The sequence below is a fragment of the Dipteris shenzhenensis genome, chromosome 32 (assembly GCF_047967505.1).
Source record: "Dipteris shenzhenensis isolate YYH24624 ecotype China chromosome 32, Dip_SZ_1.0, whole genome shotgun sequence".
Taxonomy (NCBI): domain Eukaryota; kingdom Viridiplantae; phylum Streptophyta; class Polypodiopsida; order Gleicheniales; family Dipteridaceae; genus Dipteris; species Dipteris shenzhenensis.
The window spans coordinates 31,031,890-31,103,978 of NC_141627.1; the positions used below are offsets into that span (position 1 = coordinate 31,031,890).

At 41.5% G+C, this 72,089-nt stretch overlaps 1 pseudogene; it reads left to right on the forward strand.

Annotated features, from left to right (window-relative positions):
* The first annotated feature begins 9,770 nt into the window (after positions 1-9,770).
* On the forward strand, positions 9,771-46,476 carry LOC147880600 (GDSL esterase/lipase At5g03820-like; annotated as a pseudogene).
* The last annotated feature ends 25,613 nt before the right edge of the window (positions 46,477-72,089 follow it).

Consider the following 72,089-nt stretch of genomic DNA (forward strand, 5'->3'; position numbering starts at 1 on the left):
GTCAAAAGTGTAAGAAAGTGCTAACAAGGGCAAAAAGTGATACCTAGTCTTGCCACAGTGGTGGTGTTGACAAGTGCTTAAAGAAGTGTCACAAAAACAAAGTTGTTATTGCATAACCATGCGGGTTAGTAGTAGTGACCTAGAGGGGTGTGTGAGGGTAGGTTAGCCACAAGGGGTTGATGGTTCAAATCTCCAAGCAGTTGTAGTCCACAACGACTACTTCTCTAACTGTCAGATGGTTCTATACGCATGCTATGACTAGCATTATGAGATCATTGTGTACGCAGATGTTGTGCGAGCTATTGCTTTGAAATACAATGTTCTATCTCTTGCATATCTGTCTTCCATTGTCTTTTCTGTTCTTGTGGATGTTGTGCATATCGTTTGTCTATTGCTTTCTGTAGCATTTGCACACATTTATGACACTACACATTGGTGATCACGATGTGCATTCTCACCATCACGCAAGGAATTCGCGATCAGGAAATTGAGTGCTCATGTCATCCGCTCCTTGCCGTCTTTGTGGAGGCACTTCCCTTGGAGGCATGCATGCAGTTGCACTCACTCTGGAGGAGATTTGGGAGGAGATTGCTGCTGCGGTGAGGAGACACATATGGGGATTTCAAGATGAACTCCAATGGATACGTTCTGACCCCCAGCATCCTGCTTACGGTCGAGCGAGTGCAGAAATTCCAGTGAAGAACCTCATCCAATGGTCATGGCAGCGGATTTTGCAATTGTTGGCTTCCTAGTAGGCATGCATGTGCACACACATGAAAGGACCTCTTGATCCTTTGAGACTAACTACACGGCTGTGGCTGCACAACAGTGATCCTGAGCATAGGACTGATAGTTGACAAGAAGCTCTGGGGGGGTCAATCGGCGTTAGAGCCCACCTGCACAATTAGTTTCACCACCAAAGCTGCAGGTACGGGTCTCAATTGATGCACACCAGGTGCTGAGTGCATGTTCATCTATAGTTTTGATAGCTTCTCGCAATGTCTTCGATCAAGGAAGGATGTCTGCAGGAGCACCAAACGTTGGCGGTGTGGTGATGGCTACGACGGGTAACATCAAGTATGCTAAGTTTTTGGGTAAAAAGCTAGATGATCCTGATGCGCATGTTCGAATGTTCGAAAAGGTGTATGGAATCAACAATCTAGGAGTGGTGGTACCGCTCCAACAAGAGGCAGTTTTTTAGTCAACCTTATCAGGTAAGGCAACACGTTGATTGGTAGAGTACGCAATGAACCATTTTGCCACATATGATGCAGCCCGCGGCACATTCTTGAGGCAGTTTCGTCAAGAAAAAATGATCCCACAAACTCTAGAGAGATTGTGTAGCTTGGAACAAGGTGATCAGGATGTGGAAGGTTATGCATCCAAATTCAATTTACTCTTGCAACATGTATCTGCGGCTCAATGCCCTGCTCAGGAGGTGCTCAATGACTACTTCATTTTGGGGCTGTCACGGGATCTACGGATGGCGTTGGCCATAGTGGATCGGACAGATACAATAGTTGTGGTAGTCATGGCTCAAGCAGTGCGAGCGGGGGAATCGCTGCATGGAAGGACATCCAAAAATTACAAATCTGAGGAGAGCAAATCTAAGAAGAAATTATCCAAATCCAAAAAGTCAGATGACAGTGAGGATGATTAAGTTGCGACTAGTTTGGACAGAAGGTTTGAAGGTACCAATTCAGAGGATTTTGACTCGGAAGTAGAGATGCGAAGATTAGGAGAGCCTCTAAAGGAGGTAAGGGTGCGCCAATGGCTTTTGGAGAAGGATCCATACCTAAAGGCTTGAAGGGGATATGGTGTACTCACTACCGTAATCCTGGTTGCTCCATAGTCAAGTGTGCTCTTAATGCGAATTGGTGCATCATTTGCTTGACTAATACACACAACACGGTGGCATGCCATTACGATGGGCGCGGCCAAAGAGTGGTTGGTCTGCAGGAAGATGCGGCTGTGTCTTTTGTGCAAGAAGAGTTGCAACAGCAAGCATTCTAGTGAGACGAAGGTGGTGGTGGCCATGGACACAAACGTGGAGGTAGGGGACGTGATCAGAATTGCTCAAAGACGTATCTGTTTTGTTTGGGCGAAGGCCATTGGTGGAACAAATGCATGGAGGCTCAAGAATGGGATCGGCAATGCGCGGAGTGGCAAAAGATGGCCGAGAAAATGCCCAGCACTTCAATGGTACACATTGTTGATGATGATCCATTGGTGTGCCCAAAGATTAGCATAATCACTCGTGTTGGTACCAAGCTGCGAGGACCAACTCTTCAAAACGACGACAAGATACTAGATTGGTCAGCTTAGGAATACGTGTGTTTCCAAGTCTATGATTTGATGACAAAGGAGCCACCATTGATGTCCCCGCCAGAGTTCGCAGTGTTGCCCAATGAAGTGCGAAAGGTGCAATTTGCGGAACTAGTTCAATCCAAGGTGGCGACTCAAGCCAAATTCAAATTACACTTACCTGAAAATGGTCCGAAAGCAACTCTCTTGTTGAATGCTAACCAAGCCAAGAGGTGGGCACATTCTCCGCAAAGGGAGCCGGGGTTGGAGTGCAATTGTTGCATTCCCTGCACACGGAGTCAGAACCAGAGGAGGTGGAGTTATGTCAAGTTGATTCATGCCCAGTTTTGGTAGTGCCTTTGACTAACATGTAGATTCTGGTGATTTTCACAAAGGCACAAGGTCAGACTTTTGCTCAGGTGCTGGTCGCGGGTCAGGGGTCAATATTGTCACTTTGAAGACCTACCAAGAAATGGGATCGATGCCTTGGGAGCCGGCACCCTTCTTACTCTGCATGGCTGATCAACGCCGACCACTCGAAATCTTGTGGGTCATTGTTTTGGAGGTGGTGGGCATATCTTTCGTAGTGTCCTTTGTGGTGCTCAACATGGAAGCCGCAACACCAGAGTATAGCATCCTTTTGGGAAGGCCATGGTTGCAGCAAGCAAAAGTGGGAGCAGAACGGCATTTTAGTGTGGAGAGGGAAGAAGAAAGTGCGAGTCACCATGGGAGTGGTAGCACCATTAGCGGATGCGGTCCAACCTATCTTGGCCGAGATGGTGAACATGGCGGACAGATTGGAGGATGATGAGGAGGAAGCCTTTCTCAAGGTGAATCCAGAGTTGGTTCCTATCTTCACCATTGATGTGGAAGGCATTATAGGCAACTATATGCATCACAGCTATCTACAGATGCAGTCAACCTTGTTCCGGAGGAGGAGTCCGAGCCCCAACAAGTAGTAGCAAAATTGGATATATGGGATCTCCTGCAGCAGGAGCAAGAATTCGAAGAACGAATGAGCAGAGTCCAGAGCATTTAGAGGATGCTCTCGATACATTTTTTCTCAGAGCGGATGGTGCATCTAAACCAGTCAAAGTCAGCACTTCGTTGACAACTGAATTCCATAGCGAATTGATTGCCCTATTGCAAGAATTTCCTGATGTGTTTGCCTAGGACTATGTAGATATGAAGGGTCTGGATCCAAAGTTTTACCAACACTGGGTTAACCTCAAACTAGATGTTTGTTGGTAAGCTGAAAGGAAAGGAAAGAGTGGACACAAACTCAGAATATTTGCATTATGGAATGAAGAAGAGTGAGGTCCTTAAGTAGGCACCTCATACATGCTCACTGACATCACTGATGACTTCAGAGCTCCACAATCATCTCCTCAATCTGCTCCTAGATTCTCTCAATCATCCTATGTGGCTCTCCACCACCTAACTGTGCTTGTGGGCACCTAACTGTGCCTCTATCACTCACACATAGAAACCAAGATGTGCCTGAGGCATACACCTTGAGATATCCCATCAAACCCCCCCTCAAGGGAATGCCTCAGGCTATATCAAGGATACATCTAGTCTCATAGTTTCTCATGCCATCTCATGGTGGTCAAGGATAAATCTATGGCTAGGTTCTCATGCTAGCAAGGGTTCCCATGGGTGTAAGGTAAACAAAAGGGATATAATAAGACCTTCCAATGGTTATCTCCCTGCATGTACATGCACACAATGTCTGCAGGAGGTACCATGGAGCAAAACATACACATGGCCTACATCATATGGTGACCAGAGGTGTTTACAAAACACACAAAACACACTAGTTTATTTCATTCATTTTGGAGGACTATCCAGGATGAGTACCTTGACATAAAAAGAGAGATCTGGAGCATACATAGAGATGTTTTAAAATGCATTATCTTCAAAGGATGCCTCATCTTGTGGAGGCAAAATATCCATGTCAAGGCAAGGTCTTACCACATGGGCAATGTCTAGTGCCTTATAAGATGGTACTATGATAGAACAAGTGGATCTGAAAATCATATCCTTCAAGAGAACAATTATCTTGTCATCTCCATAGTTGTGTAGAGAAGCATATCTTAGGTATCTGACCTTCATCTTTTTCTTATACTTGGAGTCAAATAAAAGTGCCATGAGAGGGTAGATCTCTGGCTTTGTAGTTGCTTCCTTTTTGGCAACCATTGTTTTGGCAATCTTCAACAAGGAAGTCAAGTTGGCATTTTCATCCTTTGTAGCATAACAAGACATTGCTTTATGTTTTGGCTTTTCACATATTTTGCATAAGCAAGCCATGAGAGGGTCTAACCCAGGTATTGGGCAGTGTCTTCTCTCTTACAGGGCTTAGAATAACAACTGAAATGCTTCAAAATATAAGCATTTAATGTAGCAAAGTCTTGTGACCAAATTTCAATCAATGATGCTTTCACTTACATGCTTCATAGAGGTGGCTAGAATGAATACTTTCCAATCAAAACTAGGTCTAGCAATTCAAAGCAAAACTGAAGCCACACTTGTACTGATGTTATTGAAAGTTTCAAAAAACCAAAAATGCTAGAATAGCATCTTATGTAGCATCTTCTTCAAAAACTTGTCAAAACTGTCAAAACCAAAGGACTGAACTTCGAGGGCTTGTAGCTCACTCTTCAAAGCAAGGAAAAGAGGGCTTTCTAAAGCAAAAGAAAGCTCATATACCAGAGAGGATCCAGCACAGAGGTTGGATGAAATGGTGCACGCTATTGCCCGGGGGAGTTGTTGCCGTCTGAACCTGAGTTTTGACGATTTCTCCTTCGTTACGGAACCAAATGAGCTGAAAAATTGCTCAAAATCTTTGTCTTGAGTTTTCCCATCTACTCCTAAGAGGGCTCAAGCAATGGCACAGCAGGTAGGGAGTATTGAGCAATAGAAGAATGGCGAAAAAATGCGCTGTTTGGAGAATGGCAGCCAACAGAGACGTTTTTTTTTCAATTGCTTGTAGGTGGAAGTTTGCCCATACTAGAGGAGTTTACAGCTCAGAGGGTTTGGGCAATGGTCGTTTGTAGGTAGAGAACCAAGCTCTCAAAGATTTTGGGAAGAAGGAGGAAAATGGGGAAGAAGAAGAAGATGATGTGGCAGAAATGGGCTCAAGGGGGATCAAAGGGCTCTGATACCAGGTTGGTAAGCTCAAAGGAAAGGAACGAGTGGACACAAACTCAGAATATTTGCATTATGGAATGAAGAAGAGTGAGGTCCTTAAGTAGGCACCTCATACATGCTCACTGACATTACTGATGACTTCAGAGCTCCACAATCATCTCCTCAATCTGCTCCTAGATTCTCTCAATCATCCTATGTGGCTCTCCACCACCTAACTGTGCTTGTGGGCACCTAACTGTGCCTCTAGCACTCACACATAGAAACCAAAGTGTGCCTGAGGCATACACCTTGAGATATCCCATCAATGTCACTCCGATGAAGATACAGAGGTATCGTATGAATCCGCATGTGGCTAAGCAAGTGCGTGAAGAATTGGAGTCCTTGTTGCGGGTGGGATTCATCGTACCTATTGAAAATCTAGAGTGGATTTCCCCGATTGTCATTGTGCCAAAGAAAAACAAGAAATTACGGATTTGTGTCAATTACCGCAAGCTGAATGCGGCCATAGTTCCTGATCCATTTCCCTTGCCCTATATGGATTCGCTGCTTGATGAAGTGGTAGGGCATGAGGTGTACTCCTTCTTGGATGGATATAGTGGGTACAACCAAATCTAAATGGCTCCAAAAGACCAGCCCAAAACATCATTTATCACATCTTGGGGGGTCTATGTCTGCATTGTTACGTGGTTGGGATTGTGGAATGTTCCCTCGACCTTTTAGTGGTCAATGCAGGACATCTTTAGGTCTTATTTGACAGAATAGGACAGATTTCATGCGGATTTTCTTGGATGACCTTAGCGTCTTCAGCACATTAGATGAGCACCTAGAGCGCTTGTGGAAATGCTTCCAACGCTGCAAGGAAGTCTCCTTTAGTTTGAATTCGATGAAATGTGCCTTCATAGTCCGTAGTGGTCGACTCCTCGGGCATGTGATCTCGACAGAGGGCAATGCGGTGGATCTGGATAAAGTGGTAGTAATTATGCAAGCCCTGGCACCACTAATGCCTAAGGAATGATTGCGCTTCTTGGGCCAAATTCGATGGCATGGCAGACATCTGTGGTTCCTAGCTCACATGGCAATTCCCTTGAATGCATTGGAACATGTGGAACCGAAGGCATTTGTGTGGACCACAGAGTGCGATCAAGCATACCAGCAACTAAAGATTCAACTTTCCAGAGCACCAGTGCTTCTCTCTCTGGATTGGGAGAAGAATTTTCATGTGTTCGTGTGGATGCCTCGGATCAAGCCATTGGGAGCGTCTTGATGCAAGAAGATGCAAATAAGTGATGCCTGGTCTATTACGCAAGTCAACGACTTTCAATGGCCAAAAAGAATTATTTTGTCATGGAGCAGGAAGGACTGGGCATGATCTACTCTGTCAAGAAATTATGGCATTATTTGTCGAGCCGATCGTTTGCTTACATGTCAATCATTCCGCACTACTATACTTGGTGAAGCAGCAAAGTCTAATGGGCCGATTGGCACGATGGGTGTTGCTCTTGGAGGAATACGATTTTGATGTCATTCATCGTCCAAGCTCGTAGCATGCGGTTGCAAATTATCTTTCTCAATTGGAGTTTGGGGAGCTGCCAATGGGAGTAGAGGATGAATTTCTTGATGCAGAGCTAGCAGCAATTTTTTGGGCGGGGATCCGATCATGGCAGAGGCCGAAGTCGTCCCAGAAGGCCCATGGTCATGGTACGATCAGATGCTCTCATTCCTATCTACTGGTATCATGCCCAAATACATGAATTGGGATTAGAGGAAATGTTTAGCATTGCAGAGCTGTTCCTTTGAAGTAGTCCTCGAATAGTTGTACCGATGACATCTGACAGAAGCACTGTTGCGGCTTGTTCCACCTCATGGACAGGAAGTAGTATTAATGGAAGCCCATTGTGGGGTTTCGGGTGGCCATTTTGTGGGCAAAGTCACCATAAAGAAAGTTCTGCAAGTAGGGTTATGGTGGCCAACCATACATAAGGATGCTCGATGGTTTGCAAAAAGTTGCGACCTTTGCTAGCGGTTGGGAGAGCCCACTGATCGAGACCGCATGCCCCTTAATCCCATTTTGCCTTTGGAACCATTTCAAAAATGGGGCCTAGATTTTATGGGTCCATTCAAGCCCGTAGCTACCCGCACCTGGAATTGCTACACTTTGGTAGCCACTGACTATTGCACCAAATGGGTGGATTCTTGGGCCTTGCAATGACTCCTTTTAAATTGGCATTTGGGCTAGAAGCATCACGTCGATCGAGCATATTGTTCCAAGTCTGAGGATTGCGGTGGAGGAAAGGCTTCTTCTGTAGGACTTTATGGTATTCTGGTTGGATGTTCTTGACCAATTGTATGATTTGCAATTGGAGAGCTATTATCTCACCTTGGAGGTTCAAGCTAGGTACAAGCAGAGGGTGGATTTGGCATCCAAGAAGAAATACTTTGAGCACGGGCAACTGGTTCTTTTGTTCAACACTTGTCTTGGGAAAATGACAGGGAAATTGAAATTGCGATGGTTGGGTCCATTCTGGGTTTTTCATGATTGCAGATCAAAATCATTTTATCTTGTGGATTTGTAAGGGCACATTCTTCCACATCTAGTTAATGGGTTTCGGCTTCATCGATACCCTCACGACGGTAGTTTTTAATGCCCATTTTCCATCTCTAATGAGGCGCAGATTTCCTAGGTTGAGGTGGAGGTGGCCGAGCCATTTCAAGAGGACACGTGGTAGAAGGGTTCACGACATGATGACAGCAGTCTTCTACGAGGTCCTAGCATAGCCACCATGCAAATCACTATCATCGGGGTGGGATATTGGCAGTCTGAATTCCAACTCTTGCTCCATTGTTTGCATGTCTTAGTTGCTTGCTACTTGCTCGTCATCACTCTTGCAGTTCTCTTGAGTGCATTTGTCTTCCAGCTCTCATCAGTGTTCACAGTTATCTTGTTTATTCTCCTTCACCTTGCCATGGGGATGGCTCATGCTCAATTTCTTCCTCTTCTTCCATTGGTGTACATAGATTCTCAGTCCATTGATGCTCGTCTTCCGTGACTATAGATTCATAGTTTCAGTAGTATTGATTGGTAGAGGGTGGTTGTTCATTCGTCTGCATTAGCACTTTGCTAGCAGCTGGCGGTAGGAATTGTGGTAGAGTTTTTGGATAAGCATCGGGAGCTGACTGTGAAATTGATTCATCAATGTCTCTTTTTGCCTCTGGATAGCGATGATCGTGTAACCAATGTGTACATCGATGATGATGGAGGCAAAATTTGGAGCTCCTACCAGGGGCAAATACAAGTTGAGTGGATGTTCAGATGCTCAGATGAGGGATTTGTATCGCTAGATTCTTGAGTCATTGTCCTTACAGCCCAAGACGTCTACCATCACTCCTCGGACTCAAAGACTGATAGATGTGGTTGAGGACAAGGCGGTGCCATGGGTGCGAATCCTTAAGGAGCGGGTTCAGGCAAAGGCTTTACGGGTGGTAACTCATGTTGATAAGAAGTAGGTAGTCGATTCTAAGAATGGGTAGGTTTTGGAGATTTTGTTTCCTATCCATTTGAAGTCGGCAACACCTCGATGGACGACTGTCGTGGTGCTCACTCTGGCACCCGAGGGGCCTGCACAGGATGAAGCGAAGGGATCTTTTGGTGCAATGGCTATGAAACAAAGACAGAAGAAGCCTCGCCTTAGCTAGGGGGTGGTGTCTTCTCTTGCATCTTGAACTCAGGTACATCCTGATGCTGTGAGAGGTGTTTCCACTAGTGGGGTGGTGACAAAGCAGATTGTGATGTCTACGCTGATGGCATTACCAGTCGTGGTAGAATAGGTGATGGTGACTCCAGTGTCTACCATAGCAGGGATCTTAGGTGGTACTCCGATGGTGGGAGGTTCTCTAATGCAGTAGTGGATGGCACAGCTTCAACAGAGTGCTGCAACAACAACTGCGGTGACTACTACAACATCAGTGCTGGTCTCTGATGTAGTGAGAGTGTCGACAGCAGAAGTGTTAACGGCGATCTCGGAGTCTATGGTTGTATCGCCAATATCTTCTATCGGGTTCAATTTCTGGTTGTAGCCTACGCATGTCCAACTGCAGCTTTGTTTGAATTTGCTCACGCGGATAGCTTCGCAGAGATTGGTACAGGTTGAGACTTTGCTAAGGTGACCAGGAAGTCACGCAGTTGTGCACAAAAAATGAGTCTCTGCGAGGTCAACAGGAGCAGGTGTGGCAACTGGAGGACCGGATGTCAATCCTTGAAGCCAGAGTTCAAGTGGCAGAGGCACATTCAAAGGCCACGCAGTAGCTGCATGCGGAGTATGTGTCGAGTGCAGGAGTTGCTACACCGACATACGACTGATGCATTGGTGGAGTATTTGTGGGCTTTTTCAAGAAACGTGAGTGGCAACATGGAGCAGATGGTCTCGCTCTTGGAAGCTTTACAAGGTGATGTGAGAGTGGAGTGGGATAGGCAGGTCGCCAAATGGAGTGTGGTTGTTCCGCAGACCTGTCAGGAGCTAATTTCGCACCACAGACAAACCAGGCCAGATGGAGATGCGAGTGCTGGACCTGTGGGTTCTGGTCAGCAGTTCTGGTCAGCAACAGGGTTTGCAGGTGCCAACTAGTTCTGGACCGAAAGGGTCTAGCACTTTTCTAGTGGTGGTGGTGGTACGGATAAGGGGAAAGGAGTGGTTGCAGAGCCAATGTAGATTAAAGAGGATTGGCAAGCCAAATATGATGAGCTGGCAGAAGGCATTGTGGAAGCCGTTCTCTGCAGCAACAAAAGAATCGATGCATTGAAGCGACAGAGGCATTCACTTTGGCTGTGGTTGGAATTGTGCACCCATTCTTTTAGTCTGTCCTTACCTCATCATCCTCCTTGGTGGAAAGAGGCTGATAAGTTTTTGGGAAAGTATTTTCATAAGCACACACCTTTTTTGGGTTTACCCGATCGCCCTTCCTATGAGCCAATGGTGATTCAGAGACTTGCGATGGCACAGGAGCGATGGCAATAGCAATTGCCACCAGGTGTATGGATAGATGAAGTACTACCCATAGAGCAGTGACCGGAACTACAGGTGGTGGATCACTCAAAGTCTCATGCGTTGCAATGGCTAATGAATCGATGACTGAATATGTTCATGTGGAAGCGGCAGTTGGAGATGACTGCAGACGTTGGTTTGAGTGGAGCAGTGACACAATTGCCGATAGAGTTATCTGAGAGTAGTGATGTGGGATTGGGCAAGCGCAGTGGCATTGTTGCACCTGTTCAATACATTTCTAGTTCGGATGAAGAGTAGAACTATGGTGATGGCTGCAGAAGGGCCTTGCGGAATAAAGTATCGTTGTGTAGCAAAGCACATACATCACTAGAGTGGTTGCTATTGGATAGGCAACATCGAAGATGTCCGAAATGCGAGGATGCTTTTGGACAGGGAGGAGAACTAAAAAAAGGACATTCTGATAGGCATTGTGACTATAGAGAGTGGATGTTTTTTTGATTTTTTTTTCGGAATGAGATGCTTGGTTATTCTTGTGTACAGAGGAAGCGAGAGAGATTTAACTTACCACACCTGGTTCTCTACTGAGGCTTTGCCTAAAATGATTGTTGCACATACACTTTGCACTATATAAGGCATCTGATTTTAGTTTGAGGATGTGCATGTGTGGTTTGCACACTCCACCATGAGTGCCATATATTATTGCATAACCCCAAACATAGTTTGGTGATTGGCTACACCCAAGTAAACGTTGACCCAAACCCGAATATGCAATGTGATGTTCTATCCTGCAATTCCAACTGTTATCTATCCTGCACATTATGTTTCCCCATTACTGCTTTTCTAAGTGCAATGTTATATCTATCTCCTTCTTTCCCTTTGACTAATGAGAGAGAAGTATATTCTATTTTGTGGTAATAATATCTTGAATAACTTGTAAATCTCAATCCTCTCCTTTAGCAATGTACAGTTAGTTTAGTCCCCTGTTATCAAACCCCCAAAGGATGGAGGTTTGTATTTTGTTCACACTGGCAATCTTGTGGGTTCGAATACCCATCAACCTATTTGGTAATCAAAGAGAAAGATTAGTGGCATATGAGCCATGAAGATTTGCAATGCATCAAGGCGACAATGCAGTCATCATCATACCACATTCAGGATTGTAGAGTAGAAAACTTAGTCCAGGAGATGATATCACCTCAATCCGATGTTTGTAGAAGATAGCGGGCTCCGATAGTATCGAATGAGTTTCAACTCAAGTCAAATTCATATTCCTTTGAATCGAGTACAATAACACTCTTGGCATGGCAATGCATATACAAAAGAATGAATGTCTACAAATAGCTAAGACGATAACTACATATCTCAACGTATGCGTTTGCAACTCAGACTTCGAAGACATCAAGATGCAAAAGTAAAAGCTAGTGCTAAAATAGCACTAACAAATTTAACAAGTCAAGAAGCAGCGATCAACACGGCAACACCAAAATAAAATGAGGTAAAATGATTGGAGGATGAATCAAGGGGAGATCCCACGATTTATAGCATTCTTGGAGAAAACCAATCTAATCCAACAAGAATCAATTGTCGACTACCATTTGATCTCCTTCAAACAAATGAAGGGGATGTAGACAAAATGCCACCAGATCTTCTGGATCTTGAAGACCCTAGGGATGAGTTAGCGACATATTTTGAACAAGCAATAGAAGACATCGTTGCAAACAACAATAATAGAGAATAATAATAGGATGAAGTTTTCAAAGAAAAAGCATATTCAGACAAAGAATACTCAAACGAAGACTCTGAAGTAAGACAACAAAATTTAGACAAAGATATGAGCCACCAATTTGGTATATACTTCCTTGAGCATGGAATCCACCAACATCTCAATGTTCTTGATATGCCGCAATCGCAAAATGCAAGAATTTATCGTTCATGAACACATGCAAGGGTATGCAGAAGGTTGCAAGTGTTCCTCACTCCTACTAGGAAATAGCCATGCAACTGCATGCTACATCCATAATCGAGTCTACCATGGTATTATTGGTGCAATATTGTACAATCTATGGCACAATAAACCACAAAATTATGCCACCCTTTGCATATTTGGCACGATTGCCTACGTCACAAAGAAGCAAATTCAGACAAAAGATTCAAACAAAAAGAAGCAAATTTGGACAACAGATATAAATAGAAAGAAGCAAATTTAGAGAGATCCAAGGAAGAAAGTAAATCAAATCTAGATGCAAAATCCGACCAAGATGAAGAGAATCAAGCTTTTCATACTTTACTACCATTGAATACAAATGTACCACCACCATCATCGTCCATAAGTCCACCAGCACACAAGCCAAACACACCAATTCACGTAATGGCACACCCATAGGTGGCGAGTTTGAAATGAAAAATTTTGGAGTTTTATGGTAAAGATAAAGAAGATACATATAGTCATGTTGCGCAATTCAAAACTCAATGGTGAGCTAGTAGTTTTGACACTTTGTTTGGGGATCCAAAAAAATTACAATAGTTCACAGGCAACTAGCTGGAAAAGGTATGCAACGGTTTAGCCCGTGTGAAGTGGAAAAATTTGCCACTTACAATGAATTAAAGACAAAATTTTTGGAGAGGTTTTGAAAATAGAAAAGCCCTATGATGTCAAAAGAAAGTTAAGGCCACTGAAGAAAATGAAACTATTTGTAGAGGACTACATCAACCAGTTTTTGAACCTGAATGCATGATTGGACGTAGCAGAAAGATTGACCACTAAAATGATGGTGAAATATTTTTGCAAGGGACTAAAACCAAAATTCTGCAGTTTGGTTGGTGGTCCACTCCTACTACCAGCAGGTGCAAATGGGTTCAATACCCTTGTTGATGTAGCTAAAAGAGCTAAAAGATGCATATGCGCAATTAAGAAGAAAAATAAGAAATCCAAAGTGGGATCCAAAGAAGATTCCAAAGAAGAATTAGATGAATCGGACAGTGATTTTGAATCTAAATTGAGGCATTTCGAGGAGTATGGTGGATCAATTTCAGGCCCTAGGATTTGTATTGTATGTTTGATACCATGTGAGAAAGCAGATAAGAGCATGGAAAAGGAGAAGAGATGATGCATGCACATGTGGGAAGAGGTCATATAATGTTAACTTGTTTGTACTCAAGGATCCTTCCATGAGTTTTGAGCATGTTGACATTGTGGATGAAGGCGTTAAAGGGATTGCGGGTAAGGAATGAGTTGCTTGCAATGTGGTGAAATGAAGGGGAAGGGTACACTATATAAGCTTGATCCAACATCATTTGACTTCACATAAATTAATGATCGTGAACAATTTGCACCATCCTCACTAATGTCTGGGATTGCAAGACAGACACTATTTCTTTGACTCTTTCCATGAGGGACTCTTCATAGGCAACCTTGCCTCTGGTATGAAGTTGGTGAAACACCTCCAACACCTTGAATCCATCATCTTTAGGTTTCATGGATGGAGGTATCAACAAGATATCTCTCACTTTGAGATCATCCAAATCCTCTGCATTAAGGATCTTGCCATATCTATATCTGACCCTGACAAGTGTTTGGATGTCTTTCTTCATGATGGTGACCTTGTGTGCATGTGCTACTACCATCATGGTGTCCATGAAAAACCCTATGAGCCACTCTTCAACAACTTCTTGGGGAGAGCAAGTAGTGCAGTCCTTTGCCATCTAAATTCCACATGCCAATTCATGCATACTGCCCTGACTAGCCTCTGGAATGGTGCCTTGGGTACTGCATATCCTATGGCTTTTTGAGCCTTCTTGATCTCCATCATGATAGATCTGCTTTGGCTCACTCTTTTCTTTATGTTCCTTGCTAGCATGTGCACAGGCTTTCCCTTCTTTCAAGATTTAGACTTGGATGGAGATGTGGTAGCCCCTGCAATGTCAGGTCCTTTTCCTTTCCTTCTGGCTATTGCTTTGGTTCTTGCCATAGTATATTGTACTCTTCTCCTAGAAGAAAACCCAAATATCACAAGGAAATCAGCAATCTAAGAGTTTGCTTGAAAACGCGATATGGTGTAAAAAGATAGAGAAAAGGTTGAAATCATGTTTTTCAACAGCAAATGTTTTTGGACATTCTTGGAACACCCAACATGCTAAAAGTTTTCTAGTAAACGCGATATAGAGGAGAAAAACAAAGAACAAGCTCAAATGGCACTTTTGAGCAAATACACTGAAGCCTACTCTAATCAATCAATTTGGACTCCACCATCATTCCTAAACCCTACAATGCAAATGAGATGTACTCAGAAAAATAGCTCATAGATTGCCTTTGAGAGAAAGCTATGGAATGGTCATTTTACCTTACTAATAGGAAAAACCAATGACTTGTGATAGATTGCTTACTTGGGCTTGTGTGTATAGCTGGAGCTAGAGGTGGGGAGGTGTGAGATGGACCTGGGGAGGTTGTGGCTGGAGCTGCAATGGGTGGTGGAGCTGGTGAGGGAGGTTGGGTGGAGTTGCAGAGGTTGGCTAGAGCTAGAGCTAGAGCTAGTGAGGTAGTGAGGTTGTGGAGTTGGAGGTGGTGAGGTTGGAGGCAACTGAAACTAGAGATAGGGATGAAATGAAGGGTATCTCTACTTAGAGGGGGTTTTGTCTCAAAATCTGTGCAAACAATGATGAGAAAATAAATGCACAAGAAACTAGATCATTTTCCACACGTGTGGCTGACAAGACAGATGTGACATTCATTGGAAACCATGCCCTTTCCTCTTATCTACACTTTATCCATCTCTCTAGCAGTTCTTATCTACAGTTTCCTCCATCCCTCTAGTAGTTTTGATTTGCATCACTGCCATCATCATCCCCCCCCACCCCCCCCAAATCATCATCCCCCCCCCCTTACTCCCATCATCCCCCCAACCCCAACCCCCCCCCCCCACCCTTACTGCACCTATGCAAGAGCCATAGCAATACTCATTCTACCACTTAGGAATCTGCAATATTTGTTTGTAGTAGTGTTTTCTTGATCTGTGATTGTGTAGACCTCATCTTTTCTTCAGTGCCAATACTTGGTCCATAGAGGATAATAGTTTTTTCTAGAAAACGCGATTTGAGGCTCTTTACCCTATATCGCGTTTATTAGCAAAACATGCTAGGTGTGCACAAGCTTGTAGGGAGGACAAAATGAATGATACTCTAAAAAGCCTGGTTTAAAAATAGGTGCATGCAATCACTAGATAGTCTAAATATAGTACCTTGAAGACCAATTTCGGCATGTGTTTTCTCCCATCATTCGCCCCACCTACCTATACTTGTGCAAAAGCTATAGTCTTGATCTATCTAATTCTACTGCATCAGTAGCTATTAGGCATTTACGTGAACTTGTCTGGACATGATGTTTTTGCATCAAGAGGAAGGACTTTTTGCTAGAAAACGTGGTATGGAAGAGAAAAACAAAGAAAGAGCTCAAATTGCATTTTTGAGCAAATTTTGCTTAAGCCCAATCTAATCAATCGGTTGTACTCCACCATCCTCCTAAACCCTAGATTACAGATAAGATATGTGCTCAAAAAAACATTTCAAGGAGTGTCTTGAGAAAGCTATGGAATGGTCATTTCACCTTAACAACAAGATAAACCAATGATAGGAGACATATTGCTTACCTGGGCTTATGTGTAGATTTGGAACTAGAGCTAGAGAGGTGTGAGATGGAGCTGGGGTGGTTGTGGCTGGGAGCTGCAATGGCTGGTGGAGCTGGTGAGGTTGAAGTTGGAGCTGCAATGGGACTCTGTGATGGAGGTGGTGAGGTAGTGAGGGTGGAGCTGGAGCTGGTGAGGTAGTGAGGTTGGAGCTGGAGCTGGTGAGACAGTGAGGTTGGAGGCAACTGAAACTAGAGATAGGGATGAAATGAAGGGTAACTCTACATAGAGGCGGTTTTGTCTCAAAATATGTGCAAGCAATCATGGGGAATTAAATGCACAAGTACCTAGAAGACCGTTTTCCACATGTGTGGCTGACAAAACAGATGCGTCATACATTGAAAACTATGCCCTTTCCCCTTATCTACACTTTTCTCCATCCCTCTAGTAGTTTAATCTACACTCTCCATCCCTCCACCACATCCTTACCTTGCATCACTGCCATCATCCCCCCCCCCCTGACTCCCATCATCCCCCCCTCCCCCCCTTACTCCCATCATCCCCCCAACAACCCCCCCCCCTTATTGCACCTATGCAAGAGCCACAAACAAGTCACTAGGGCTAGCCATAGAACAAATCTAGGTACTCATATATACCACTTAGGAATTTGCTATATTTGTGGGTAGTATTGTTTTCTTAATTTGTGGTTGTGTAGGTCTCACCTTTCCTTAGGTGCCAGTGACATAGCACATGGAGAATAACTTTTTTTGCCAAAAAATGCGATTTGAGGCTCTTTTTCATTAAAACACACTATATCGTGTTTATTAGCAAAATATGCTAGGTGTGCAAGAATTAGATAAAAAACACAATTTGGAGTAGTTTTCTTGAAGAAACATGAATATCACCTTTTCTAGCAAAAGGTACTAACCTTATTAGTATGTATTAGCTTGAGAAGAGCTTGATGGGTGCCAACTTGATGACCATTGTCAGCTTGATGTATCTTGAGCTGTAGTGGGTTAGAGTGGATAACAGTTTGATGGGGTGTCAGCTTGATGGGTTGAGATAGAGTTGTAGTGGGTCTGGGGGAAGGACCTGGAGCTGTATTGGGTCAAGGTAATAGAGCTATTGAGGTTGTCTATCACGAGCCTGTAGGGAGGAAGATGAAACTAGAGATGGAGATGACAACAGGAATGATTAATTCTGGTAGCTTGGTCTAAAAATAGGTGCATGCAATTACTAGATACTCTAAATATAGTACCTTGAAGACCAGTTTTGGCATGTGTGACTGACAAGTATGACTTGAATAGATATCTCTGCCATCTCCTCTTATCTTCACTTTTCTCCATCCATTCAATAGTTTTGAATATTCATCTTCTTCCTCATCTTCATCTGGACAATACTTTAGACCTTGCTTTTTTCCCACCATCATCCCCACCTACCTATACTTGTGCAAAATCCATGGAGAGAAAGGATACGGGTACTTAAATACACCATAGTCTTGATCTACTTTTCCAATTATCTTCTTCATCTATCTAATTCAACTAGTAGTCATCTGCTTCATCTTTTGAATGATCAAGATAACTATCTTGCAGATTCACCCAAATTTTCTCTGGACATGATGTTTTTGCATCAATAGGACTTTTTGCTAGAAAATGCGATTTCAGTCTATTTGATTATAAAGACAATCATATCACACTTTTCTGTAAAGTTTCAAAGAGGAGGAGCTAACCATCTAGGTAATGCAGGCGATGCACCAAGACCTGTCAGGAAGACCATTTACCTCTTAGCTTATGCTGTAAAGGAGGAAGAATCTTCTGGTAAGAATTTCTCTATGAGTGCTTTTGTTTCTTTTTAGCTATATGTGCAAGACTCATTTTTTGATTTGTTATGATGCAGTGAAGAGAAGAAAGCCTAGTGACAAGGGTTCAGACAAAGGTGGACAATCAGCTGGTAAGGGAAAGGAGGAGGAAAAGAAGTCACCCCAACTGCAACTCTTTGAATTCCTACAAAAGTCAGAGTGCCAACTGTTCTATCACAAATACCATGATATGTTCAATAAGGAGTTGGATTTGCAGTCTCTTCTGACACATCACAAGGATCTTATTGGAGAGATGTATGAATCCTTCCACAAGCTTACAATTAAAGGATCAAAAGTTATCAACAACAAGACTTTTGTACATGTCAAAGACATTGCTGCAAATGATAGAATGAGGTATCAAATGCACAAGGTGTTTGACATTTTTGAAGACTACCACAAGGGAGTATGCACTATACACAAGATAGCAATGAGGAAGAAGAAACATAGGAAAAGTTTGATCTACTAGAAGTGGAAGAGAAGATCAACCCGATAGAGGAAGAGCTTGTAGTTACAGCATTAGACCTAGTGGCCTTAAAAAATGAGACCCTAAGAGATGCTGTCATAGTGGATGACGTTGAGGCTAAGAGCTTTGACCTCATTGTGCCCATTCTTCCCTCATTCAATATTGAGGGAAAAGAGTATGTCTTATTGTATGACATACAATGCCTATTTAATTTGAGAGAGGATTATGCAATTGTCCTTATTGCACAATCTTGTAGGGTTTACAAGGAAGTAAGGATTGAGGACAATTGTTTGTTAAAGCTGGAGGAAAATTCGATGCTTCGGAAGCATTGTCCATCTATTTTGAGCAAGCCAAAATGTATGAAGAGATGGATGAGACAATCTTCTAGGAAACTCAAGCACAAATGAACCTCACAGCAAGCTTGGATATCAATGACAGCTCCAAGGGGAAGGAGGAGATGGGTATCTCCTTGTTTAAAGATGATATACTAGAGAAAGATGAGAATATTGAGGTAAGGAACCTACCTTTCTTGCATTTGGAGTTTAGATATGCAATTTTATGGTTTGTTTTAAATCGAAGTGTGTTTTACATATGGCAGTTGTTCGTTGAAGATGACACATTCCTCCTAAGGGTGGCTGGAAGTAGAATTCCTGAGCTTGGTAAACTATCAAGCCTTTCTCATTATATTAAAGGCCTATCTATTTGGAAGGATACTGATTTTTAGCAAATCAGTTACCAATGATGGGGTTGCTCTTACTTATTTTTTCAAGTGTTTCTCAAAAGTTTTTGGATGGTCATCCTATATCGTGGCAAATAGATAAGATCATACTGATAGAGATGTGGTCTGCTTTACTTGTTTTTGGGTGTTATGCTGGAAAGCAAGGCTCAAGAGCTGTTTACTTTTTGACATGTACTGACTGGGCACTAGCTTGTGGTGTAAAGGAATCCCTCTCCTTGGAAGCTTATGGACAGTGGGAAGTAGCAAGCTAAGGGTGTCCACTTTTTGTTCACTCCCCAATCCTTAGGAGGTGGAAAAACAAGCTTTTTAGCACACAAAAATGCAAATCTCACCTAATTCCCTATGGATCTAGTCTTTGAAGTCTTCAGAAACAACATCACACATGCTATTGTGCACAAAATGGTATAGTTTGATCAAAAATTCGATGCACACACAAAAAATTTCTGTGTGTCACACGACATGGTTCCAAGGCGGTCACACCTTTGTCACGAACAGAGAGTGCCATATTAAATTCTACATTTCTCACTCATTTTAGATTAAATGTTATTGAAACTTTGTAGCTGGTCTCTTTACATTATGTAGAGCCTAACTTGATTTATTGGTAATTATTTGAATGATTTATCTAATTATAAATAATTATTTATAATAAATAAAGTCATTAAATACATGCACTTTAGTAGCACACCACATTTTTTTATTATTTTGAATAATTAAGCAAATCCAATTCGATGGAAGGTTAGTAGGCACATAAGGGTGTGTGGTTCAATCATCAAATCCCAAATCCAACAGTTAGATTTAGGAAGATTGAAGTTTAATTTTTACTTTCACTCCTTAGAGGATCAACAAAGAATATTAAAAATAAATCTAGTAACTCTCAAACATGACCAAACATTTCAAAAATGTCAATATTTTTAGTCCTCTGCATGATGAATAAGAGGAAAAAATTTTGATTAAATTTGAGTAAGGGAAACATACAATATGGCCTCCAAGAGTGAAATCTCCCTTTTGTGGGGGAAAAAGGGCCACCCAAGCCGACTTGGTATTAGGCTTGGTGAGGTAGGCTAGGAGCATCACCGACCTTAGTGGTAAGCCTTTGGAGTGTGCATGCTACCCATGTGGAGGGCTGAGTCATCTATTTTTGCCTTGCCACCATGCCACATTGTTAGACCACATGGTGCCATGTCATCAAGGAGATGTGACATCACTCGTTGCCATGTTACGTTAGATTGCCATACATGCTGCCACATCAGCCACATGTGCCACCTCATCATTCCACATCATAGGAACTCTTGGAGCCATGTCATCACACCTTGCCACCTTGGCATACCTTGTCAACATTGCCACATCACCAATCCCTCCACCTCAATTTGCCATGCCAATCTACCACCTCATGAATGCCAACTCATCATGGCACATCACATTTCCATGTCATGGATGAGCCTCATATCTTCCACACCATATTGCCACATCATCACCATGCATGGTGCCACATCAACCACATGTATACACATCATGAGGATGGTGAGCCACATCATCAACATGCATGGTAAGTTATACATGCATGTGATTTGAGTGCGTGAGGCATAGAATACCACGATCGAGGTTTATGATGACGATCTGCATGTAAGTTATACATGCATGTGATTCGAGTGCATGAGGCATAGAATACCACGATCGAGGTTTATGACCACGATCGAGGTATTTGGAGGTATTTGGAAGTGGCAAAATAATCAAATTGTCATGGTTTATGACCACGATCGAGGTATTTGGAGGTATCCAAAAGTGGCAAAATAATCAAATTGTCATGGCTTATGACCACGATTGAGGTATGTGGAGATATTTGGAAGTGGCAAAATAATCAAATTATCATGGTTTATCACATAGGTTATTCTCAAATTGCATTAACAAAAATATTAATCAAGATAGGCACATATGTTATGTGAATATTAAACTAAAATAAAATCAAACGATGCAAATATTCAAAATTAACATTGGATTCCATGTATATATAATATGATTGAAATCAACTTATTTGTGTAGACCACAAAAATTAGTTTCAAAACAAAGTCAAACGGAATTTTAGTAGCCAATTATTTTCAATCTTAGCACCTTCTCCACCCATAATAATCAAGAGCAATCTAGTGGATGAGTTCAAGCTCTCTATAAGACACCACGTTTTGGTTCATTTCACCCATTCTTAGCCATTCTTGCCTCCCCATCACTTTGTCACACCTTCCATCCTACTTTCATTGAGAATGGGTTCTCAAAGCCATAGAGCTAGTAGACGTGAAAGATGTAGGAACCCCCCCCAATCTCATTGACGAGGAGCACAAGTAGAAGGCTCGTGAGTGCAAGAGAGCCTCTAGAGCTAGAGCTCGTGATGCCACCACCGATCCACCTCCACCTCTACATCCCACTCCACCTCACCCACACCCCCACCCCCACCCCCACCTCCATTGTCCCCCCTCCACATCCTCATTCGTTCCCCTACCTCCAGCCTCCGCCCTTCCCCTAGCCACCTACATTTTGCCCTCCACCTCTACCTCTACCTCTTCCCCCTCCACCCTCCCCTCCCCTTCCCCCCCTTCCCCTTGGTGCCTCCCTTCCCCCCTCCACCCTACCATCTCCCATTGATCCCCTTGCCCCACCTTGCAGCAGCAGTGTTGCTTCATGATGCGACTTGCCGAAGTCCACTATCCGTCATCGTACTAACAAGATTGTGCAATATTTTTTTAGTGACCTATGCTAGCTTCGTAGTCAGCTCTTCTCACATCCCTGATTGATCACCCTGACTTGGTAGAGTGTAGGAGGCTTGCTGGTCTTGGTGCATGTAGAGATAGGGTTGTATCTAGTGAGGTCCTTAGCAATGTTTGATGTTCCTATGCTTCTATTAAGCATAGGAACTCCAGTGATGCCTTGGCAGCACGTCATGCTATTGTGGCTGCCATTAGTAGACCTCATATGACAAGCCATGAGCGTAACGGTTCATGTTTTCTTCAGATTGCACCGCGCACATTGTGAGCATGCATGATTAGGAGGCAGAGTCTAGAGGATATTGAGACTGATGCTCTTTGGGCTTCGAGTGGTCGTGCACCTTGCAGTGATCGATTGTTGGATGATTCCACTAGGTCCTTCATACAACAATTTTGGGAGGAGTATTGCAGAGCATCCTCGGTGTTCAAGAAGGCATTGTGGAAGAGGGTGTCATGCGGTGTGTACATTGAGCATGGTGCATGTTTTTTGGAGTGTACCCAAATTGAGTTGTACACTTAGTTTATAGAGGCACACCCGGAGTTCAGGATTGGGCAGAGGTCATTTGAGCGATGCAGGCCATGGTTTGTGTGATGCTCTCAGGAGCATGACACGTGCTGTTGTCACTGCCATGTGGATTTTGGATTGATGTATGATGTATTCTATTCCCTTGCCATAGGGGAGTGGTTCCTACTAGCCCTCATGACTTCATTCATTCCATATTGTGTACACAAAATGGCGATGCTTTATTCCACTCCCTTGATTGTGTGGAAGGCGGGTGTACTTTGTGTGGTGACTTTGCTAGAGTGCCACGAGTTGCACTAGATACTTGTGATGTGCACATGGTTCGTTGGTAGCAATATGAGTATAGTACCCTGACATTAGATGGTGGTGCACAGTCGAGGAGGTTGCAGCTTGTGGGGAAGGAGACACCACATGTTGTATTCATTGATAATTTTCAAGGGAAGCTGTACTACTACATATGCCACTCGCACACTACGAAGTGGATCGTCAATTCTGTGCATGTTTGAGGACATTTCCTAGAGGGGTGGTTGTCTTAGTGGTGGACTTTGTAGAGAATTATACCTTTGCACCACAGCATGAGATCCAATCGGAGTATTATTTCTCCGAACAGGTGACGTGTGATTGAGTTATTGGTTTTTTTATGGCCTCATTATATTGAATTATTTCAATAGTCATATTTTTTTTCAATGACATATTGCAGGTTGCTATATTTATGCACATTAGCTATCGTCATGCATAGGCTCATGTGGATGGCATTGATAGCATCATGGACTCACGCATCATTGTGCAAGAGTATCACTTCTACATTAGTGATGATCGATCGCATGATGCCCATTTTGTGTAGCACTTCTTCACTTTGCATGATAGTTTCTTGAGGGATCATGGTGTCACATGGCAGCGGCACTGGATCTAGTCAGACAGCTATGGTGGTCGATTCAAATCTACTAGATAGTTTTATTGGTTCTGCAGATGGCACCGTGAGACAGGCATTCCGATCACATGGTGCTACTTCAACACAGGGCACGATAAGGGAGAGCACGATGGTGCAGGTGCTTGTGTGAAGCGTGCTTTGCGTCGATACAAGTTGCGTCACAGTGTCGATCGCTTCAAGGATGCACACGATGTGGTGTGGTGGTGCAGCCAGCACTTATCCAATAGTGCTATCTCCTCGTTTCAATCGCATGACAATAGGATGGTGAGCCGGTATTTTTGGTGCGTGGACATTGGGAGACTTAATCGCGGTCTAGGCCCTTTGATTGTCATTCAGTGTTTGACACTCTTGATTTCCATTCCATCAAGAGCATAGGTGAGTTTCACCCCACAATCTTTTCTTGACAGTTTGTATGTTTTTGCTCCGCATGCATTGATGATGATTGGGGAGGGTGCTCCATGATACCATGGGCCGATCCATGGGCACGGTGAGTGCTTTCTCCCTTCTAGCCTTGGGAGGAGGTACATGATGATCAGGATGTAGGATTCAGTTGCGTATTGGTGATATCTTCATGGTCATTGCTTTGGAGGGCAACGAGGAGGGTGTGGATTATTACTTGTTGCGATGCTCTATGGTGAAGAGTGTGCTAAATGAGGATACAGTGGATGGGCATGGGATGCACTTCGATGCTCATAACATGGTCGTAGGTGGCCACTATTTTCAGCAGATACAGAGGCGTGGTCATTATATTGAGTTCCAGGAGTACATGGTGAATCAGGAGGCATACATGTATTCTCATCTTATTGTTGCGATCAAGATTACTTGAGTCGTGTTCGCACTCGCAAGGCGACTTCCACTCCATGATGGCGCCTTGTAGTGGAGGATCATGAGAGCATACTTGCAACTATTGGCATGAGAGCCAATCGTGAGGAGTAGCACATTACATATCATATTTTTGGGATCATCAGTTGATCAAATAGATTTTTATTAGGTATCACTAGTTGATTACATATTTTTGTATTCGATATGTATAGGCTCACTGTGTGACCGTACCATTGTAATTTTCATGGACTCATATTTTGTATTTCACTATGATGGTTTTATACACGTTCATACACATCATTGTATTAGATTCTATTTTATACATGATGTCCGTTGTCTTCTCAATGGGATTTGTTGTTTCCGTAAAACAAAAAATTGTTTATTAGTAGTTATGTTGTAATCAAGTGTTTTATGTTTTAGGACATTTTTAAAATGTGACTAAGAAAATTCGTGCACGTACTAACCAAATATGCATGTGGACTTATCTGTTGGGGATGAAACTTTGCATGGCTCTTAGGCTACCCTAGACCTACATCCATGCAAGATTTGGTCTCCAAATGATTTGGTATGTGCCACGTGGAAGGTATAATGCATACATTTCTGCAAGCACTCCCTACCAGAGACTATGTATGAAAAATGGTGCACATGCTAACCAAATACGCATGTGGACTTATCTATTGGGGATGAAACTTTGCACGGCTCTTAGGCTACCCTAGACCTACATCCATGCAAGATTTGGTCTCAAACTAATTTGGTATGTGCCACGTGGAAAGTATAATGCGTACATTTTTGCATGCACTCACTACTAGTGATGACTACATATTAAAAATGACTTATTTGTTGGGGATGAAACTTTGCATGGCTCTTAGGCTTCCCTAGACCTACATCCATGCAAGATTTGTTCTCCAACTGATTTGGTATGTGCCACGTGGAAGGTATAATGTGTACATTTTTGCATGCACTCACTACTAGTGATGACTACGTATTATAAATGGCGCGCACGTACTAACCAAATACGCATGTGGACTTATCTGTTGGGGATGAAACTTTACACGGCTCTTAGGCTTCCCTAGACATACATCCATGCAAGATTCAGTTGCCAATCAATTTCATATGTGCCACGTGGAAGGTATAATGCATACATTTTTGCATGCACTCCCTACTAGTGACTACGTATGAAAAATGGCAAACGTACTAACCAAATACACCGGTGGACTTATCTGTTGTGCATGAAACTTTGCACAGCTCTTAGGCTACCCTAAACATACATCCATGCAAAATTTGGTCTCCAACTTATTTGGTATGTGCCACGTAGAAGGTATAATGCATACATTTTTTTATGCACCCACTACTAGTGACTGCCTATGAAAAATTATATATGTATTATATGATTTTGGACCAATCGTACATAATCATGTATTAATGTTTGACACATGTTACTACCATTGAGCACCATTCCATGCTAAACATTGGCATTTTTTTCTTAATCTACAATCTACAAAAATTAGTGACAATATTAGTGTAATAATTGCAATCATTGAAATAAACAAAATTCAATATGATATTGAAAATGATAAAGTTCATAGCACAAGAGAGAGATCGAGATAGAGAGACAGAGAGAGAGAGAGAGAGAGAATGCCTCCAACTCTGCAATCCGTGCATCTTGAGTATCCAACTCATGCTGAGGCGATGTAGATGTGGGAGGTGGTGTAGATGTGGGAGGCTCCATAGATGTGGGAGGTGGAATTGAAAGTGATCTTGATAGGGCAGAGACCATGTCGTGCAAGGATGAGGCCATTGAATGAACATCCCCCCTAATCCATCCTCCAACAGCTTGCAAGGCTAATGCAGAGATAGTGTGCAGCTCTGGTGCCTCGCGTCAATGCCGAACACCTGTAGTTTGATGCTCCTGACGCCCCATCCTACCATGTCTCGATGACCAAGCACAAACTCGATGCATAGCTGCATGGCAAATGACCTAGCTTTCTGACGATTGTGAGGCAATCGACCACCATTCACAGCGAGATATCTCGGATAAATGTGCACTGCTATGACGGGGTGCCTACAACGTAAAATATAAAAGGACTGCCTTGATCGTGGTCGCATCGCCTCAGTGTGACCATCCCAAAACATATCCTCTAAGGCCTGCCTGTGAGGTAACTCATGCTCAAACAACTCTTGAATGGTTGTCCAATCCAAGCCATGACCACCGATCTCTGCCTCAGCCTGTGCCTGAAAGGTATCCAAAACATCCTCAACTATGTCTAATTGACTTAAAGCATCAATGATTGAATCGAGACTCGCGACCAAGTGAGGGGGTGCCCCAGCATCCTGCAGTGCCCTCATCTCAGCTCTCAAAATCGCTATTTGCATATGAACAGTGGTGCCAGAACCTGCGCGTTGGCTGGCGCATGCACAAGAAAACACATGGAAATTAATATTCTATTTGGGTAATGAAAGTTAATATTCTATTCAATGGGACTTAATAATCTATTTGGGTAATGAAAACTTTTAGCTAGCCAATTTTGATTGAATTTTTGCAAAAGCTCATGACAAGCTTTCATGGAATCACATAAGTCTTTGTATTTGTCTATGTAACTATAGCCATACATAGATCTACAACCTTCCCTAGTTTCCTATTTCTATAGTTTCATGTGCCACCTAAAGGGATTGCTAGCCACATGATCTACCCTCTCCTTGCATTAACCTCTCACACCATATGATTTGAAAATGATGTGTAGGCGAATGTGTTGTTCAAATCATCCTATTTATTTGATTGATTACACTTAGTCACGTACTCCTTGATGAGGTAGGATGTCGTTGGGATCATCCTATGCACCTAACGGTAGATGGGCCAAATGTGTGGCTATGCCTACAACGATGCTATGTTGCAAATGCAACACATGCACTCCCTACATGCTCTAAGTTGCTCCACTCTTCAATGGAAGATGCGCACACAATAGTTATTTAACGGTGTTATTGAAAAAGGGATTTAGATGTACATCCTTGGTCTTATTTCATTTTCAAAGAAATTTCAAACTTTGTGTTAAAGATGCTACACTTCCCTAATTTGAAAAATAATATAAAACTACTTTAATCTCTTTTTTAAAATAAACGAAATAGATGATCTTAAAAAACAAAATATATACATTTAGACATTTGAATAGAAACTTCATTAACTTGAAAAATAATATAAAAGCTACTTTAAACTCTTATTTTCTTTTTTTTAATAGATGATTTCTAAAAATAAAATTTAAAAGATTTTATATTTAATTAAAAACTTCACTAATTTAAAAAATAACATAAAAACTACTTTAATCTCTTTTTTTTTAATATATGGTTTTAAAAAACAAAATATATCCGTTTTGATATTTAAATAAAAACTTCACTGACTTAAATAATATAAAAGCTACTTTAAACTTTTATTTTCTTTTTTTTTAAAGATGATTTTTAAAAATAAAATTGAAACGTTTTTATATTTAAGTAAAAAATTCACTAATTTAAAAAATAACATAAAAACTACTTTAATCTCTTTTTTTTTTAAAGATGATTTTAAAATACAAAATATATACGTTTTGACATTTAATTTGAAAAATCACTGACTGTAAAAATAAGATAAAAACTACTTTAAAGTCTTGTTTTTTCTTTTTTCTAATAGATGATTTCTAAAAATAAAATTTAAACGTTTTTATATTTAAATAAAAACTTCACTAATTTAAAAAATAACATAAAAACTACTTTAATCTCTCTTTTTTTTAATAGATGATTTTAAAAAACAAAATATATACGTTTTGACATTTAAATAAAAACTTAAGTAATTAAAAAAATAATTAAAAAAACTTTAAAATGCATTTTAAATTTTCAAATATATTATAAATAAATTAGATATTCCTATAAACTAAAATTTAAATAGATTTTTGCAAAAAAAAAAAGCTACACTTAAAAAACCTTACATGGAATCTCCCGCTCTGTCCATCTCCATCACCCCGTCGTCCTCCATCGATCTTCGTCGGTCCTTCTCCGTCGCTCCAGCAATTCCGTCGATTTCGATGAGAAGGAGCTCGATCGAGTTTTGAAGAATGAGGGGGTCCCTCTCTTTATATACAAAAATTTAGGGTTTCAATACCACAATCGAGGTATACCGATGCCACGTACCCCGATCGTGGTATTTGACATGCCACATATCTCATCGGTTCATCATACCACTTGCAATGCCACATACCTCAATCGTGGTATATGACATGCGACATACCTTGATCGTGGCATTTGACATGCCCATCGGTCTAGCATACCATGTACGATGCCACATACATCGATCGCAATATATCACATGCAACATATCTCAATCATGGTATTTGACATGCCACATACCCATCGGTCCAGCATACCACAATCGAGGTATGGACATGCCACGATACCTCGATCAAGGTATGTCAGCTACAGCACAGTACGCGGAATAACATGTCGGATGCCACATACCTCGATCATGGTATTTGAGATGCCGCCATGTCATCGATCAAGCATACCATGATCGAGGTATGTGGACTTGCCATGGTACCTCAATCGAGGTATGTTAGCTGCCATGTTGAATGCTACATACCTCAATCGTGGTATTCGACACAACCCATGTCATCTATCCATGATACCTTGATCGAGGTATGTGGACTTGCCACGATACCTCGATCAAGGTATAGTTGTCTTGCCACAATACCTCGATCGAGGTATAGGCTCAGTTTGGTGGATTAAAATGGAAGACCTCGATTGAGGTATTTGCTTGGTTCGGTTGTCCGCATGTGCCAATTTCATTGAAAATGATACCTTGATCAAGGTATTTCACACCAAAGCAAAACCTTTGTATTTTTACTCGAGGGGGTGTCACACTCCCCCGCAAGTGGTCTGGAAGTGGACACCCTTAGCTTGCTACCTCCCAAGCATAAGCTCATTAGGAATCAAGAGCCTTCTTTGGTGGCCCTTTTCGACAAATTAGTTGAAGAGCAAACTGCGAGCACAACCACTCTTGCACAAGATGAGAAGAGTTCAGTTGCTCCTCAGCTCAAGAAAAAAAGGTCTCCAATCAAAGTCAAAAGAAAAATTCCAAGCAAAGTTGGCAAACCATTGGAAGGATAGCCTATATGGCATTGTATATTTTACAAGATAGAAGTAAGGTTGAATTGTGAGAACACTGTCATTTTAGAATGCCTTAGTTATGTTTATGTGTATTTGTGACAAAAACAATGTACATTTTGAAATAGAAATATATGTAGTACATTTCAAATATTTCAATGGCTACATACAATGACTTCTTATGAATGAAAGATCCAAGCCTTGGTCATTGCAAAAAAAAAACTTGTTACATTTGATGACACCAATTGATGAGATCAAGGTTTAGCACTTAGCTTCTATTTACCCATTTGTGGTTTATAAATATCGTTGAGTGTTGTTATGGATAAATTTATCTAAGGAAAAAGGCATTAATATGTGTGTGTGTTTGTATGTGTGGCAATAGTATAATAAAATATGGTGCGCATAGGTCACAGGGTTGAGGTGGCAGGGCATGACCATGTGCCACCCTTCCACATAAGAGGACTCATAAGGTGTGATCCATGGTAGTGATATTATAAAATGTAAGGTGGCATGGCTCCTCCATGTGCCACCCCTCCACCTAGGCTGCATTTAGTGACATATGCTCAAAGTCCATGGGAGAAGTAATATAAAATAGGTGGAGATGGATATTATATTGGGTTATTTCCTCCATATAAGATAGGCCCATGTGGGGGAGGTATAGATAGTCCAAGGATGCAAGTTAAATAATGGGGAAAGTAGGATGAGGTGGCAAGATTCCTTGTGCCAACCCTCCACTTGTCCTCCTAGATGTTTGAATGTATTATAAAATTGGGAAGAGACCAAGGGAATAACATAGACTTGGGATATGGGAGTTGATATATGTGGAAAAATGTGGCCAAGCGTTATCGCACACAATTGAGAGTGCGTAACTGCTTAGCCCACATGGGAGACTCTTCCACACACACCATGCATGTGGGAGGATGCATTTATTGGGAGAGACCCTCTCTCTTGGCTATAAAAGGAGGGGGCTATTCCTTGATGGGACACGCTCATTCTTGTAAAGCCACCTAGCTAGTACTTTGATTTCTCCCTTCCCTTCCTTTCAAAATAAAGCATGGTCGTCTTCCCTTGATGTCTCCATCTTTACATTCCTCCTCCCATCATGTACACGCTTCTCTTCCCCCTCTCCCTTTTCCCTTGTGTCATAGTCTCCCTCTTCATTCCCTCCCCTTCTAATTCCTTTTCCTCTCCCATGATAACGTTTTGCCCTCACGTTCTCCTTTCCTCTATGGCCCTCGAGCATCACCATGCTTAGCCTCTAGCCTCTGGTCTTGATTTCTTTTCCGGCTAATAGAAATGGTGTGGCTGCTGGGATCGAAATCTCCACGGCTAGTGGTATAAAATCTATTACTCCTACGACTGGGTGCAGCACTGAAACCTCTTCCGTGCGTAGTTCTCTTCTTTTGCGCCTCCAAACTGCGTGCCTTCCCTATCTCTACGACTGCAAAATCGCCCTGCTTCTGTGCTTCTAGTCAGCCTGCTTTCTGCTTGCAGTTCCCACGTGTATTCTGGCTAGCGAATCTGCTCGTACCGATCACAGCTGTAGAATTGCATCTATGCTCCCGCGCACACATTCGTGCATCCACTGTGTACACCCATGCACATCGCGAATAGATCGCAACATTTTTTTGGGCTCCAGCGTCTTCTAGTCGCGGACTGTTTTTTCAGGTTTCTGCAAAACTGTAACAGATCCCATGCCCCCCTCTCTTCTCTTCTTGTCCTTCTCTTTCTCTTTCTCTTCTCCTTCTCCTCTCCTCTCCTCTCTTTTTATCAAAGAGTGGGATTTGAACCCAAGACCTCCCCCTTCACAAAAGGGAGACTTACCATTAAGCCAGCAGATAAGAAATGATGAAAATGTAATGATTCTTGCTTATATATTGAAATCTCGGAAACTATAACTCTCTAACTGTAGGGAGTTTTCACATGCTGTAAAAAGCAAAAGTACTTCACTTCACGTGCTTTACTCATATCTCCTACTAAATTGCAAATTTTGAACTTTTTCAAGTTCACTTCACGGACGCACACCACATGAAGAGGGCGGATATTTATGTCACTTCTCGACGAGTTCAAGGATTTGATGCCTGGTCCTCCACGCCTTACAGCTACAAATGGGTGAGATCTCTTTCTTGATCTTCATGTCAATCTGCAACAACTAATTGTACAGTGCATTGCTCAAGGAGACGATGGGTGGGATGATACACTATGGATGATTCAAGGTGAAGAACTACTGATACGCTGGGAGAACTTTGATTTCAATTCTACTCATTGTATGGTGATCGAGCTACTTGCTACTTCAGAGGTAATTAAAAGGTGTCCTTCTTCGAAGGGTGGGATGCTCCCCAAGCTTGGGGGGAGATTTGGCACATCTGCTTATTAATTCCTGTGGATAAGCTCGTCTTGAATGGTTTATGCATTTATTCGCAATCTCACTATAAAGGTTTCTAGGCCTTGGCTATGGTTGGTAATGTTTCGACCAAGGAATCCATTTGTACCTAATCAACCCTCTATGCCTCATTTTGAGCTTCAAGTTGTAATTCTTTTTGGTCTAAAGATAAACTATCAATAAAGGATTGCCAGTTTATTTGGTGCTGAATGTTTGGCTCAATTATTGAATTCTCCCCACCCTCTCCTTCCACCTATCTCGGACTACCAAGAAACTTGGGATGTCCGAATTTTAGTCTTGGTGTGATGACATCTTGGATCCTTCAATTTGATGGAGCTTACAAACCTTCGACCAAGGTTGTTGGTGTGGGTGTGAAGCTCACTTCACCGAGTGGTGAGGAGTATTGTTATAGCAAGTCTCAACCTGTAAGTACATGCAACCAAGCTGCGTACTCGGCACTCATTTTTGGGCTACAAAAGGCACAAGATCATCACATCAAGCAACTTGAGGTGCAAGGAGATTCTCAACTAGTGTGTGAACAAGTTAGTGGAAGGTGGAAGGTGTGGAGCAAAGGCTTGGTTCTATGACATCAACAAGCACTGGAACTGTGCCAAATGATTTAAAGAGGTAAAAATTCAGCATATCCCTCGAGCGCAAAATATAGTTGCTGATTTCTTGGCACGAGAATCTTGTACTTCAATCACACATGACGCGAGTGGAAGCACCACCCCAATAAAGCTGCAAGCCACGAAGGAGGGTGATCATTTGTAAGGAATGCAAAGGTTGTGGTCATCATGAAACTAAGTGTTGGACATACTTGATACGAGTTTACCGACTTCGGAAGATCATCAGAAAGGTCCTCAAGGACATTGCTCAAAAGAAGGATGCCAGACCGCACACCCCTTGAAGAAATAGCATGGTGACTACAAGAACTGGAAGAAGCTGAAGGTGATGTGCAAGCTCTCCAACTATTGACATTTGTCATGGCACTCTTGTTTGCCTTCATGAACAACCTCATGCAACGCCGCGTCTCTAACCCTTGCTGGTAAAGATGGCTGTGATATCATGAGGGTTGGTCCTTTTAAGATTTTTTATGAGCTATTCTATGCTGAAAATTCTTCCCGTGTAGTATTTCACAATACACCAGTCACACCCTACCCTGCCTATGTGTGCTTTGTGGATGTATCTTCACTTGATTTTCAGTTCAAGCTACCTCTTTCCATTGCTTGCCCATAGATAAGGCTCATTTCGTCTCTCTCTTTTCCATTTTCCAAGCATGGCTGACATTCCCATGTTTTGTGGATGGGTTGAAGAAAATCCAAATGAGTATCTTGTGGCCTTCAAGCACCGTTGTGTTTCTCTCAACTTTCTTACTCAAGATAGATGGCTATTGGTTCTTTCCACATTTCTTGAGGGTTTTAGCTCAAGTGTGGTATGAGAAGCAAGCCGAAGACATTCACCAAAGCTGGCCAAGGTTGACAGTAGTGATGATTGAGTATTTTGGCAAAGAAGAGGAGCCGAAGAATGTGTACCTACAGGTGGCAAACTTGAAGCAATCAGAAGGTAAGATAGCGCATCGATATGTGGATCGAGCGGTCGTGCTCCTAGACCATTTAATTTCCACACAGGAGGACAGTGCCGGATTTTGAGCTAGAATGACTCAGCATGTGCTGGGCTACCTTGTAGTAGGAGCAAGTGACGAATTCCGCCTCAAGCTTAAATGGGAGAATCCAGAAACTATGGTGCTAGCAAATGAGATTGCTCAAAAGTTTGATAAAGTTCAGTCTGATCTTGCTTCAAAGAAGACGATTGTCCCTCTGCAACCCCCTCAATTCTTGTAAGAACAATCTGGGGGGTCTAACTCAGGGGCATACCCCCACCCCTCATTAGGGATGTATCCACCACCTCCACCTCAAATGTATGGCCCTTCCTTAGATGCTTACCCCCAACAAGGTATATATTCTCACCCTCCGCCTCGAAGATTTCCCTAGCCTCACCCATGAGCCCCCCTCCTTTCTACTCCCTCGGCCCCTCCAGCTAAAGAGGCCCCTCTTACAAAAGAACCTGGAGTCAATGACCTAGCCAAGGCCCTGAATGATCTTCGGCTTAAGATGGTGGGCATCAGAATTCAAGCCAACTGCCCTCCAAGAGACCGAGCTAATGTTGTATGCTACGAGTGCCACCAGAAAGGTCATTATTGCACGGAATGTCCCAATATTCCAAGGGTGAATCTTCTAAGTGAATTTGGCACTGAGGATTCTGATGTAGAGATCCTTAACCTCGGGAAAAGAAGTCATACCACCTCGGACCCCTCTCCAAAACTATGGACCAGGCCGCCCCAGGAAGAAGGTATCCTTCTCAGAGCCCTCAGATGGTAAGATGGCACACCCACCAATAGAGAAGACTAAAAGATCTCGCAGGAGTAAGTGGTCACCCTCGAATTTTCCCATCGGCTCGGGGCAAGAAGACTATTCGGTCGTTCAGGACCTTGCTCATCGTTCTTTGAGCATCACGCTTCCTCAACTAATAGCATTAACCCCTAAGGTGAGACGTGAACTGTAGCAAGGGCTCTCAACAAGGAGGAACAAGAAAAAGGGAAAGGTAAAAGAGGTATCTTCTATCTCTGAAGAAATTGATCGGCACCCACATACAGTCGACGTCATCATAGATAATTGTCGTGTCAAAAATGTGTGTGTTGATGGTGGAGCTGCATGTAATATCATGGTGCCCCAAATCTTGAAAAAATTGAATTTGAAATGTACAAGACGTTCCTCCACTCGAATCAAGGTAGGAGATGGTCAACGAGACTCGCCACCCTAGGAGTCATTGAGGATTTGCCCATCACTGTCAATGGGTTGACCACCACCATCAATTTCTATGTAGTGGACATTGAAGATATAGGTAGGAGTTACCCAGCCATACTTGGGAGACCATGGTTGAGAAACAGTGATACAGTCAGCTATTAGAAGATAGGACACATGTCTTTTGGTGCTTCTAAGGAGAAGATCCCGGTGCAACCAGGTGCCACGAAACCAAAAGAAGAGGAGGAGCAAGACAGTGATATTCTCTCATCCTCGGTGTCTGAATCAATGGAAGAATCAAACGGGGAGGAGGAGTCCTTAGAGGAGAAAGTTTACATGATGGGGGTGTCTCCGACCCCGCCACCTGCAAAAAAGGTAACAACTAGTCCTCAATAGCTTGAATCTATGCTTTCCCCAGACCTCACTCCCAGTGAGAAAGACGAGTTCCTAGAAATGTTCAAAGATTTCCCTGACCTCTTTGCAACTAGCTACCACCACCTTCGCTATGTGACTACCAGAGAGCACAAGATAGAGCTGAAGCCTGATGCGAAGCCTGTGGCTCAGAAGTATCGGAGATTAGGGCCCCTACATATCGATGCTTTGCGCTCAAAGTTGTAGAAGCTTGTAGAAGCTGGGTTTATTGTTCCGGCTCACAATACTGAATGGGTTTCACCAGTGGTAGTCACCCCAAAGAAAAACAACAAGTGGCAGGTCTGCATCGACTATAAGAAACTCAATGCAGCCACCAAGAGGGACCATCATCCTCTTCCCTTGCAAGACCTCATTCTTGAGAAGGTAAGTGGTCATGAGATGTATACTTTCTGTGATGGTTACTCTAGGTTTTATCAAATCAGAATTGCCGAAGAAGATGTGCTTAAAACCACATTTTCCACACCCTGGGGGACATTTGCATTCAAAGTAATGCCATTTGGCCTCACCAATGCTACTGCTACCTTTCAAAGATTTATGCAGATTGTGTTTGCTTCTTATTTGGGGGATTTCTTGGAGGTGTTTTTAGATGATTTTTGTATATTCTCGTCATGTAAGGAGCACGTCATGAAGGTTAGGTTGGCCTTCCAAAGGGTCAATGATGCGAATGGTAGTCTCAATAATCTAGAGAAATGCACCATTGGAGCCACTCAAGGGAGGTTACTGGGACATATTGTCTCATCCGAGGGTGTCAAGCTTGACCCCGAGAAGGTAGAAGCCATCCTCAAGCTCTCTCCACCAACAACCAAACATCAGGTATGCTCATTTGTCAATCTAACAGGATACTATCGCAACTTCATTGATCAATATGCTGCTTTGACACGACCCATGACTATGCTATTAAAAGATGGGGTTGATTTCTCTTGGGATGAGGATTGTGATCATGGGTTTGCACAAATCAAGAATGCTTTGGCTTCAGAACCCATTCTACACAATCCAGATTGGTCAAAGACTTTCTATATCAATCTTGGGTTTGGTGAGCACACTCTAGCAGGTATTCTTCTCCAGTAAGGGGAGGATCGGTTCATGTATCCCATTTGATTTGCTTCTCGACAATTGCTCGACACCGAACGATGCTACTCAGAGGCTGACAAGCATGCCTTGTCTTTGGTTTTCTACATTGGGAAATTTAAGCATTATGTGGCTAGAAAGTCCTTTATTATAATCTCTACAATGGTCTTGTAAAGCAGGTTCTTCAATCACCAATCCCATGGGACGGTTGGCCAAATGGTTGGCAGTTCTACAAGAATATGATTTTTCTTTCAAAATTGTAAAAGGGGGTTGTTCCAACTTGAAGAATGCTTTGATTGATTTAGAGGAGTGCCTTGATGTAACCCTTGTAGCAGCCATAAAAGTGGGGGATCCATGGTATGGCAGTATCTACATGTTTCTGACTGCTTTCTCCTTTCCTCCAGAAAGTACTAGTTATGAGAGAAAGAAGATCTACAGAGATAGTAGGCACTACACCCTCTTTGATGGGGTGTTGTACCATCAAGGCATGGATGGGATACTAAGACGGGCCATTGATGCAAATGAAGTACCTAAGGTATTGAAGCATTATCATGATGGATTTTGTGGAGGCCACTATGCCAGTGACTATACAGCTAAGAAGATTTTACATGCTAGATACTATTGGCCGACCTTGTTCAAGGATGGTAGGAAGGATTTGCGTCCTGGGCAACATCACCCAGTGATGTCCACCCATCCGTTTCAGAAGTGGGGAATAGATTTTATCGGGCCCTTGCCCATGATTGCCCACAAAAAGAAGTATCTTTTGGTAGCCACTCAATATGTCACTAAGTGGGCTGAAGCTATCGCCCTCCCCATTGAAAATGGTAAGGCAGTTTCAAATTTCATATTTGAACGTATCTGCACAAGGTTTGGGACACCCATGGAAATAGTCTCCAACCATGGGAGTCCATTCTTAAATGAAGGAGTGGAGTTACTCATGGATCGCATGGGTATTGATCATCACACTTCTAGCATCTATTATCCAGCATTCATGGGTCAAACGGAGTGGACCAATGGCCTCCTTTGTAAAACCATGGAAAAAATGGCCACAGGGAACAGGAGCCAGTGGGATCAGAAGGTCACAGAAGCTGTATGGGCTTACAACATCACTCATAAAACATCTATAGGTCACACTCCTTTTGAGTTGGTATATGGTACTGAAGCTGTTTTACCACTAGAGATAGAGATTCCAACTTTGAGATTGGCACAAGAACAGAGGATGATAGAAGATGAACATGTAGAGGCCCAGTTGGTGCAACTTGAGAAGCTAGATAAAACCCGATGCCTTGCCCTACATCAAACAGAGATTCAAAAGAATCGACAAAAGGCCCGCTTGGATGCTAAGATTTGCAAGGGATGGGAACTTGACACTTTGCTGAGGGGGATGTTGTGCTATGCTTTGATAACAGATTAGACCACCAAATGGATAAGAAGTTTCTGCCACTATGGACCAGTCCATACAAAGTCATCAAGGAACGTAGCAATGGGTCTGTATAAGTTCAGGAGCTGCATGAGCCATATGGTAGGAAGGTGATCAACAAGTGTTATCTCAAGCCCTTCTTTGTGCATGATGGACCCAGGCATGGAAATGCTGTGCATTCCCTGCCTGGGGGGGGAATTGTTATGGATAAATTTGTCTAAGGAAAAAGGCATTAATATGTGTGTGTGTGTTTGTGTGTGTGGCAATAGTATAATAAAATATGGTGTGCATAGGGCCTGGGGTTGAGGTGGCAGGGCATGACCATGTGCCACCCTTCCACGTAAGAGGACCCATAAGGTGTGATTCATGGTAGTAATATTATAAAATGTAAGGTGGCATGGCTCCTCCATGTGCCACACCTCCACCTAGGCTGCATTTAGTGAGATATGGCTCAAAGTCCATGGGAGAAGTAATATAAAATAAGTGGAGATGGATATTATATTGGGTTATTCCCTCCATATAGGATAGGCTCATGTGGGGGAGGTATAGATAGTCTACCTATCATCACACGGATTTCTGTTGGGTCTTGCGGTTTGTTCGTAGCATGTAGGCGATCTTCGTGATTGAATTCGCCAGCTACACTTAATTATTTGAAGTCTCTTAGCTCCAGACATTAGGAAGCCATAGCTAGACTCTTTTGCTCTTTCAATACCTTATCGTCTCTTCCTTCCTTTCACGATGTTTTCTCTTAATCATGGCCTTCGAATTATTATATTGTGCGCAGCCATACCTCCTTCCATCACCTTTACTAGTCTTCACGCCCGTCAAATTATTATATGTGTGCAGCCATAAGTCCTTATCTTCTCTATTGTACTGGAACGCAAATGAGAGTTTCTAGATATTGGTTCGATTAAGTCCCAGTGTATTAGCAATACACTTACTAGTGTTTCCTGATATTGGTTCGATTAAGGACCAGTGTATTAGCACTAAATTTTGGTATTCGGATGGTTTATCTCTTGTCCCAGTGCTCATTGATTGAAAAACATAGATCACTCTACTTAAGTTCATATTGCAGAGTTCATTTTCAAGTCTCCAACCTTCTCTTCCTCACCTCCAAGTTCCTTGTCATTCAATGAATTTCTCTCACCTCCTTGCTCTCTCGAGTCCCATCCCACCGTTGTCACTGACCACCAGACATCAAGACTTTCACAGTTAATCATCCCAGCCTCATGATTTTCCAGTTTTTCTTCATTTTCCATGTACTTCTAATGAGATCAGCATCTGCCGATTTATTAGCCACTCCTATTAAACCATATTTCCAATAGTTTGCATCTGCGGATTTATTCGCTATTCCAATGCTCTGCAGTTGCTGGTTGCCGTTCTTTTAAAATTTTAAGAAAGGCTATGCTTGCCATTCAACCATGCATTCAAAATCATCACCAACCGTCTCTGCTATATGGCAGTTTCGCTCTCCAATGGATGAAATCTCCATCTTTTCTGATGTTTGGTGCTCCTTAAAGCCTATTTCCAATCGCTGAAAATATAATCTGATGCCCTGCACCTCACGAGTCACAGCTCATCAATAGATTTCCTTTGTCGAGTTGAGAAGATAAAAGTACTCACAGACATATTGTTTGTCTGAGTCTTTGTTCTGGGTCTATGACGTCCTTGATCCATGGCCCATATTAGCTCTCTACAGCCACAAGGAACTTTGAGACGTTCTCTGTATAGGAAAAAAAGAGGATTCTCTATATCATTTACTAGTTTGAAATGAACATAACTAGTAAGAGTGCAAACTAGAGAAAATGGAACACTTCCTAGTTACCTTATCTAGGGAATCAATCAAAAAATTCCCTATGCAAGTCAATGCAAGGAATCATTAGAGAATTTCACCATATAGGAAAATTTTCCTAGATAGTGAAATTCATTAGCAATTCCCTACATAGTCTAACTAGGAAATGTTCCATTTTCCCTAGTTTGCACACTTCCTAGTTATAGTCTAGTAAATAATATAGAGAATCCTCTTTTTCTTTGTAAGACAAACTAGGAAATGCCCCATTTTTCATAGTTTGCAAACTTCCTGGTTATGAACTAGTAAACAATATTGAGAATCTTCTATTTCCCTATATAGGGAGAACACGAAATAAGTGATTTTGTCTAAGTTATATCATTTAAGAAATGAAGCACTCATGTTTCACATTTTCATATGTAGCAATTTGAACTTTTAAAGTACCTAGAACAATAAGCAATTGTTACTATAATTACATTAACTCACATTATCTACACTAAGATTCAACAAAACCATCAAAAAGATTATGGAGTTCTCTTTAATATTTCTACAAAATAATAAGAAGGTAAAAAGTCCATTCGTTATTACAATATTTAAAAGAAAAAGCAAAAAAATTCTACTATAAGAAATATAAGACAACCAAAGAGAGCTAAAAGAGCTCTACATAACATCTTTGAAGACTTATTTGAATCAAGCTAAATGTCATATCAAAATCTCTATATCTTCTAAACTAAGCACACCAGATTTTACCATGAATCTAACTTTTGGACTTTCAATAAACCAATGCACAATGTCCCTTATCATAATGTTACTGGCTGGTTTCTTGATGTCTGTAGAGTACTGTTTGAAGCTACTCTCCATCTTTTTAAGCTTCACATATGTACTTTTTAAGGAAAAGTACATATCATGAATTGTGTGGACTCCCATGTATTTCAAAAGTATCGTCTCCATATTTTCCTCTGAAATGTCATCCACCTGAGGGCATAATAACAAAACAAGTGACAATATATTAACAAATTCGAAGCAAATGATTTAAATAATGAAGCCTAATGTAAATGGCTGTCACATACTCTTTCATACTCGCTTGAAATCGTAGTCACCTCCATGTCTGTACCTTGAATATCTTTTAAGTTCTAATTCAAATAAAAAATTGAGATTGAAATCAAGGTATGAAGACTTCAAATCATAGAAAATAAATTCTAAATATAAGAATACCTTGCATCTCTTTCCTTGGGATTTATCACTTCTTTGCACGGTCTTTTGTTCTAAGTGATCCCTCATTTTTTCACTCACCTATGAATGATAAACAACAAGTAGTGTTAATGCCATTGGAAAGAATTATGTAAAGAATACAAGCATACAAAGTACTTGCTTTACTTTTAAAGGGTATTGCATAAATGAAAACTTTTACCTTTCTCTTTCGTTCACTTTTTCTAGACATTTCATTCGTAGAATCAATCACATTTGATATTGGATCCTAAAAATATGACAAAATTAAATTAAAACTTATCTAAAAAGAAGATGCTGATCACAATTGAATGCCAGAAAATAGCTTCAATCATAAGCATATCTAAAAGATAAAGGCAATTCATACCTTATCTTCATTTGTAGTGATGTCATCATGAAGCATCTTAGAAAATGTCATCTCATTCATATCAGCATTCGCTTCACCATAAGAATCCTGACATAAAATATTCAAGATAGATGAATTGTAAATAACTGAATGGTTAATAATACTTTTTCAAAATAGAAGACAACTCATGATTGAAACTTATGCACCTGATCAGAGTGATAATACTCAAACCCTTCAAATCTCTTCGCCACCACCTGGGTAGCACATGAGCTGCCATGTGGGAAGCATATAAGCATGGGATCCAAGCGCTGAAGAAGGACCTGGCAGAATTGGAGGTGCCTGCATGGCGGGCCAAGTGGAGAGGGTAGTGGGCAGGGTCATAGCCTCCTACAAACAGGCCCTGAACATGGCAACACATGGCAGGTGACATCGACAAAGGTACTGCTGCAGTACGGCAGCATGACGGAGCTATTGGAGTAGGTTCTAAGGGCTAGAACAGGCCTCAGCAAGGGCAGGACCAACAGGACAGAAGGGACAGAGGTGGAGGCTATGGTGGGCCAGCCACCTGGCCATAGATGTGCCCAAGGGTAGGGCCCAATGGGGGGCTGCACTTCGGGCCTAACAGTAGCCCAAAAGGGCTTGGCAGAGCCGAATCGACAAGGGGCTCAGCCCCTGTAAAAGGAGAGGCCTCAGGCCTCATTTCATATCATCTAGAGCAGCCCTTTGAAAGCAGATAGGAGTAGCAAGAAGGCAAGCCTTGGTCCTATCCTTTCTTCAACCTTCTTCCCCCTTCTATCCCATCCACCTCTCTTTCAGTTCAGCTCTCTCTTCACTCTGACAACAGTGCTCCACAACGTCCTACTCTACCCCTAGATTGCATTATAGAAACCGCTCCTACCTTGGAAGCTGCTACAAGGTCTACCTTGCCCAAACCCTACTTGCTCATTTTCGTCCATGCAACCAATCTGCTCTAGACTTCAGCATAGCTTGCTCGAGCCCTCTGCTTAGTCTGCAGCACCTTCCAGGAGCTGACCCATCGCATGAAGCTGTCCAAGACTGCCGCATGATAGCCTTGATCCCTCTGCCTCTGTCAAGTATAGACCTGGCCTCTTCTTAAGCTTTGACCAGCTCATGTTGTAGTAAATCCTTGCTATACATGCTGTGCATGGCAAGAAAGGCAAAAGGTAAATGACCTTTTGTTTGCACACATTTGCTCCATTGTGCCTATGGTGGGTACATGACCAATGAGATGAAGATCATGAGAATGATGGAGATGATGAAGAGGGCAACAACCACAATGCTGCAAATTTAGATTAATGTGGACAAAGCTGAGTGGATTGCAGAATCATGCATGTACCATTGTAGGAGGTCTCCTTTCTTGTATAGATTCCAAGACTATGATTTAAAACAGTGGTGAATTGAGTAACCAGGTTCCTTGAATTGTAAGTTCAAGGTTTCCACTATATTGAATAATGAGTGTGTTTATGGTTATGATGACATGGCATCCCCTTCCCTCTAATTCCCTAGGAATTTCTCGTTCTCATTCCCCAAAGGGGTGGGCATCTGCTGCCATGCACTTTCCCTAGTAACCATGATCTAAACCTGTCCTACTGTCTTGAGTGACCATTTGGCAAACCCTACTGTCTTGAGTGACCTTCACCAACAAGCCAACGTGGCTAGAGGACTAGAGACCAATTGCTAAGTTAAACAACTCTTACAAAATCAGTCATAGCTATTACTTAGGCTCGATCTTGCATAACAAACATGCGGGATTTTTTCATGAGCTCACGTACCCCTTCCTTCCATGCACCCACCATAGTGAGATCATTCCACTCACCAAGCTATGAAGTCTCACTCAGGCCATATTGGCACTAATTGGTTGCTCATTGGTTGTGAAGTTCCAATCCTGCTCGACTATCCAGTGAATCAAGGACCATGCAATCCTCCAAGCATTCCCAACAATTGATCCTATCTTGCATAGAATTTGGTCCATACACTGAAGCAACCCTAAGCACAAAGCCATCCTACATGCAACAACTGCAACAATTGAGCCTTTGTTATCTCTGTAGATTCCTTGGGGCTGAGGCGACTCTGCAACAAGGTTATCGTGCCACCCTTACCCCAATGTGGACAATTAGCAAAGAATTCAAAATCAAGCCTACGATTAGAAGCAGATTGGATTGGTGCACCCTCTTGCATGAATCCGTTGGTGAAGAGACCTTGTCCGCTCGTGCGAGGGCCATGCTAGTTGGCCTCTCTAGACACTCCTTGGCGAAATGACTTGTCTACTTACAAATGAAGCAGGATCCGAGAATGGCACAAATTTGACTTGTTGAGAAAACAAAAGCCTACTTGGGTGTTTAACCTAAATAAAATACAAAACTGGCTAGGCACGATCCCAGAGGATCTAGGCACTCTTATGACCAAAAGGAGAACATGTAGTCCAAGGAATAAGCAGCACTTTCGCCAATGTTGTAGCAATCTTATCGATGGACTCACCCAACCAAGGTGGGAGATTCACAAAATCCATCCACACTGGACAGTTGTGGTATAGAAATTCATCCACAAAGAAGTCACACTCCAAGGAATAACAAGCACATAACCACCAGCAAACATGAAGGACCTACCCAAAGTATTGTTGCAAAGAGATCTTGGAACAAATCGCACAATAAAAAAGCCTTTACCAATTAATTTTGCCATATAGGCCAAGGATGGAATATCACATTCAAAAACCAAGAACTGTTGGAGCTCCTCCAAAGTTGGTAGTCTGCCTCTAAAGAAGTATTATGCACTTCCTCTTGCCAACCGCTCAAGCTCAAGCCTAATGTCTTCAACTTGAAACTCACAATGTGCAACATGCTTCTGACCTGCTTTGTACCACCCTTTGGTGGCAACTTCCATGGTGCGTCGAGCAACCTCTACTTGTACGATCTCTTTGCTTCTTCCAAATCCAATGGAGTGAAGCCGGCTTGGAGATTTTTTGCGAGTTCTTCCATGTAAGAAATCAATTCTCCATCCTCCTCGAGCTGTTGGCCTAAAGCCCCACCGATAGAGATCACATCATTTGTGGCACTGCTCTCCAATTCTTTCAAGGTACTTCCATCCTCACCACACACCACACTCATTGGTTTCGCATACTCGACGGCTGTTGAATCGCTTCTCCATCTTTTCAAGGAGCCTCTACTCCCTAGCACCACATAGGGACGGATGGAGACCCAATTGAAAATTTGTGCACTGGAGGATATCAACATCTCATTCACAATTAATTTAATCAACTTAATAAATCTATTGGAAAAATATATTTATCTGATACTCAAGAGAATTTATTTTGAGTATCATTCAGATTAACATTAGATAACTAATTTTTATACCAAAACATTTTATTTGACATGACACATTGTGCTTTATCATGGCTTAAGGAATTATTTGCCCTTTATTGGCAACCTTTTTCTTTGAAAACCTTAGACAATTGAGACTTTCATCTGAATATCAGTTCCACATTGTGCATTTACTTTTAATCAACACTTGTATTTGAAACATCAATTTGATATTACATACCATTTTTTTATTATTTACACATTTGACAATTTACATTGATAATATTGTATCTTGCACTTACAAATATATATAATATTATATATTGCACTTAGAATAGATAAAACTTCATTTCACATTCATTTGAAATTTTTGGATAATAGGAGAGTTTTAAAATTAGAAAATTTAGAATTAGCCTGTAGAGTATCTTATTAAAATTACAATTAAACAAGCTTGTTATATATATGCTCGTTTTTAATATAAAAACTTTTTTCTACATGGATAATCCAATATTCTTTCTTGCATATTAAACAACTCATTTCTATGCAAGGTAATTGAAATCACCACATAGAAAAGATACATTCTTGCTAATTACCTATATAGGAAACTTTGATTCTCCACGTAAAAACTCACATTTCTTAGAGAAGACGTCATTTCTTATATAGGAAACTTAAAATCCACTTCATTCACTATATAGAAAGTGACATTTCCTAGAGTTCTATATAGGAAATATAATTTCCTATAATAGGAAATATAATTTCCTATATATAGAACACCTCATTTACTATATAGATAACATTGATTCTCCATATTAAAGTCAAATTCCCTAGAAAGCACTACCTAGTCTATATAGGAAATAGAATTTCCTAGATAGAGAGTATAAAATCCCTCTTCCTATCTAGGAAATATGATGAAATTTCCTAGTTACCTAGCAATTTCCTAAATAGGGATTGGGCCAAAGTCCCTTGTGAGCTAGCTGCTTTCCCAATTTTCACCCTATGCATCTTGCTCTCAAATCTGTATCCCGTGTCTATGCAGCCTCTTGTTCCCGCCCTCTTTATCTTTGGCGATTCCACTGTCGATGTGGGCAACAACAACTACCTTGACACGGTCCTCAAGGCCGATTTCCTGCCTTATGGCAAAGATTTCGATACCAAGAAGCCTACGGGCCGTTTCAGTGATGGAAGGCTATCCACTGACTACACCGGCAAGCAAAGATGTGTATACTGGAGATACAATGTGCATATGTCTGCATCCTTGCAAGCAGACCTGGTAGAACAATTTCGCAGCATGTCAAGGTTTGCAGCTGACCCAGCTTGTTCTTTCAGCTTCCCTGCTCGGATTTTCAAATTTCCCATTGCCATATCTGTCTCCTTTAGCCTCCGGGCAGAATCTCACCACCGGCGTCAACTTCGCTTCAGGCGGATCTGGGTTCTTCGATAGCATGGCACAGCATTTCGTAAACTTCTGAACTGCTTCTAGTACCGCAAATCGTTGTCACTCGACGAGTGCAAGCCCTGGACTTGCTTTCCTGACGGTCGGTAATTTGTTCCTATGCAGAATGTGATCCCCATATGTCAAAGCAGCTAGAGTTCTTTCAGGAGTATAAACAAAAACTCGCTGGGATAGTTGGCTCAGCAAACGCTTCGTCCGTCATCTCTCAATCGCTCTACATCATCAGTGCTGGAAACAGCGATTTCCTGCAGAATTACTACATCAATCTTCGCCTACGGGAACTTTATACTGTCACTCAGTTCAGCGAAATCATTCTCGGACTTGCAAAGATCTTACATAGGTCCATCCACTTTCAAATGAATATGGCACGACAGCTTTCTTCTACACGCTTCTGACTCTCACTGCATTGCAGAATCTGTACTCACTGGGCGCCAGGAGAATAGGCGTGGTGTCCCTCGCTCCATTTGGGTGTGTCCCCTTAAAAATTACCCTCACGCTGACAAGCTCGGGCTGTGCGGAAAACTTGAACAAGGTAGCGAACGCCTACAACGTGGCTTTGAACAGTACGATCAATCAATTCGCGGCAAGCATCCCTGGCCTGAAGATTGCGTACTTCGACATCTATAGCGGCTTGCTTGATATTATAAAAAATCCATAGTCTAATGGTGAGACTGGCTACCCAAAGCAGCTGCTAATATTACATGAGCTTGTTTAACGTAACCGTCAGCCTTTCTGTTGAGCCTCACACGTCTACATTTCAGGTTTCACGGAGACACGGAGAGCTTGTTGCGGAACAGGAACATTTGAAACTGCCATCCTGTGCAACAAATACTCGCCAGGCACTTGCGCTAACGCGTCGCAATTCGTCTTCTTCGACAGTGTCCACCCTTCGCAAGCGGCCAATGCGATCTTAGCCAATAATTTGCTGCTTGCAGGGATCTCTCTGGTGACTTAGCCAGATTTCCACAGGGCGGACTACATGCTTCAAGGGCGAAAATAGATGCTCATTGTTTGACGCCTAATAAAACTAGAAAACGAGTCATAGTCCTACAACACTAAGGGCTTTTTTATGCAAAAGAGAAAGCAACCTATTTTTGGCGTGCCACTAGGACGCCTAAGTGAAGGCAACGCTCACTATCTAAGCCCAATGCCTATTTATTTATTTATTTTGAGACTCTCTTTTTTATCCAAATTGAAGGAGTTAGATATGAACGAAAGCATTTGAATGATTGAACATATTATATATTCACTAGAAGATAAATATATACTTACCACCCATGACTCATTGCCTAGTTTGACATCGTTGTCGAGGTGTGAAGGACCTACAGCGGTCCCAATGTTGTTCACATAGTAGAAGAGGTCCTCGAACAAAAAATAGTTCGAAGGACGTGCGGTGGATAGAGAGCGAAGTCAAAGCACGGAGAGGGAGTAAAGGGGTGGAGCGAGCACTTAAGGAGTGAGGAGTGACAAAGAGAGTGGTGGGGGATGCTATGGTCTATGAGATAGGAAGGCAAGGGACCTGAGTGAAACTGTGTCTCATGAACAAGGGGGAGACCTGGAGCACTAGGAGTGTGTAGACTTGTCTGCATCTCCTGTGCCACCATAGCAACCTTGACCCTTACTACTCTTTCTGGACCTACGACGGTGACGCCAGGGTGATAATCCCTCAGAAGGGGCAAGAGGGGATGACTGTCGAGTAGGAAAAGCCGTCAATATCCCCGATCTACCCACAAGGGGTGTAGGAGAGGGAATGCTAGTGGTCCACTGGGACAAAAGAGAAAATAATCTCACTGCCTCTGTGTCGCTCATGGCTGTGATAAACTCATCTAGACTCCAGATGAAGCCATGAGCTATAAGCAAAGGAGTCTCCCGAGGGGTAGTCCCATGAGGAGTTGGTCCCTGAGGAGTCGGTTGAGTGGAATTGAAAGACTTCTGGAGAGTAGAGCCCATGAGCTCTCCTCCTACGAGGAGTCCCATGATCACTGGGAGTCTGCTCTCCATACGTGTGAGATGACAACATGTCTAATTTAATGGGATTGGACAAACACAAACATAAAAAATAAAACAAATACAAACAAAAAATCTAATAAGAAGGGAAAAAAAAAGATACTTATTTTACTCTTCTATGTTTTAAAAAGAGACCACCATCATATCTAAGGATGGATAAGAAAGGAGAATGAAACAAAAGAAAGAAAGAAGAAAGATGGAGAGACGAGAAAAAGAAGAGAATAAGAAGAGTAGAGAAAGAGAGCAATAAAGAGAGGAAAAGAGTGGAGAAGGAGAGAAAGAGAGGAAAGAGAAAATGAGGGAAAGAAATAGGGAAAAGAGAGCAAGAGAGAAGAGGGAGAAAAAGAGAAGAGGGAGCAAAAGAGAAGAGGGAGGAAAAGATAGCAAAAGACAAGTAGGAAGAAAAGGAAGAAGAAAAGGAGGAGAAAAGAAGAAAAGGAGGAGGAGAAACAAGACAGAAAAGAAGAAAGAAAGAGGAGAGTAAGAAGAATAAGAGGGCAAGAAGAAGAGGATCAAAAGAGGGAGAATAGAAAAGAGTGAAAAAAGAAGACAATAAGAAGAGGATAAGAAGAGGGAGAATATAAAAGAGTGAAAAAGAAGATGATAAGAAGAGGGAGGAGAGGGAGAAAGAAAGAAAAGGAAATTAGCCATCCATGAAGTTGTAAATCTTTCCCTTACACTTTCATGAGGTAGTAATCCTCTATGTAATCTTTGTTTTAGCATTTGCTTGTGCCATCGACTACTGGCAAAAGTGTGTTAGGAAAAATTTATAACTTTATTAACTATGAAAGTCCTTGGCGGAAAGACAAAAACACGAAAAGATGAAAAATGAGGAAAGACAAAAATGTGGAAAGAGGAAAAAGTGAGAGGAAGGAAGAGAGACAAGAGAAGAGGTAATAAGAGGAAAGAAAGAGAGAAAAGAGAAGAGGAAGGAAAAGAGAGCAAAAGAAGAGGCTTAAGGAGACTAGAGCTACAGCAACATGAGGCCTAATGGTGGGAAGATATGATGAACAAGGGAGAAGAGGGCTCCTTTTATAGAGATTTTGTCACCATCCTTCACCCATTTATAATTGCTACCTATAGATTCCTTTCCCCATCAATCACATAAGCCTGCATGTCACCATCCATGATCTTTTTGGCTACTCTTGCCATGTGTCCCATCAAAAGATGCTCAAGACTCTTAAAATATTAAGAAAGTCAAGAGTCTCCCCACATGGAGCTCATAGGGACCCTCTCTTTTCCATATGTCCACATCCTCCTTATTCCACATAGGAATTCTAGAAGGATTCCTCTTGACTCCACACTCCTCCACATGCCTTCCACACGCTTGGCATGTGATCTCTCTTATATTATTGGAACACATGGACATCAGCCCACCTCTTTATATGACTCACTCACAGATTTTCTTGCAAGACAGACACACATATACAAATACAATGGCTAAGCAAGATGTACTCTTACCTTGCCTTTTGTACTCGGTGCTTACATCCTCTAGTGCCAGCTTTCAACTGTGCAATGTTTTGAATCCTCTTGCTTCATTGTCTCTCTCCAATAACGGTTCTCTTCATTCTTGCTCTCCTTAGCTCATTCTTTGTCTTTGAATGCTCTTTGATTTCCCTTTGCAGCTGCTCTTTCAAGTTTGAATTTATCAACATTTCTTGGTCCTTCTCTGTTCTTTCTCGGACGTATAATGTCTTGTACATTTCCATAGTTGAATGTTGAGTCGAAATGTATCCATACATTCCATTGTTCCCATCACCCACAAACCTCAATAGCGTTGTCGAATTAGAAAATGGAGGGCTCGAATTTCTCAATGGACATTTTGGGTAAATCTGTCCATCGCACCATTAGTTGATATGTTAGGAGCTTGCTCTTCTTATGTTTTCCTTTTGCTCAGCATTCACAAGTGGAACCTTTCCTCATTTCTATAGCGGCGCATATTTTTCTTCTAAATCAATATGTAAATGGTGTAGTCGCTTCTTTTGAGCTTCTTTTTCAATAGCATGGTTGCATGCAGCCATTTCATGAGGGTTGGTTCTTCATCTTGTCTACTTTTTATAAAACTCATCTAATCTTTCATGGCAACCATTCAAATATTTGAAAAAAAATGGATGAGTGATGGCGTGATAGGTTCTTTATGAGAGGCCACCATCGAAAGAGATGAGGGATCTATATGGAGAGAGAATCTATATGGAGAGTTTAACGCAGTGTCTTCTCAATTATTTGAAAGGACTTTTTTATTCCTCCCTAGACTGACACACCTATGGTCCTAAACTGACATATATCCATATTTTATTGCTTTTTCCACATTTTAGAAGAGAGATAAAAGAGAAAATAGCAAATTTTTTACTGGGCCCCAAAATGAGCTCCCTTTTTTCCTAATGCTTGCTTGCTCTGGCTCTTTCTCTCCTCCCTCTTCTCCTTTTCTTTCCCTTGTTCTCTCTTTTTCTTCTTCTTTCTCTCCTCTCTTCTCTTGTCTCTCTCTTTCCTCTTCCTCCTTCTTCTCTTTTCCCTCTTTTTCTCTCCGTCCTCTTGCTCCTCCTTCCTTTTCTTTCTCTTCTCTTCCTCTTTTGTCCTTCTTTCTTCCTTCTTTCTTTTCTTTCTTTCTCCTTTCTTCGTCTACTTATTCTCTTCTTCTTTCTCCCCTCTCTTTCCACTCTCTTCTTTTTTTGCTCCTTCCTTTTTTTTTCTCTTTTCCTCCCTCTTCTTTTTTCTCTCTTTCTTTCCTCTTATTTGCTTCGCTTTCTTTCCTCTTCCTCTCTCTCTCTCTTCCCTCTTTCTCTCCTTTTCTTGCTCTTCCTCAACATTGATCCTAATTTAATTCCCGTCAAATAAATGAAGGGTTTAGTCTCCACTGTTGTTGCAAAGAACATGATGGAGGAAAAGAAGTTTAATAGGGTAAAACGTGAAGTGCTTGAAGACTTTGTATCGGAAAGTAAAGTTGATGACACGAAAATTCAAGAGGCTCTTGATGTGAGCGGAGTGAGCAGAAAGAGATATGCTTCAATATTTAGAGTTGTGTCATCAACATGAAAAGATCAACAGATAAAACGTGTGTTCTTACCAACACCATTACAAGTGTGGAAGGAACGAGGTCATCTCAACCAAGCAATTGATAAGTTTATTGGACAATACTTTCATATCGAAAGTGTATATGAAAGTGAAAAGGGAAGTACTATATATAATGCTTAGAATAATATTTTTGTAGATCTTGAACAATTGCAGAGACTTATGGTTGAATAATATCAAGTTTGAAGAATGTAAAGGAGTTTTGAAGTTTGTTGTAAAGGTCGATGAGTGTGAAATTATCAAGAAAAAAAGATAGAGAGAGTTTCTATCACTTTGATGAATCTAGCACTTGATGAATTGATCACAAAGTCCAGCTCAAAGTACTTCAATGTGCAATCGAAAAAGCACATATGGTGGTTGGGTGCATTTGAGGTATGTAAACTATCACCTTGTAAATTAGTCTTTGCTGGAAATGTAATAAATTTAATATCATATATCTTGCAAACCTGTGGTTTCAAATTATAGGTGAAGACTGAGGACCATGCAGTACTTTATTGGGTATTTCATCAAATAGATATACCATCAATTATCAAGAGTCAAGTCCAAGGACACCATCTTCATGTTCTAGGGAAGGGTGATTTTCAAATTGAATGGCATATGGCAAGTGACCTGAAGACACTAAAGTGTATGTTCAATATAAGAAAAGGGGGTAACTCAAAATCTTCTTGCTTGTACTACAATGAACTAGCACATGTCCTAGGTTCTAAATGGTGGAAAAGAGCACGCAACAAAGATAAAGTAGATAAAAATTTCAAAGCAGTTCTTGAGATCCCATTATGCAATGTTCACGTTTGTACATTGCATGCATTATTTAGGATCATTGAGAAACTTGTTTTCCTATATATTGAATTTGCATGCCAAACTTCGCCCTAAGAGCAGAAGAAAAGAGGCACTACAATCGTTAGAAGCAGTGCTATCAAAAATTGGTCTCCATGGAGGAGATGTACATATTACAAAGGATCTTTAAAAATCTACAAATGGAAAATATGTTCCTATTAAGCCATCTAATGGTGGATTAAAGGCTAGAAGATTTCTGTCTCATCTAGAGAAAAAATAAATAAATGGCAGTAAAACAACATATGTATCAAGGATAAAGTATAACTTGTGGAGAAAAGTCCACAATGCTGTCAAAGATCATCAGGCAAATGGATTGGCAAGAGATGTCAAGGTAGAAGTGTGGAAATGCTTAGATAAGCTTTTTGTTTTTTGTGACCAAGCCACCTTTAGCAAAAATGATCAACAAGCATTTGAAGAAGTGGTAAAGAGTTTTGGAAAGGCAATGAAAGAGGCATGGACAACATGTAACATCACTCATTACATGGTAAGAACAGTATCATGTTTCTGTGCATGTTCTTTTAAAAGCAAACCATCTTAGTTTTATATATTCTAATGCGCACTTGCCTATGTATCAAAACAATATATGATCTACAATTACCTTTCTTTCTTTGTAAAAAAATACAGATGCCCTACAATTTGGTCCATGCAGGGAATGGACAAATCACACTACATGGCACAAAATGCATTCTTTAGACATACACAACATTTTGAAGGAAAATAGAATGCCCATTGTTTAAAAGAAGTGTTCCAGTGGTTCTATCGAGGAATACTACAAAGACTTCAAGCCAAGAAGAAAGTTAACACATCATAGGTTAAGCTAGCTTTTAGGTTGGCTCAAAAGGAAAGAAGGAGGTAGATTTTGGAGAACTCAAATGCAGCACAAAGACATGCTTAGTGGAGACACTACTAGCCAGAAAATAAATCAAGACGAGAGCCTATAGGCTAAGCATGGCGATGCTCAAGGGCCATAGAGGAAAGGAGAACATGAGGGCGAAACGTTATCATGGGAGGGGAAAAGGAATTAGAAGGGGAGGGAATGAAGAGGGAGACTATGACACAAGGGGAAAGGGAGAGGGGGAAGAGAAGCATGTACATGATGGGAGGAGGAATGTAAAGATGGAGACATCAAGGGAAGAGGACCATGCTTTATATTGAAAGGAAGGGAAGGGAGAAATCAAAGTACTAGCTAGGTGGCTTTACAAAGAATGAGCGTGTCCCATCAAGGAATAGCCCCCTCCTTTTATAGCCAAGAGAGAGTATCTCTCCCAATAAATGCATCCTCCCACATGCATGGTGTGTGTGGAAGAGTCTCCCATGTGGGCTAGGTAGTTATGCACTCTCAGTTGTGTGCGATAACACTTGGCCACATTTTTCCACATATATCAACTCCCATATCCCAAGTCTATGATACTTCCTTGGTCTCTTCCCAATTTTATAATATGTTCAAACATCTAGGAGGACAAGTGGAGGGTTGGCACAAGGAATCTTGCCACCTCATCCTACTTTCCCCATTATTTAACTTGCATCCTTGGACTATCTATACCTCCCCCACATGGGCCTATCCTATATGGAGGGAATAACCCAATATAATATCCATCTCCACCTATTTTATATTACTTCTCCCATGGACTTTGAGCCATATCTCACTAAATGCAGCCTAGGTGGAGGTGTGGCACATGGAGGAGCCATGCCACCTTACATTTTATAATATTACTACCATGGATCACACCTTATGGGTCCTCTTACGTGGAAGGGTGGCACATGGTCATGCCCTGCCACCTCAACCCCAGGCCCTATGCACACCATATTTTATTATACTATTGCCACACATACAAACACGCACACATATTAATGCCTTTTTCCTTAGACAAATTTATCCATAACAGCTCCCCCCCCCAGGCAGGGAATGCATAGCATTTCCATGCTTGGGTCCATCATGCACAAAGAAGGGCTTGAGATAACACTTGTTGATCACCTTCCTACCATATGGCTGATGCAGCTCCTGAACTTATACAGACCCATTTCTACGTTCCTCGATGACTTTGTATGGACTGGTCCATAGTGGCAGAAACTTCTTACCCATTTGGTGGTCTAATCTGTTATCAAAGCATAGCACAACATCCCCCTTAGCAAAGTGTCTTTCCCATCCCTTGCAAATCTTAGCATACAAGCTGGCCTTTTGTCGATTCTTTTGAATCTTTGTTTGATGTAGGGCAAGGCATCAGGTTTCATCTAGCTTCTCAAGTTGCACCAACTGGGCCTCTACATGTTCATCTTCTATCATCCTCTGTTCTTGTGCCAATCTCAAAGTTGGAATCTCTATCTCTAGTGGTAAAACGGCTTCAGTACCATATACCAACTCAAAAGGAGTGTGACCTGTAGATGTTTTATGAGTGATGTTGTAAGCCCATACAGCTTCTGTGACCTTCTGATCCCACTGGCTCCTGTTCCCTGTGGCCATTTTTTCCATGGTTTTACAAAGGAGGCCATTGGTCCGCTCCGTTTGACCCATGAATGCTGGATAATAGATGCTAGAAGTGCAATGATCAATACCCATGCGATCCATGAGTAACTCCACTCCTTCATTTAAGAATGGACTCCCATGGTTGGAGACTATTTCCATGGGTGTCCCAGACCTTGTGCAAATACGTTCAAATATGAAATTTGAAACTGCCTTACCATTTGCAACGGGAGGGCGATAGCTTCAACCCACTTAGTGACATATTGAGTGGCTACCAAAAGATACTTCCTTTTGTGGGCAGTCATGGTCAAGGGCCCGAACAAATCTATTCCCCACTTCTGAAACGGATGGGTGGACATCACTGGGTGATGTTGCCCAGGACGCAAATCCTTCCTACCATCCTTGAACAAGGTCGGCCAATAGTATCCAGCATGTAAAATCTTCTTAGCTGTATAGTCACTGGCATAGTGGCCTCCACAAAATCCATCATGATAATGCTTCAATACCTTAGGTACTTCATTTGCATCAATGGCCCGTCTTAGTATCCCATCCATGCCTTGATGGTACAACACCCCATCAAGGAGGGTGTAGTGCCTACTATCTCTGTAGTTCTTCTTTCTCTCATAACTAGTACTTTCTGGAGGAAAGGAGAAAGTAGTCAGAAACCTGTAGATACCACCATACCATGGATCCCCCACTTCTATGGCTACTACAAGGGTTACATCAAGGCACTCCTCTAAATCAATCAAAGCATTCTTCAAGTTGGAACAACCCCCTTTTACAATTTTGAAAGAAAAATCATATTCTTGTAGAACTGCCAACCATTTGGCCAACCGTCCCATGGGATTTGGTGATTGAAGAACCTGCTTTACAAGACCATTGCTAGGGGTTATAATGAAGGACTTTCTAACCACATAATGCTTCAATTTCTCAATGCAGAAAACCAAAGACAAGGCATGCTTGTTAGCCTCTGAGTAGCATCGTTCGGTGTCGAGCAATTGTCGAGAAGCAAATCGAATGGGATACATGAATTGATCCTCCCCTTGCTGGAGAAGAATACCTGCCAGAGTGTGCTCACCAAACCCAAGATTGATATAGAAAGTCTTTGACCAATCTGGATTGTGTAGAATGGGTTCTGAAGCCAAAGCATTCTTGATTTGTGCAAACCCATGATCACAATCCTCATCCCAAGAGAAATCAACCCCATCTTTTAATAGCATAGTCATGAGTCGTGTCAAAGTAGCATATTGATCAATGAAACTGCGATAGTATCCTACTAGATTGACAAATGAGCATACCTGACGTTTGGTTGTTGGCGGGGAGAGCTTGAGGATGGCTTCTACCTTATCGGGGTCAAGCTTGACACCCTCGGATGAGACAATATGTCCCAGTAACCTCCCTTGAGTGGCTCCAATGGTGCATTTCTCTGGGTTGAGACTACCATTCGCATCAGTGACCCTTTGGAAGGCCAACCTAACCATCATGACGTGCTCCTTACGTAACGAGAATATACAAAAATCATCTAAAAACACCTCCAAGAAATCCCCCAAATAAGGAGCAAACACCATCTACATAAATCTTTGAAAGGTAGCAGGAGCAATGGTGAGGCCAAATGGCATTACTTTGAATGCAAATGTCCCCCAGGGTGTGGAAAATGTGGTTTTAAGCACATCTTCTTTGGCAATTCTGATTTGATAAAACCCAGAGTAACCATCACAAAAAGTATACATCTCATGACCACTTACCTTCTCAAGAATGAGGTCTTGTAAGGGAAGAGGATGATGGTCCCTCTTGGTGGCTGCATTGAGTTTCTTATAGTCGATGTAGACCTGCCACTTGTTGTTTTTCTTTGGGTTGACTACCACTGGTGAAACCCATTCAGTATTGTGAGCCAGAACAATAAAAAGGGAGTAGAAAGGAGGGGGGCTCGTGGGTGAGGCTGGGGAAATCTTCGAGGCGGAGGGTGAGAATATACACCTTGTTGGGGGTAAGCATCTAAGGGAGGGCCATACATTTGAGGTGGAGGTGGTGGATACATCCCTAATGAGGGGTGGGGGTATGCCCCTGAGTTAGACCTGCTACAAGGTAGCCCAACACATGCTGAGTCATTCCAGCTCAAAATCCGGCATTGTCCTCCTGTGTGGCAATTAAACGCTCTAGGAGCACGGCCGCTCGATCCACATATCGACGCGCTGTCTCACCTTCTGATTGCTTCAAGTTTGCCACCTGTAGGTACACATTCTTCGGCTCCTCTTCTTTGCCAAAATACTCAATCATCACTACTGTCAACCTTGGCCAGCTTTGGCGAATGTCTTCGGCCTGCTTCTCATACCACACTTGAGCTAAAACCCTCAAGAAATGTGGAAAGAACCAATAGCCATCTATCTTTAGTAAGAAAGTTGAGAGAAACACAACGGTGCTTGAAGGCCACAAGATACTCATTTGGATTTTCTTCAACCCATCCACAAAACATGGGAATGTTAGCCATGCTTGGAAAATGGAAAAGAGAGAGACGAAATGAGCCTTATCTATGGGCAAACAATGGAAAGAGGTAGCTTGAACTAAAAATCAAGTGAAGATACATCCACAAAGCACACATAGGCAGGGTAGGGTGTGATTGGTGTATTGTGAAATACTACACGGGAAGAATTTTTAGCATAGAATAGCTCATAAACAATCTTAAAAGGACCAACCCTCATGATATCACTGCCATCTTTACCAGCGAGGGTTAGAGACGTGGCGCTGCATGAGGTTGTTCATCAAGGCAAACAAGAATGCCTTGACAAATGTCAATAGTTGGAGAGCTTGCACATCACCTTCAGCTTCTTCCTGTTCTTGTAGTCACCATGCTATTTCTTCAAGGGGTGTGCGGTCTGGCATCCTTCTTTTGAGCAATGTCCTTGAGGACCTTTCTGATGATCTTCCGAAGTCGGTAAACTCGTATCAAGTATGCCCAACACTTAGTTTCATGATGATCACAACCTTTGCATTCCTTACAAATGATCACCCTCCTTTGTGGCTTGCAGCTTTATTGGGGTGGTGCTTCCACTCACGTCATGCGTGATTGAAGTACAAGCTTCTCGTGCCAAGAAATCAGCAACTATATTTTGAGCTCAAGGGATATGCTGAATTTTTACCTCTTCAAATTATTGGCACAGTTCCAATGCTTGTTGATGTCATAGAACCAAGCCTTTTCTCCACACCTTCCGCCTTCCACTAACTTGTTCACACACTAGTTGAGAATCTCCTTGCACCTCAAGTTGCTTGATGTGATGCTCTTGTGCCTTTTGTAGCCCAAAAATGAGTGCTGAGTACTCAGCTTGGTTGCATGTACTTACAGGTTCAGACTTGCTATAACAATACTCCTCACCACCCGGTGAAGTGAGCTTCACACCCATGCCAACAACCTTGGTCGAAGGTCTGTAAGCTCCATCAAATTGAAGGATCCAAGATGTCATCACACCAAGACTAAAATCCGGACATCCCAAGTTTCTCGGTAGTCCGAGATAGGTAGAAGGAGAGGGTGGGGAGAATTCAATACTTGAGCGAAACATTCAGCACCAAATAAACTGGCAATCCTTTGTTGATAGTTTATCTTTAGACCAAAAGAATTACAACTTGAAGCTCAAAATGAGGCACAGAGGATTGATTAGGTACAAATGGATTCCTTAGTCGAAACATTACCAACCATAGCCAAGGCCTAGAAACCTTTGTAGTGAGATTGCGAATAAGCACATAAACCATTCAAGACGAGCTTATCCACAGGAATTAATAAGCAGATATGCCAAATCTCCCCCCAAGCTTGGGGAGCATCCCACCCTTCGAAGAAGGACACCCTTTTAATTACCTCCGAAGTAGCAAGTAGCTCGATCACCATACAATGAGTAGAATTGAAATCAAAGTTCTCCCAGCGTATCAGTAGTTCTTCACCTTGAATCATCCACAGTGTATCATCCCACCCGTCGTCTCCTTGAGCAATGCATTGTACAATCAGTTGTTGCAGATTGACATGAAGATCAAGAAAGAGATCTCACCCATTGGTAGCTGTAAGGCATGGAGGACCAGGCATCAAATCCTTGAACTCGTCGAGAAGTGACATAAATATCCGCCCTCTTCATGTGGTATGCGTCCGTGAAGTGAACTTGAAAAAGTTCAGAATCTGCGATCTAGTAGGAGATATGAGTAAAGCACATGAAGTGAAGTACTTTTGCTTTTTACAGCATGTGAAAGCTCCATACAGTTAGAGAGTTACAGTTTCCGAGATTTCAATATATAAGCAAGAATCATTACATTTTCATCACTTCTTATCTGCTGGCTTAATGGTAAGTCTCCCTTTTGTGAAGGGTGAGGTCTTGGGTTCAAATCCCACTCTTTAATAAAAAGAGAGGAGAGGATCTAAGGAGAAGGAGAAGAGAAAGAGAAGAACAAGAAGAGAAGAGAGGGGGGCGCGGGATCTGTTACAGTTTTGCAGAAACCCAAAAAAACAGTTCGCGACCAAAAGATGCAGGAGCCCAGAAAAATGTCACGATCTATTTGCAATGTGCATGGGTGTACACAGTGGATGCAGGAATGCATGCGCGGGAGCATAGATGCAATTCTATAGCTGTGATCGGTACGAGCAGAAGATTCGCTAGCTAGAATACACGCAGGAACCGCAAGCAGAAAATAGGCTAACTAGAAGCACAGAAGCAGGGCGATTTTACAGCCGTAGAGATAGGGAAGCCACACAGTTTGGAGGCACAAAAGAAGAGAACTACGCACGAAAGAGGTCGCAGTGCTGCACCCAGTCATAGGAGTAATAGATTTTATACCACTAGCCGTGGAGATTTCGATCCCAATAGCCACACCATTTCTATTAGCCAGAAAAGAAATTAGGACCAGAGGCTAGAGGCTAAGCATGGTGACGCTCGAGGGCCATAGAGGAAAGGAGAACGTGAGGGCAAAACGTTATCATGGGACGGGAAAAGGAATTAGAAGGGGAGGGAATGAAGAGGGAGACTATGACACAAGGGAAAAGGGAGAGGGGGAAGAGAAGCATGTACATGATGGGAGGAGGAATGTAAAGATGGAGACATCAAGGGAAGAGGACCATGCTTTATTTTGAAAGGAAGGGAAGGGAGAAATCAAAGTACTAGCTAGGTGGCTTTACAAGAATGAGTGTGTCCCATCAACGAATAGCCCCCTTCTTTTATAGCCAAGAGAGAGGGTCTCTCCCAATAAATGCATCCTCCCACATGCATGGTGTGTGTGGAAGAGTCTCCCATGTGGGCTAGGCAGTTACACACTCTCAACTGTGTGCGATAATGCTTGGCCACATTTTTCCACATATATCAACTCCCATATCCCAAGTCTATGTTATTCCCTTGGTCTCTTCCTAATTTTATAATACGTTCAAACATCTAGGAGGACAATTGGCACAAGGAATCTTGCAACCTCATCCTACTTTCCCCATTATTTAACTTGCATCCTTGGACTATCTATACCTCCCCCACATGGGCCTATCTTATATGGAGGAAATAACCCAATATAATATCCATCTACACCTATTTTATATTACTTCTCCCATGGATTTTGAGCCATATGTCACTAAATGCAGCGTAGGTGGAGGGGTGGCACATGGAGGAGCCATGCCACCTTACATTTTATAATATCACTACCATGGATCACACCTTATGGGTCCTCTTACGTGGAAGGGTGGCACATGGTCATGCCCTGTCACCTCAACCCTGGGACCTATGCACACCATATTTTATTATACTATTGCCACACATACAAACACACACACACATTAATGCCTTTTTCCTTAGATAAATTTATCCATAACAACACTCAAAGATATTTTTAAACCACAAATGGGTAAATAGAAGCTAAGTGCTAAACCTTGATCTCATCAATTGGTGTCATCAAATGTAACAAGTTTTTTTTTTGCAATGACCAAGGCTTGGATCTTTCATTCATAAGAAGTCATTGTATGTAGCCATTGAAATATTTGAAATGTACTACATATATTTCTATTTCAAAATGTACATTGTTTTTGTCACAAATACACATAAACATAACTAAGGCATTCTAAAATGACAGTGTTCTCACAATTCAACCTTACTTCTATCTTGTAAAATATACAATACCATACAGGCTATCCTTCCAATGGTTTGCTAGCTTTGCTTGGAATTTTTCTTTTGACTTTGATTGGAGACCTTTTTTTCTTGAGCTGAGGAGCAACTGAACTCTTCCCATCTTGTGCAAGAGTGGTTGTGCTCGCAGTTTCCTCTTCAACTAATTTTTCGAGAAGGGCCACCAAAGAAGGCTCTTGATTCCTAATGAGCTTATGCTTGGGAGGTAGCAAGCTAAGGGTGTCCACTTCCGGACCACTTGCGGGGGAGTGTGACACCCCCTCGAGTAAAAATACAAAGGTTTTGCTTTGGTGTGAAATACCTCGATCGAGGTATCATTTTCAATGAAATTGGCACATGCGGACAACCGAACCAAGCAAATACCTCAATCGAGGTTTTCCATTTTAATCCACCAAACTGAGCCTATACCTCGATTGAGGTATTGTGGCAAGACAACTATACCTTGATTGAGGTATCGTGGCAAGTCCACATACCTCGATCGAGGTATCATGGATAGATGACATGGGTTGTGTCGAATACCACGATTGAGGTATGTAGCATCCGACATGGCAGTTGACATACCTCAATCGAGGTACCGTGGCAAGTCCACATACCTCAATCATGGTATGCTTGACCGATGACATGGCCGCATGTCAAATACCATGATCAAGGCATCCGACATGTTATTCAGCGTACTGTGCTGGCAGCTGACATACCTCGATCAAGGTATCATGGCATGTCCATACCTCGATTGTGGTATGCTGGACCGATGGGTATGTGGCATGTCAAATACCATGATCGAGGTATGTTGCATGTGATATACGGCAATCGATGTATGTGGCATCATACATGGTATGCTAGACCGATGGGCATGTCAAATGCCACGATCAAGGTATGTCGCATGTCATATACCATGATTGAGGTATGTGGCATCGCAAGTGGTATGATGAACCCATGAGGTATGTGGCATGTCAAATACCACGATCGGCGGGCTACGTGGCATCGGTATACCTCGATTGTGGTATTGAAACCCTAAATTTTTGTATATAAAGAGAGGGACCCCCTCATTCTTCAAACCTCAATCGAGCTCCTTCTCATCGAAATCGACAGAATTGCTGGAGCAACGGAGAAGGACCGACGAAGATCAATGGAGAACGACGGGGCGACGGAGATGGACGGAGCGAGAGATTCCATGTAAGGTTTTTTAAGTGTAGCTTTTTTTTTTTGCAAAAATCTATTTAAATTTTAGTTTATAGGAATATCTAATTTAATTGTAAAATATTTGAAAATTTAAAATGCATTTTAAAGTTTTTTAAATTATTTTTTTAATTACTTAAGTTTTTATTTAAATGTCAAAACGTATATATTTTATTTTTTAAAATCATCTATTAAAAAAAAGAGAGATTAAAGTAGTTTTTATGTTATTTTTTAAATTAGTAAAGTTTTTATTTAAATATTAAAACGTTTAAATTTTATTTTTAGAAATCATCTATTAGAAAAAAGAAAAAACAAGACTTTAAAGTAGTTTTTATCTTATTTTTACAGTTAGTGAAATTTCAAATTAAATGTCAAAACGTATATATTTTGTATTTTAAAATGATCTTTTTAAAAAAAAGAGATTAAAGTAGTTTTTATGTTATTTTTTAAATTAGTGAATTTTTTACTTAAATATAAAAATGTTTCAATTTTGTTTTTAAAAATAAACTTTAAAAAAAAAAGAAAACAAGAGTTGAAAGTAGTTTTTATATTATTTTTCAAGTTAGTGAAGTTTTTATTTAAAATGTGAAAATGTATATATTTTGTTTTTTAAAATCATCTATTAAAAAAAGATTAAAGTAGTTTTTATGTTATCTTTCAAATTAGTGAATTTTTTATTTAAATAAAAAAACGTTTAAATTTTATTTTTAAAAATCATCTTTAAAAAAAAAAGAAAATAAGAGTTTAAAGTAGCTTTTATATTATTTAAGTCAGTGAAGTTTTTATTTAAATGTCAAAATGGATATATTTTGTTTTTTACTCATGCTTGGTTAAGATCCTACTTGCATAGTACACAAGTCTGAACCATTTTGGTGTTTTCTGTTGCATTAGGACTGCACCAACTATTGAATCTGAAGCATCCACAAATACTTCAAAAGGAAGAGACCAATCAGGGGGTTGTAGGATAGGCCACCATGAGCATCTTTTTCAAAATGTTGAATGCATATTCTTGAGGATTTTCTCAGATGAATGGTTCTGTATCTCTAGTCAGCTTTGTGAGAGGATAACAAATATTTTCAAGGTATCTTAGAAATATTTGAATTTGTTTAATGTTTTTTGGGGCTTTTGCATTCTGAATTGCTAAAACCTTGTTAGGATCAATCTCCTTACCTTGCTAGGAGATAATATGTCCTACTAGAATTCCCCTACTAACAGCAAAAGCACACTTTGTTGGATTTAAACTGAGACCAGCAAATTTGCATCTAGCAAAGCATAATGCTAAGTGATTCAAGTGTTCCACCATCTTTCCAAAAACTAAGAAATCATCCAAAAATACCTTCATGAAGGATGTCAGATACTCTGCAAATACCTCTTGTATATATTTTTGAAAATTAGGTGGGGTGTTTTTCAGTCCAAAGTCATCACATTGGATGCAAACACACCCCATTCTATGACAAAAACAGTTTTATCCTTGTCTCCTAGAGCCATTCGTATTTGGTTGTACCCATTGAAGCCATCCAAAAAACTATAAATTTCATGTCCAGCTACAACATCAAGCAATGAATCACAAAATGGTAGTGGGAATGGATCAGTGATAGCGGCTGCATTTAATTTTCTATAGTCTACATAGATTCTCAGTTTCCCATTTTTCTTTGGAACAATGACAATAGGAGATAACCATATGATGTGTGTCACGGGATATATGAAACCAACTCTTAATAACTTGTCAATCTCCTGTTTTGCCAGTTTGGCATAATTTGGATTCATTCTATATCTACTTTGTATGATAGGTACTGCATCAGTTTTCAGATTGCTTCTATGTTGGTAGAATTTAGGGTCTACCCCCTTCATATCAGTGTAGTGCCATGCAAAATAATATTTGTACTACATCAATAATTCTTTGAGTGCCATTTTAAAAGGTGGAGAGAGATTTGTGCTTACCATAACTGGTTGTGGGTTGTCACTGTTTCCCAAATTCATCTCCTCCAAGTCATCCTGCCTAACCCTGGCACTTTTTTGCATATGTTCTTCAAATTGTATCTGTTGATTTAGAAGTGATATCCCCTAGTGCATCATCTTTGCTTGCATTAGTAGCCTCTGTCGTATATTTTTTTGTGAAAACCTAATCCGACTGGTTTTTGACTTTGTTCTATTCTGTAGTAGTCAGATCTGTGTCGAAATGTTGTATTTGCTAATTTGGACCTACATATTGATCAATAATCTCAATAACATCAATCTCAAAAATAGGATTTACAGTGGGGTTTCTTCTGAGGAACATTTCTTCCTCATCTTCATCAAAATTTGAAATCATATGGATTCCCTCTACTTGCAGTGGCTGTGTTTTTCTTAGAAAACACCTTCTGGAGGATAGGTTGATCTTGACTTTCTTTTTCCCTTTCTTGATAGTGATTCTCTCTGAGCCCTAGTCTTGCTTGACCTTGGCAGCTCTTAACCATGGCCTACCCAATAGCATTGAGTAAGCAGAATCCTTTTCCTCCATTTGGAGCACTACAAATGTCACTGTGAATGTTAGTCCCATGATTGTAATCTCTTGCCCTCTCAATATTCCAAGAGGTTGAATTCTCCTTTGGTCAGCCATCCTCACCTGGAATGGTGTTGGATCCAATTCATTACAGCAAAATTTTTTGAGTATATCCTCTGATAGGATATTGACACCTGAGCCTCCATCAACCAAAACTTATGGAATCCTCTACCTGCTGTAGTCTACATCAATGAGTGGTACTTGGTAGTCCACATCTTCAACTATTGATGTGTAAATATCTGGATTTTCCTACTCATCATTACTTGGTTGTTGAGCCTTTGTTGGATGTAACTCTTCTGGATGCAATCTCTAACAAATTTGATGTTTGAAACCTGGAACCAAGTTTAGTAGTTGATCAAGAGTAATTTGTACCTTGGAGTCCATTAACTCTTGGAAAAAGAGTGTGTTGTCTTCATTTTGCATGCTCGTGTCTTGTTGCATCTTTTGGGCCCTTTTTGTAGTGTCCTCACTTCATGGAGTTGTTTTGGGATGTATCATAGTCCATAGTTCTGTTTGTGCAGTCGTATTCTGTAATTCTAGGAACTTCAGCTCTATTCTGACTTGAGAGTTTGTTTTCTATTTTGGAGTCGCATTTTGACTTAAGTAAGCACTTTCTATATGATGGCTCTTCCTTGGAATCTGCCCTGATGTATTGCTACTTCAATGTAAATCTATAGCTTGATTTCCGTTTTGTTGTTGTTGTGCAGGCGGACTGTTCAGACTGCAGTTTGTACTATATTATCCCTTTTCCTTTGTTAGTCAAGTGTTCTTTTCTAACATCTTATGAGGCATTGTTCTCTAGAACTTGTTGCAATGCTTTGTTCCTGGTCTCAGTTTGATTTGGCCAGTTCATTGGCTTAGCTGTTTCCCTTGGGGCATCTCCTAGCCCTGGTAATGGCTTTGTATTCTTCGACCTTGTAACTACCAAAGCTTGAATATTTCTCTAACTGTGTTGATTGTTGTGGTTGTACTCCTGATTTCCCTTGGGGCATCTCCTAGCCCTGGTAATGGCTTTGTATTCTTGGACCTCGTAACTACCAAAGCTTGAATATTTTTCTAACTGTGTTGATTGTTGTGGTTGTACTCCTGATTGATGGGTTCTAGATAAACCATATATACTCCTGGAGGAGGCTGTTGCTGGTGATTTTGATTGGTCCTTCCATCGTATTAAACAATGGGTATACCTCTTTCCTCCTTGTGCTTGCACCAAAGCTCACATGGTGGACCTTGCCTATGGCCATCCATACCACAGTAGCTACAAGCTTGGTCTTGCATTTGCCTCTACTGTTGGTTCCCCCATGCTTGTTGATTGGGCCTTCTTGGGACTACATTTTGATACCTTTGTTGTGTTGGTCATGCCACTGCTATTTGATTAGCAGGTATTGCCAGTGCTTGATTCTGTTGTTGTTGAATGTAAGGTGGTACTCTCCCTCTGTCATTGGGGTCTTTGTCATGATTGTCCTTTTTGTTGAATTCACATGGAACCTTTTATTGTTGTGGGGGTGGCTTTAAGCTTTGCAGTTGGTCTTTAATCATCTTCTCCAACTTGGAGATTTTGTTTGCTATCTTTTTTGCTATGGATTTTTCTTTCAACTTTTGCTTTTTATCTTTCTTCTTTTTCTTGGAGTGTTCCTCATCATCCTCATCATTTTCTAATGAGTCGTCTTCCTCATCTTTAGTATCTTCTTCTACTTCACTATTTGTGTTTGTCTCTAAGTCTGTTTCTGAATCTGAATGTCTTTTCTTTTTTGTCTTTTTGGATCTTGATGCTGTACCAAGTCTTCTCTCTACTCTCTGGGAAGCTTCCACCATATTGTTAAAATCATTTGCTCCTCCAAGCTAGCCCCTGCCAGCTACTACAGTTCTCAGTTCCTTGTTTAATCCTTTGCAAAAATAGTCTCCCAGTTGCTCCTAGGTGGGTCTTTGGTTCACTATTAGCCTTCTATTGAGGTTTCTAAACATCTATGAATGGTCCTCAACCATGCGGTCTTTTTATTTCATTGTTCTCAGTTTTTTTAAAATGTCCTCTGGTGTTTTTTCTTTCCTAAAATAACTTAAGAAAGCAATCTTTAATTCATCATAAGTGGTAAAATGTGCAATACCATACTGCATAAACGAATTCATTGCTTTACCATTGAATGTTGCTGCAAATTGCTCCTTCTTGGTATCATCTGGCACTTGTCCAAATCCACTAGCTATCCACCTTGTCTCAAATTGCCCAACAGGGCTGTCAGGGTCTTAACCTTTCTTGCCATTAAACTTTGCAGCTTTGACCAATGGGTTCAGCATTTTTTGCTGAGCTTGAGCTTGAAATTGAGGTTTGACAAGGTTCTTCTTATTCTTTGGATGTGTTGGGAGGATTCAGTTATTTCCTTGCAGTCACAAAGACACTAGCTACAATATTAGTGGCAAGTGTTCTTTGTAGTAATTCCTGTGTTAGAGTGGATAGCATTACCCTTTCTAGCTCAGCTTTTGCCTCGTGCACCTCTTGGCTATGTAGGGAATTATCAGATGAGCTTGTCCCACTAGGGATGTAATCAGGGTCGTGAAAGATATCCTTTGGATCATTTGTTTGGGAAGTAGCCTCTACCCGAGCTCTATTTCTTGTAAAATATGCAATACCAATATGGCGAGGCAACGTTTCCTCTCTGAAGCTATCCAACATGGGCTAGTCATTCCATGAAAGGAAAGGAGAGAGATGTGATTATAGTAGCTTACCAGGTGGTCGGAATTGCCGAAGATCATGAGACCAGGAGATTGACATAGGTATATGCATTTTTCCTTGGTCAAGGTGCTATATCATGGTTGTTAGACAAACAACCAACTGTTTCTTTGTCTTCGATTGAAGCAAAATATAGAGCACTCACTACAAGTGCATGTGAGGCTATATATGGCTCAGAAGACTATTGTCAAAAATATATTACTTTGATGAATCAAATTCAACAACAATATACTATGATAATCAATCGGCTCAAGCATTGGCCAAGAATCCACTATATCACTCTAGGACAAAGCACATTGATGTCATAGTGCACTTCATCAAAGAAAGAGTGTTACTTGGTGACATCACACTGTAGCATTGTGATAACAAATAGAATGTTGCAGAAATATTTACCAAACCACTCGATAAATAGCTTTTTGAGAAACACCGACTAGCTCTTGGTTTGATGCAGAGGAAAAACATTCCCATTGAAGGGGTGTGATGGAATGTAATGCTCAGTCCTCCTTCAATTCCCCAGAATCATCATCTTGAGGGAAGGCCTACTTCATGATGTTGATCTTGAGGGAAGGTGTTGAGAGTTCACGCTCAACATCATGTGATCATATGTGCATAGCACTAACCCAATAGTGTGCTATAAAGGAAATGGTTACATGCCCTAACCCTAACCCTAAATGGATTTGTATGTATTCTACATTTTCAACTAATCTAGTGTACAGTTAGTCATTTGTGGTGTGCTCTCTAGCTGTTCCCTCTCTCCTTATCTCCACTCTTCTCCTCTCCCCTCTTCATATTTTGACAGTCACAAAAAGAAAAATAGGAACAGAGAGGAAGCACTTTCTTACCTGGAAAAATCCCGCTTGGAAGAGGAGGTGTTTTGTGTATTGGCCCTACAAAAGAAAGGAAACATACCATTTTTTAGATAACTAATTAGTGACAGGAGGATTTTGGAGAAGCAACTTTCCAAAGGGATTGGATTGAGGGGACAAAGAGAAGCCTACAAACAAGGAGAAAGTAGGAAAGGAAGGGAGAGAGGAAGTAGAGAAATCCCAAAAAAAGAAGAGGTGAGCCTTCTTTCTTTCACCAAATCTCATTTTTGGTCCTTCAACTCTGAAAATCAAGCATGAAAATTAGAACATGGGCTTAGCAATGTAAGGAGAAAGATGCTTCAACACTCACAAAACAAAATATCACAAAAAATGAACCTACATTGCTTAAAGAGACACCCCTTCTTGAAAAACGTCCTTTCACACAAGCAGAGAGGGAGAATAGTGGAGAGGGAGCAGAAGTGTTGGGAGAGGGGCTGGGTAGGGGTGAGGAGTGTGGGGAACAGGTTGGAGGAAAGTGAGGTCATCGAATATAATGAAGGAGGAGAGTTTTTTTCTTTTCCCGCAATAGAGTTGTGAGGGGCGGTGATGCACAGGGTTTTGGGTTTTAGCTCCCAACATCGCTATATAGCGATGCTGCTCCGTTGCTATATAGCGACTCTATGTATCCTATATCTTCTCTATATACCGACAGAACAAGATATAGCATCGGTATATAGCGATGGTACATGGCACTAAATCTAGCAAGAGAAGGAAAGAGCTCATGGGTGGCTATTTTTTGGATCTTGAGTAGATTTCCTTGCATTTTGTGTTGTGATTTTGGAGGTGTGTAGATGGAAGGAACGAGTGGAAGCTCGTCAAATGATGCACCAATGCCCGGGAGCACAGAGTGGCTTACAGAGAGGTTATATTGTCATTGCACTCATTGTTGCAAGCGAGAAGTACGACATCAATGCCATATTATCATGCGCCACTTGCAGATGTATGGGGAGGAGCTCGCACCAGTACCCACAGTTGGTGGTGCATGTGGTGATGGATCATTGGTAAGTCAATGCTATTGGAGTTTGTGATTAATATTGCATGCATACATGACACAAAACCTTGAGATAGGATCTTACATTTACATGAAACCTTGAGACAGGATGAGGGTAGCGAGGGTGTGCATATACCTTCACACTTTGAGTAGGAGGATAGTCTCCCAGATGTGCCAAATGATGACGAGGGTATGGTGGACATGATGGATTCTATTTTTAGGGGCACTACATCACATGTACATGTGGTGTTTGAGTCTGAGGCCAATATGCGAGAGTTGCAATCAACATGATTGTACGAGGGTGCTAGGATGTCAAAAGTACGGGCTTGTCTCTTAATCTTGAATCTGCAAGCAAAGTATGGGTGGTCTAATACAAGTGTCTCGGCCTTAATGAGGTTAGCTCCTACATTAATTTATCTCATAATTTGGATATTGTTTTTTTAAAGAATCATCATAGTTTCTCATTATTCAAAGCCTATGTATGTTTGAATTGTGATAGGATGCTCCAAAAGATGTTGCCTACACTAAATACCATACCTGCATTCAGACATGAAGCAAAGAAGATGCTGACAATGGTGGGTAGGGATAATGATACCATCCATGCTTGTCCTAATGAGTGTATTCTCTTTTGTCATGAGCATGGAGATTCAGCTTATTGTTTGGAGTGTGGGTAACAATGATATAGAGATGACTTGTAGAGAGAAGATCCTAGTAAAGATCTTGAGACACTTTCCCATCATTGCTAGAATACAGCACATGTTCCGATGCAAATCCATAGTGGATTTGATGACTTGGCATGCTACACATCGGTCCACTGATGACACATTTAAGATTCCTTTAGATTGTGCTTCTTGGAAGCACATAGATAATCAGTGGGGTTGGACTTTGCGAGGGAGCCATGCAACTTACATCTTGGGCTTGCAATGGATGGCACAAACCCTTTTGGGTCTATGCTCGACATCTTGGCCGACATGGCCTATACTCTTTGTGAATTACAATATCCCACCATGGCTAACAATAAAGAAGGGACACCTCATGCTTGCACTACTTGTGCCAGTGAAGTACAAGGCCAAAAATATGGATGTGTACATGGCACCTTTGATAGAGGAGTTACAGATCTTATGGAGAGACATACAAGTCTTTGATATTTCCAGAGCTCCTAGACATACCAATGAAATTTTGGTCAGGGGAATCTTGATGTGGACCATGCATGACTACCCCAAGATATGGAGAGTGTGCAGGTACGTGGTTGTTTCTTTACATGTATAATTATACTTTTATGACTCTCTTTCTAGTGCATGTCTTATACTAACACATTCAAGGATTCTTGCAGGACTTGCAATAAGTGGGTACCATGCTTTTCTTGTTTGTGGGAAGGGTTTGAGTGCACTTGCACAACACTCCAAACATATGAGGAAAATGGTTTATGAAGGTCATGCTCGATACCTTTCGCTAGACCATCTCGTTCATGGAGGCCAGCTTGACCCACCACCATCATATTTGAAGGCAAGTGACTGGATTCATTGGAGGGTGAATGGAGAGGAGCCTCTTGGTATAAAGAGGCTATCCATCTTTCACAACCTTCCTTATTAAGGTTGGTTACAAATCAGTCATCTCTTGGATCCCATGCATGTCTTCAAGAATGTGGGGGCTACTATTTAAGCACACTTGGTTGGTGCCAAAGACTCGAGAGGAGTGCGAGAAGACTTGCGTACTATGAATAGGATGCCTCATTTGTGGACCCAAAAGTGTGTTCATAAAGTTGTCCTCTCAAAAGTCGAACACCGATAGGGCACATGCATTGCTTGAAAGGAGCATTTTCAAAGGACAATAAGCTTAGTGGGCTCAAGTCACATGATTGGCACAAGGTCTTATAGGTATTCTAAGTTGTAGGACTAGTGTACCAATAATCATGATGCGTTAGTGTAATTATGACTATGTTATATTATTGACATGATTTCTTTGTTGCTTGGATAGTTCATCCTCCTAATTACAGTGAAAGGGTGCTTACAAGAAGATGTTAGAAATGCTATATTCAAGATCAAAGGTATTGTGAGGTATGCTTACTCTCAACTCACATTGATTGCATTTTCTTCAATTTAAGTTGAATAATATGTAGACTGACTATGAATATATCTTACATGGGCACATGAAATAGGTGGATATCTCAAAAAGAGATCTCCATATTGAGCATCAAGAAGGCTAGGGTGGACTCCATCAGAGCCGTATGCTTGCTTGAGAAGCATTTCCCCTCGAGCATTATGACAACTCAAGTGCACTTGCTTATGCACATAGTTGTTGTAGGTACCATTCATAGTTGGTGGATGTTTTTTCTCGAGCAATTTATCATTATTTTTTTTGTGCAGAAAAGTCATGTATCTTTATTTCTTTATATCATGTAATACATCAAAGGGATAGAACCAAAGCTAGCTATTGTGGCTAAAAGAGCCCTTACATCTTGAAGAAGAACAAGAGTATAAAATCCCAAAAAGGTCCAGGGTGTCATTTCAAAGATAAAATGAAAAGCTAGAAGTTTATTCCTTGGAATCTGAGGCAACAATAATAGAAGTGTCTGTGGAGTGTCCTTGAGCAGCAGTAGTATTTGTAGAATGTCCTTGGGTAGCAGCAAGTCCCTGGAGAGGGTCAATAGACATAGAGGACACCTGGGTGAGATCAACAAGGGTAGGAGTGAGCTGAGTAGAAAACCCAAAACCAGGGAGCTGTGTGTTGGCTCTAGGAGAGGCATCTTGAGGTTGTTTTGAACAATCCAAAGCCATAGAGGGGGATCTGATGGAGAAGCAACCAGTAGTAGAGCTAGAGTGGATGGGACCAATAGCAGCATTGAAGAGGCATGAAGATGATGAGGAGCTGAGCTTAGGGAAGAGGGTAGGGGATCCCTAGTTGTTGCAGGTCAGGCTTTCAAGAAAGGGGGTAACTTTGCATGATCATCTAAAATAAAACAAGAGCGCTTGTGTTTAGAAATATATGCACTTAAACTCTAGTTCTCAAGGTTGTATGCACTAATAATGAAGTCAATTCTCCTTTTTTCTCGTTTTCCATGCAGCTAACATCGCTTTAGTAGAATATGTTTATGATTAAATTGGAAGTTATTTCTAGATATACAGAGGAACCAGAGTGCATGGGCCCTGATGAGAAACCAAGGCTCATGCCTTATTCTACAAGCATCTCCTAGAAGAATAGCTTTCTAGTTAACAGGCTCACCACATTCTATCTGAATAAATTTCCATACACATCTCATACACTTGTTATCCCCTTTACCAATGATGAGTCCTCTTGAATTATACCATACTAACTTATGAAGGATTAGCCAGGCAAGGCAAGACATTTTCTCAAGCACATTCCTAATCCAAAGTATGTGAAATCTAAGGTACCATTTGGTTCTGTCATCATTCAATTTCCACAAACTGTTAAGAGTTCTAAACAAATCCTCCATATCAGCTGTGGGAGTTGGCATGAGTAATAAAGAGGAACACCCCACCCAGCTAAACTCCTTGTGCATGCATAGTACTGAACCTCCCTTCCAAGTGACCTCCCCTTGCCATAATTCCAGTCTCCCCATAATCAGTCTCTGATGTTGATTGGATAAGGAGAACTCTCTTCTAATTTCAAGCCAGGATTCCCATCTGATATGCTCTCTATTCCAAAGCTGCCCCAAGTTTGAAGCCCTTTCTTGAATAAGCTAGTTGCAACTGTGAACTAATCATCTGACAGAGTGGCAGAACTAAATATAGAAGATACCCAA